This window comes from Teleopsis dalmanni, chromosome 2, assembly GCF_002237135.1.
Source record: "Teleopsis dalmanni isolate 2A chromosome 2, ASM223713v2, whole genome shotgun sequence".
NCBI lineage: Eukaryota > Metazoa > Arthropoda > Insecta > Diptera > Diopsidae > Teleopsis > Teleopsis dalmanni.
In genome coordinates, this window is record NC_051847.1 from 208112812 (window position 1) to 208184900 (window position 72089).

Genomic DNA, 72089 nt, shown 5'->3' on the forward strand with positions numbered 1-72089 from the left:
TAATATGTGTGTGGAGTCATGGAAGTGAATTTATGAGCATGTATTCTGGACTCCAACAAGTCATAGATGGGTTTGATGGAAAATGTTAACTACTAAAAATGCAAAATATCTATAATAAAGTATACTTCGGTAAATGTACATACCCAGTCTTGTCAAGAACACAGTATAACCTGTGGCATAACGTGGTTTGGAGAAAATAACCAAACTCTAAATTCAAACACAATAACCTTAAATCAAACACTATGCTTAGATTTGCAAAGTATGTAAAAATTTTTTTTTTTTAAGCAGATGGAAATCAGTAAGAAGGAAAAGTGTTAGAACAATGACGCCACAAAGCCGCATTGAGAACTAACAATCTGAACAACCGATATCATACACAGTTCTAAATAGCGGTAAGGTTAAAGCTAAGTTTATTAATAATACGTCTTACTGACACCAATAGAGACCCAGAGCTACTAAATTACAGTGACTACTACAAATATTTAAATATATTTACTTTGTTTGAACCTCTTAAATATAAAGAATCTGGTGACATCATTAAGATATCCCATAGCGGTTCCACTTTTTACCACTGTAAGGAAACAAAAAAATGCTTGAGACTTTAAAATATAGATAAACTATAATTTTTACTTATAAATCTAAAGCATTTTTGTTTGTTTTCCTTACAGCTGCAAAAAAGATTATTGAGAAATTTCCTTCTAACTACTGTAACCGCTGCCAAACAACCAAGCTACTACATAGTATAGTGCCGGGATATCACAATGATAACGTTGGAATTTTGTTTAAATATTTTTTACTGGAAATAAAATTAAATACTAAAATCTTAATAAATATTAGTATTAATAATAATTAGTATTAATATTAGTATTAATATTTCTTTAAAATATGTGACAAAAACGTGTTCCACATGCTAAGTTTTTGTTTTAATATCAATATTAATATTAATAAATACGATAGTTGCTATAGACACATAAAAAATTTAACCTGAAGAAAAGATTTTAGAAAAATTTTTAGAATTTTAACTATATAATGTTGTTAGACAATTTTTCTTGCTATTTGTTTATTTTTTTTATTGGATTGCAATATAAACTCACTGAACAGATCATCGTATCCATCGGTCTTTTTAGATATCCTCTACCTAAGCTTAAGCAAACCATAGTTCTAACGTGCTAAGCCATTAATCAATTTAAAAATAACTTTCTGAAAGTATCTTAGTAAGATTTTATTTAAATTCGTGGCAAGTACTTATGTCTGAAAATTTTAATTTATAGTCTTTAAACTTGAACCGAAAAAATATTTCTTATTCTAGGTAAAAACTTTTTGCATATATTAAAATTTAATTAAAAAATCATAACAAAACTATTATTATAATTTACTTATATTTCTTTATTCAAAATAATTTTTTTTTAATATTTATTGAATGATTTTCAACGAATTATGGCCTCTAATATAACTTAAAATTGTATGTCAAAAAAGCAATTCAGATGTAAACTTGATATAAATAATATTTAAAGTAAATTCTAAACTAAAACGACTACATAATTTCAGCTTAGAAACTTGTGTTTTTTTTTTAATATTTAAAAAAATTAATAAACGAAACTGATTTTGCATTGGCATTTGAAACCGAAGCAAAGCAAAATGTCATTTTTGAAATATTTTTAAATTCACAATACAATAAAAAAGATTTTTTTTTATTTCATAGCATCCAAGTAAACTCGAAAATGTTAATAACGTAAAAATTACCTAAGTCACCTACATTCAACATTCAATTTATGCCAATTTAAAAAAGAAAAAATATATTGCAAAAAAAATTCATAATTACATATGAAAAAGCAGTTCAAAATCGGCGACAGTGGCGACAACGATAACTGGACAAACTGGACGCGGACAATCTCTCAACTACAAACTCAACTGCATCGCATTGAGAATTCGCATATTTTTTCATATTCAAGTATTTTTCAATTTATAATGAGAAAAAAACCGCATATTTTTACTTCCAATATTCATGCAAAATATTGAAAGCGAAAGCATTACTGGCAAGGTAGGTGGGTTTTTTATTCCAATGTATCTTGTTGATGTTGTTTTGATGTGTAGCTAAATAGTACACACAACTAAAGTTATTTTACACAATTCTTCTTTTCCTACAGCTTCTCAGCTTCTACTCCGCAAGATACGCAAGCACCGAAGCCCATTTTAAGTGCGGCTGTAACCGCCAATGCTGCCGCAACTGCAACAAATGCAGCTCCTACTGCAGCTGCGGTTCGACGTCAAATGGAACGAATGCAACTGGTTTAAAAATGTCAAACAACTCTTAATGATTTCGACAAATACTTTTCTAAGGCACAACCACCGTTGTACTGAGCCCACTAAGTACGTACGCGTCAAAGATACTTCAACACCAGCTTCGCTGCAACGCTTGCACATTGAAACTGCACCGGTGCAGCGACAAAAACTCGTAGTTCAACGTAAATTGAGCTTTGGAATTGTAACAAAAAAAAAAAATATTCGTGGCAACTTCATAAGTTGTTACAACGCCAAAGAAGTGAAGTTGAAAATATCTGAAATTGTAATTTAATTCTCTTCCTGCATTCCGAAACCTTGAATCAGTTTTTGCTATTAATATTATTTTTTCTGTGGTCTGCTGAAGTTTTCGCACTATTTCGGCAGTTAATGTGCGACTTCAGGAATTTGAGTAGAATGAAGTTTTTTTTTATCTGGTTTTTTGATTCATTCTGGGTCAGTTTCAATTTTCCTCATTATTTGCATAAAATATCTTTCAAGCAGTTGACCCCACAATGTTAACAAAAAGTCAAGTATGGTACATATTGTGTTGCTCTATGACATGGAACTTTTCTTAGTTCTCTTATTTATTTTTATCTACTTTTTTTAATAGAAACATGATGAAATATAATATAAGAAAAATATGGTCACAAGTTATTTTGTTTCACATCTTTCCAGTACTCAGATATCAGTTTTCAACTTTAGTCAAATATATATACTACCATGTCTCAGAAATGTTTTTATTTATATCTTTGCTGTAGGTGGAGAGCAACATGTGAAACTTTAAGATCAACTAAAACCACCTTTTAGGATTAATTAAAAAGATTTTCCACTAAGAAGAGTTTAATTAAGGAGGCTTATTACTTAGAAGTCTAAGTGTATATAAGACAGAAACCATGGGCGTGGTTTAAAGGTCATATCAGATAGAATCTATGGATAACACTAAACACTGTTGGGGAGAAACCACACTAGTGGAGCTTTAAACCAAACCATCAACTCTGATGGTTACGACAGCCTTTTCAATATCAAAGTTTAATGCCACGGTACGCTACTTGTTAAAGAAGCCGACACAAATTTCGTTTTGGAAATGATGCAGTGCGTGCACTGTGGAAGTTTGGCTTCTCAAGTTAAACTGGATGAATGGAAAAATTCTGATCTCCAAGGAGAAGGACTTCAGAATGCTAGTTATGAATGTTTCATAGAGTTCAGTGATGAAGTTAAGGAGAAGTAAGGGAGGGTAGCTGAGGGGTTCAGTTTTGAGGTTGCCACTTTTTGCAATTGGACAGACTATTAAAGAGTTCACGAACGTGAAGTCCTGGCCACCAAAGTCAGGTGTGTTATGGAGGGCTGGGAAAGAAGCCATAGGGAGGAATTGTGCCTGCGCAGTAATTATACTGGATTATGTAAGATGGTCAAGTAGTAGAGCTATCTCAAAAGTATGTCAAGTAGGAACCTTGGGTTGTTAAAAGAAATTAAAAAATTTGAAATTAAGAAATTTCGCTGAAATTTTTAATAATATCAAACGTTTAATAATATTAATATTTTACAAATATTCCATACTTAACTTAAACTATCAACTTATCAATTGTCTCATGCCTTTTAGAACTATTTTAGTTACAAGTTTAAATTCATTGAAACATATTTTAAAGATGCTGTTATATATTTTCTACTTTAAATTGAATCAAATTCATATTTTAAGGAAACTAGTAATTCATATTCAGACATATGTTTATTATACTTCGAATGTAAGAACTTAAGAAATGAATGAATCATATATGAATTGAATCAAAAAATATAAATTGAATGAAATAAATTAAATACTATTAACTAACTGCACATTACTCCCTCACGTAGCAGATGAATGTATCTAAAAATGACTCACACAATTTTTGTACTTCAGCATGCACCCGAAAACCTTGACTATACGGTACTCGTACTACGAAATACGGGAACGCCATGTGTGTTGCATGTCTTGACACCCATTTTATTTTCTGTAAATAGTAAGGCAAATACCTTTTAGTCATTGTTAGGTTGGTCTGGGTGAGGTTCGATTACACATTTTTTTGCTAAACACCGCAGCTGTAGGGTAAATTTTATTTATTTATAATGAAAAGATTTTTTCTTTCTTTTTATTTTTGTCAAAACTCGTTCATTATGTGTGGCTAAACAATAAATTTTTTACTTTGACTAGATTTTTATAGATACTTTATACCAGATTTTTTATCTTTTTTATTTAACTTGTTTTTGATGCATTGTAACGGAGCAAAGTATCGGTAATAGCAGCAATTAAGCTCAACAAATATGTTCGCGCCATTTGCATTTTCATTTTATTATTTATCTTGGCATCTTTTGTCGCTTATGTAAAAATTATAAAACTTTTATTAAAATCTGAATAATTTTAAACTGGATTATAAAATCGAAACTAGCATTTACATTCCTTATGCATTTGTAAGCTCATAAATTCGTACGTTAGCTGCTTAACTGATCGCAAACCGTTTGTATCCGTGTATCTGTATCTTTTGCTGTGTTACAACGAGTATCTGCAGCCGTATTACAACAAAGAGGGTGGGAGAGTTAAATTATAATGGTAAACTATTATTATTCAGTGCGCTGATTTGTTGTAAATTTGCTGAATTTAACAGCAAGAAAAATATGCAAAAAATGTAGAATTGCATCAGCATTATTAGTGGTGGTGCAGAATTGCAATCGACCAAAGAAAGTTGTTTCTATTGAGTCACTCCAAGTCACCCGTTACAGGTTTCTACTGAAATTTAATGCAATTCTATTCATAATTAATTGAAGTTTTTTAAAAAGCATTTATTTATAGTGACTTCAAGTTGTATTTTATTTGACTTCGTTCAAATGTTGTAACCAAGTGAAGTATTTACATAAATTTTTCTTTAACGAGACTAACAGGTTTGTGATTTGATTCTTTTGTTTTGCTAAAAAGTAAAAATTATTAAATGTTTCAGCGATAATTATTAGTTTTTATTTGTACACAAATAAGGAGACTTTATTAAAATTGAATTACTATAATAATTTAAGCAAATTGTCTAATAAAATATTGTTTATTGACGAGAGGAGCATCTTCTTCTTTTACTGGATTATCAAATAATAAGTCTTGCGGGGTCTACAGAATAAAGCAGTTATTATTACCGTGAATTTAAGCATACTAAGAAGATCGTGATGATATCAAAACCGCTGGTCGCCAACATAATACAGTCTTTCCAGAAAATATCAGAACAACCTATAATAAGAAGACAGCAACTACTATGACTAACCAAACTTACTGAAGATACAACAGTTGATTGAAAAGTTCTTAATATCTGTACATTGAAATGAATATTATAAATATATAAAGTTCATAGATATTCTTGAAAAGAAGTAAACCACCAAAAATCGGTATTCATTAGCAACAGGAGAAGATGGCAGAAGATTTGGTAGATAGAGCCGCAGGAAAAACGACATCAAATGAATTAATCAGTATTGAACAATAGAAGTTTTGAAAGAATTTACATACCTCACTATTTACGGCCTGCGATGCTTTTTTGTAATCCTTCAAGAAAAACTTGTATATAAACATTTTTTTTCTAGTAGGTGGTAAGCCACAGTGTGAGACTTGAACTCACTAAAACTACCTCTTAGGAATGAATAGAGAAGAGTTCCACAGCAATGTGGAAACTTCATTTCAGTAATCATGGGAGAGAGATGTGTAGATGGGAGTAGATAGATTTAATACCTAGCTTTTATATAGACTTGTTTGTATACTCGTAAACATACTCGTATATAAACTTGTTTGTGTACTTGTATATATACTCATATGTATACTCGTAGATATAATCATAGGTATGCTCCTATGTATTTTTGTAGATACACTCGTATGTATACTTGTAGATATACTCGTATGTATATTCGTAAGTACACTCGTGTGTAAACTCGAAGGTATACTCGCATGTAAATTTATGTGATCACTCATATACATTATGTCTTTATATATTCCTACGCATACTCGTTTGCATAAACTTATATACTAGTCTACCTATGTATATGATATCATTTATACTCGTATGTATCTATAATAGCATTTATACTAACATGTGAACTCGATTGAATACTTGCATTTATACTCGCTTGTATACTCAGTGAATACTCGTTTGTATATTTGTATACTCGTATGTTTAGTCGAATATAGGTATACTCTTACGCATACTTTTTCGTGTACTCGTTTGTATACTCTTTGTAAACTCGCATCTATACTCGTTTGTGTATTCTTTTCTAAACTCGTGTCCATACACTTTTCTATTCTCGTATTCATACTCTTTTCTATTCTCGTATCCATACTCTTCTTCAATACTCGTTTGTACGCTCGTATGTATACTCGAATATATATTCGTATATATATTCTTAGATATATTAGTAACATTGTTGAAGCGATATAGTGGCATTCAAGTGTTTATGATTGATCGGTGTAGTTGCCGCCCAAAATTATCACATTCACCTTTATTAATATCTGATATCTATGGCATATGACATAATGACATTAAACAGTAAATATAAATTACTAGGTAAGACGTTCTCTAGTTTATAGTACATGTTACTTCGTTAAGGATTTTTGCAATTAAGATTAACATTCAACTTCGATTTTGTATCTATTTAATTATTGGATAGACAGAGTCGATTTGAATGCGGTTCGCATCAATCCAATGCACTGTAGTTCGATGTATCATAAGTTTAAATATAATTTGAGAGTTTAAGTAAAGGTTTTTGTAATGAAATGATAATTTATGTGTATTTTCAATAAAGTCGACTTGCCAATTGGGTCACTGCATTCAATGGCGCATTGTGCGTTCAGTGCCGCACTGCAGCGGTGCACCGTTGTGTGCGTCATACAACATTGAATGATTTGATTTTCAATTTATCAACGCCATTATGTATCACTGAGCTTGAATGAATTAATGTAAATAAATAAAATAAATTTAAAAAAAAATTTTATATAATTTTTCAATTAAACGCTTAAAATCGCTGACACACGCATTTTAGCTGAACGCAAAGCCATGCGTTGCATACTAATGGCAGCATTTACCGCTACGAGCCGAGAACATGTCCACAAATATCCACAAATATAGTATCTACAAATAACCAAATATCAAATAATATAAATAAATTAAAAATAATAATACATATAAAAAATATTTCTAGAACTGTAAAAACTGCAATTAAATTGCAATTAAAAAAGCATTCGAAATTAAAAAATTGCACGCAAACAATTAAAAAATTAAAAATTGTGCAAAATTTTTTATAAGCCTCAGCAGTCGTCAGTGTCACAAAAGTTAAATAAATAAATTTTTGTATCTGCATCTGCTCAAAATGTCATTAAGGTTAAACAAAAACAAAAAAAAAAAAAAACTCGAATGTTACACAAATATTTTGGACAAATTTTTTTTTTTTTTGATTTTTTTTTTGTATCTTTTTTGAACTATTTTTTGATATTAGCAAAATGAGACAACTAAAGTTAAATATTAAAAATGTCGAAAATGTCGAAAACTCATAAAATTTATTTAAATGCAACAATTTAAAAATCATTTTGCATTTGGGATGGCCCAGTTTTTGGCTGTGGTACGAGATACCAGGTACGTGGTATCTCTCTTCCATGGGCATTTTCCACTTCGTATTGTCTGCGAAGATTTGCGCATGCATTGCCTAAAACCTTAAACCTTTTGAAAGTGGAAAAAGTCAACAACCTTTAGCGTTGACTGCAAAGATTTACCTTCGACTTTTGTTGTGCAGCATCTTCAGCGGCTTTGTTACTACTAATTTGGCTGTTATTCAATTGTTGTAGACGCGTGCTTTTTTCATATATTTTTTTATATATTTCTTTGGTTTTGTTGGTTTTGTTGGTTTTCTCGTTTGGTTTGGGTATCTCGTTGTTTTGGTACTCGTTACTTCAATATTAACACCAACATTGCGAGCTGCAACAACAACAGCCACAACAACAACGCCAACAATAATCGTAACGGCTGTGTTAATACTGGGAATTATTTATGTAGATTTAATTTTTGCCATTGTTGTATTTAAGGCAAGTGTGGTACATCGCATATTCAACCCATTGTCATCGGTGAGCACATTTAGTGGCTGAGGGAGCGCAATGGAAGCATGTCACATTTGCAGTCATCATCAGTCGTCGTTCCAAGCAATTTAAAATGGGTTTGGCCAATTTTTCGTGTGTGCGTATGACATAATACCGACTACACACTCCGATAGATGCCTTTTTCATTTAAACGTGTTTGACTTAATTTATTTTTTAGATAAAGCTGGAAAACAGTTGAGTATCTTATGGAATTGCAAAGATTTTGAAGATATTTTGTCGTTAAATTAATGCCAAATCACGACACGTGGATGTAATCATGAATCGAGTTTATTCTTGGATTTTTGAAAATATTTTAGAGATAAGTAGTTACAGCTACGATTTTCTAATATATATTACAATAACAGAAATATCTTAATCTAAGTTCAATCACTAATATACTGAAATATAACATAACAAAAAAAATATCAAAAATATGTTCAATCCATAGTTCTAATCATTTTAATCTTACTATATAATAGAGCGATTTCGAAAAGAACTGAAATACCACAAGAAGAATTATTTTTATATTATTTTAATTAACTGAATTTTTGGCTGATCATAAAGCTTTATCGAATTTTAACAAATACCCATCATAAGTGGTCTTGGAATTATTTCTTATAGTTACTTGATAATATAATTCACTTATTTAAGTAGATAGATTCAATAATTGACGTATAAATGATACTCACCTTCTTAGCGATACCAGGTAAAGACACAAAAGTATAATTAAAGCTCTATTAATATATACTTTTCGACCCTGAGTCGCTTTTATTAAATATCAATGGGAATCCATATGACTTTAGCATCAACACTAAAAAGAAGTCATACTAATTCTCTATCTGTTAGATAGACTGTTAGATAGATAGATAGACTCAATGATTGACATAGAAATGCCATTCATACATCCTTCTTAGCGATACCAGTTAAAGCCACAAAAAGTATAATTAAAGCTCTATTTATATATACTTTTCCACCCTGAGTTGGTTTTGTTAAATGTCAGAAGATTTTTGTCGAATTTAAGGATTGTAACATACAAACATACATTACACAGAACGTTTGGCCATATCCTTTTTAAACTGAAACTGAGTCATACCAAAGCATTTTAATCGTCTTGGTTTGATCACCTTTAGACCATATGCAAAAATAGTTCAACATTTCTACAGATTAAACTCCAGCCATAATGGATATATACATAATTAAAATAAATTCATTTAAGTAGATAAAGTTGAGTATATGTATCATCAACAAAAAAAAATAAAATAAAATAAAATAGAAATAAAAAACTTCAATAAAGCTGGGATGCAAACCTGGGATGTTATAAAGACAGTCAGATTTTGATTCAAGTTATGTTAAGATATTATGAAAGTCTTGTTCCACACTAAAGAACAAAGTTCCTTATTCTCTGAATTTTTCATTGAATATAATATCCATTATTGAAATATGTCGTTCTATAAGACAACATCCGATGTCAACATCCATACATACGTATAAATCTATAGTTCTTTACTTTAATACTAGAAATACTGAAATTAGTATTTATGGTATTTATGGGAATATTTATTCAACACTAAATAAGACCCGATTATATTTACTACTTATATTTAACATTTATTATACTTTTATACTACAATAAAAGCAAATAAATTTATTTCGAATTTTCTTGAAGCGAACTTGTATTCGCTTACAACCATTAAAATTGAAAAAATGTCTTATTTTATTTATCTATGAGATAAATGTGTTATACGTTGAAAAACTGGTATGGAGTTGTCTTGCTAAGAGTCATTTAAAACTTAAATACAATTACAATTTGTACATTTTATGAACATTGAACTCGAATTGGTCACGTGTCTCAAGCAGAACCGTTTCCACTTTTGCATTATTCAACATTCACGAGTGGAGCAAACCATTGGCGAACTCCACTCAGGAGTCAATGTAACATTTCTAACGTTCGTTTTGCTGCTTAAATAAATTAGATTTCTTATTTTTACCAAATAATTTAAAAATATTTTTTAAATTGTTTCTTAACTGCAGAGGAGTTGCTAATTAGGTGCGGCATCACTACTGTTAAATATTTCAAATGAAATAATGACGGCATTATTTTAAATTAAAAAGATTTTATTTTATTGTCGTACATCAATCATTCGAGTTTCAGGGAAAAACATTGGAAGAGCAATTGGCATGCACGACTTGAAGTATTTTTGCACCCACAGAAATTAAGATGACTTTATCTGAAGTTTTTATGATTTTTTATGCATCACACTAAAATACAACGTGAATTTTAAATAATTGCTCTTAATTCTATATAATGTTAAACTGATTCATTGTGATCATATTGGTAAGATTTTTTCCTTTTTTGGTTACAGCTAAATTCATATATTTATGCTTAAATCATTTAATATTTCTAAAACTAACTTCTGCATTATTGATTCTGACATGAACTATGCTTCTATACAAGATCCTTTTACGAGATTTGGCTACTAACGTCGTTATATAGTTTTTAGTCTTACTTTTAATATTCAAAAACATATACCATTATTGTTTACAAGCTTTTTTTGAATCGCTGTTGTTTAACTCACTAGCAACTGTAAAAAAACCAACTCATTTGATAGCCGACTTGGATTATTTGATGATTCATGGTGCTGTATCAGGGTTTATCATCATTACAGAACAATAATACATTACTAACTTTGATATGTGTACTGTTACAAGAAGCTGGTAGCCATCCTTCTATTGAAACAGAATATCTAGCAGCACAATTCGCAAACAGGTATTGCCAATATCACGCTGAACCAAATAGTAAAGCTTACATGGCTGTGTGAATACTATAATCTATGTACGTGGTACACATGGAAATTTTGATGGTTGCCTTAATCGTGGTAATACAACTTGGGGTTACGACGATGTGTTACCATATTTTCGTAAAGTTGAAGAGTTACGTTACATACGTGACGACCACACACCAGGTGATCACGACCTATGGGCATAAATAATTATGTCCAACAGTAATACATGAAACTTATCAAAATCCTTCAGTTTAGGCGTCCAGACTACATTCTGTTTAATGATATATATTCTTTATATATGCACACAACGTACTTAATATACCATCAAAATTTCCAAATCACTCTAAAAGATGGAACTGAAACAAAGCTCAAGCAATATCACTCATATTAAAGTAATTAACAGTAATTTTTGAATTGTACTTTTAATGTAAAAATTATTTAAACCTCTTGAGAATTATTAAATAAATTCGACAGTATATAACATTCATTCGTGTAGCCTTCATATTTTATAAATGAAATGCATATTTTTAATAATAAAAATTTTTTTTAAAGGCATATCTCAGAAATTTCCAAGCATAACGGAACATCGCGTTACTAGATAATAACTTCGTTCTCTTTTCAAGTTTTTGTTGCAGTCCGCCAACGCATTTGCGATGTGATTAACAAAATTATAAAGACTTGAAAGTACTATTTGTACCTAATATATACTAGTATATACTAGTATATACTAGTATATAGCATATCCAATATTCAAATGCGTGTCAATTTCAGTCCCATGAAAGGATTTTAATCCCAAATACGTTATATTAAAATAAGCCAAAACTGTAATCAATATTGATTATTTTATTAGTGTTTTTATTGAATGAATTAATCAAAGTCCTTGAGAATTATAAATTAAATTGTGTATTATATAAAATTAATGTATGTATAATGTTCAAAATGCTTAAAATGTATTTAACAAACAGGTAAGATGGGTGCATGCACCATACTGAATTTCAGAATATATCTTTATATCATTAATTGGATAAATAGATAAATTATTTCAGTCGTTATTACAGAAACTCTTTAACACCATGACATGAATAAACTGGATGGAAATTATAGTTAAAATATAATGATATAACATGAAACCAATGCTTCAGAAACTTCTGGTTTTGATATTTGTAATAATATAATCTAATTGTTATCCGGAGGATTGCATAGTTTCAATGCATTAAAAGTTGTATCTGTGGATTACAGGATATAAATTGCATTATACTATAACGATAACTGCCGTTGCACCAACCTTGATAAAAGACTGCCCATGTGTAAAGGATCTCAAGTACTAATCAGAAGATGTAACTGCAAATTTCTGTATCTAAACTAAACAGGTCTAAACAGGTTATAAAAGTGAGCTTGTTGTGCATATCACATATTTTGCATTACCACTTTTATAATTCTCATAAGGTTTATATGACTTAGCTCATGATCCAAGTATTGCAGTCAAATTACTTTTTTTTGTTTTTTGTTTTGTAGAATGTATATCAGACACACAAACAGTTATTCGGCAAGGTTTTACTGCAAACTAGTGTTTTACCAGACTATAATCTACAATCAATACACAAACTGACAATTATTTTGTTAGGCGGTTAAATGTTTGTAACTATGTGATGATTCAATACGTGCACAGAACTTATTTAATTAATATAAGTAAAATACCATATGTATAGGCTTCGAAGCTTAACCCACATTAACCTAACAGTCCAAATTTTATTTTAAAGTATGAGTTAATTTGTTATTGCTGAAGTAATAATTTAAACTCACGTTTTGAAAAATGTTTTATGACTACAAGTTATTTTAATTACTATATTATCTTAGTTATGTCGTTTATACTAAAATGTATCTTGTTTATATTATTTGGAATGTAATAACAATAAACTAACTTAATTAAACTATTCAAATTATCCATTTAAAGTCTTCTTAGTTATTACTGTTGTGAGGTAATTTGTAATTAAGTAGACAGACGTCTCTATAATACAGGGTATAATATTGTAATATAGAAACACCTATCAAATATATATCAACAGATTTTATTATCTTGCTTATAAGAAATGATGGGCATTCTTCACTTAAAATATAAATTTGTGAAGTAGCAAATGCTGGTTTTTTCAGAAATTTTTTCTTCGTAGATATTTTGACATTAATTGGTTGCATTTTTCTTACACTTCATTTAACTTGCAGATTACTATGGATTGCTATAGAAAATAAAAAAAATTTATATAAAAATTTTTTTTTTTGCTCATATTTTATTAAATATTTTAAAAAATAGTTTTCTTTTGCATTTCTTTGTTTTGCGTTACTCGGCGAAGCGGCAAATGGATTTTTTAGCTGCACTGCAACGAAGCGTTTCAACAAAAAACTGCATATAAAATAATTCTTTAAATGCACGCAACTGCAACTGCAACTGCATAATTGCGGCTTGTTTTCAGTATTTTTTATTAATTTTTTTTTTTCAGTTTTTTGGACTTACCACAAACGAAATATATTGCGAATGCAGATACTTATGTGCGGAGATATATATTTTTTTTTTGGTTCAACCTACTTGCATATCGCATGGCGTAAAATGAAAAAGAAATTATTTCTTCGCAATGACCTTGGCTTTCTTTGTTGCGTGTTATGCAAAAGCAGCAAACCCGTTGCAATCTGAAAACGAATAAACGAACAATAAATCGAGTTGCTTGCGTTCATTTCTACAATCTGAGAGATATGATTTTCCCAAACAAGTTTCTTCATACCACCATCATCTACTTACTATAGTTTAAGCATTTCATCAATGTTTAAATATTAACTGGAAATACGAAATATTGCAGTAACATTTTAATTTATGTGCGATATCTTAAAAGCAACGGGATGCTCGCATGTTGCAATAGCGAATACCTCAACATATTGCAACGCAACAAATAAAACGTATCTCGATTTTTCGATTTTTTCATTTTTTAGATTTTTTTCTTAAATTTTCAATATTTCAATTTTTCGTACATCAAATATCTGCCGTCCGTCCGCCGTTCATCGCAACTGATATCAGATTAACTCATTCAATATGTTAACTGCCTGACCTATGGCAAGGCAGTAGCGCGTATCTATGTACAGCATCGTAGCTTCTTCATTTTTGTGCGAGATGCGATGTGTTGCGATGTGTTGCGTTGCGATACGATGCGATGTGATGCTCTTCTCATCGGGAATTCGGTAAGTCTTTTGAGTTTTATTTAATAGAAAACATAAGTAAATAAAACATGCCCACGGCTATTTTGCAATTTTATAAATTAACGCATTTTATAGTTTTTTCTTCATTTCTTTCATAAAAATTTTTTTTGTTTTTTTTTGCTTATTTTCTTCATTTATTGTTATTTATAAAGATTTCAGTAATCATTTTATTTATTTTTTATTTATCGCATTTTTGACAAATTAAAAACTGTCCGCTTTAATATTTATTAATGTGTTGATATTATTATTGAAATTTTTATCTGCTTTCTTCCCCTCTCTTTGATATCAACAGTTTGATAATATTTTTATTATTGTGTTTATTGTTAAATATTTATAAATATTTTTCAATGATTTTGTTACGAATTAATCAATCGATGTGAAATATGCAAATACATAATTTATTTCCTAACTAAACAATTTGGCCTGTATTTTTAATTTATTTATTAGTAAACATTTTTTTTCATATCATAAAAACAATATGTTGTCTATAAGATATTAAGTTTAAGGAAATAACTATTATTCAACATTGCATAGTGTTTTTTTATAACAAACAGACCAAGTTGAAGTGATTAAATATAGTAGAAGTTGTGGCGTTGAGATAGGTATATAGCCAGCTCTACCCGGAAGGAAACTGAGCTTTTTTTGGAAAGCATCTTTTTAGCTACTTTTCTTGTTAGTATATTCAGAACATCTAAGCTCCTTTCTCATTTGGAAAGGATGCTCCAAATAAGATGTCAATGCATTCAATAGTTAACCTGAAATCAGTTTTAGGTCACAGAAGCATTTCTGGCAATTGTAAAATCGAAGAGTTTAATAGACATGGCACATAATTTTCTGTCAAATCAATCATTTCTGTTGTAGGATCTCTTTAGCTTCAGCCAAACAAGCTGTAAGTGTAAAATATTTTATAACAGCAAACCAAATAAAGTGCAGTCAACACATTTGTCTAGCTATGCATATGAAATGGTCTGCTTATGACTCGAAAAAAAATAGAAAAATTGCTAAGATTTGCTTGACACTGATTCTACGACACAAACGCCGTGCTGAAGAAACACTATTTCATTGTTAGGCACACCAATCTATTAAGAACTTCATTAAATGATTATTATTTCAGTTGCCGCCCTATGCTCCGACAGGAGCGATAATTATTTAAATTGATATTGTAATGAATTCTCAAGGAAATAATAACAAAAAATAAATAAAATAAATAGCAGTTGCGGATCATAAGTGGAGGAAAAAAGTCAGTGCTCAGTAAACTGTCAGTGCTCAGCACTCTCTAAAAATCGATCATTCGGATATCGCTTTGTGAAATAACTGCCCAATATCACTTAAATAAGTATTAAAGAGATTCACAGCTTTTTTAAAGCGTAAAGCATAGAATAGTCCTGGAATCGTTAATATTTCATTATTTTTAAATTTTGAAAATAATTATTTATATGTATTTATGTTTATGTACATGTATGAAATATGATATCACAAGGAATAAAATTTTCGAGCCCAAGATCGGCATACTTATTTAAGGCAAGCTCCCAAATGTAGCTATCTTTCGAGCCCAAGAGCGTCATACTTATTTAAGACAAGCTGCCAAATTTATCTATCTACCATATCTAGACATGTTGGGGGTTTCCGATGCTAATGTGTCTGAAGTTTGTGAAATATACATCGGAAACTCAGAATATATTCTTTGCAAATAGTGAGCATATTTTTTGCGAATGCTAGACAAAGGCTTCGCCACTACTTTGATTTGCTAGGCTTCCACACAAAATATGGTAGAAAACTATGTTAAAATTTATAGCCTCAAAAACCAAGGCTTTTTACAATTAGAACTACTCTGGCCGCAGTACATCTCAGCTTCACATAACAATTATAATAGTTATCTCTAATTAATTTCTCTTGAAGGTTATTTACAATCATGTATTTTATCGTCCTCATTTCATACATACTTGCTTATTTATATATAATTAAAAATACTATATAATAGGTAATAAACATATTTAACTATTTTGTTATGAAAATTAAAAATAATTTTATAATACGCAATGAGTGTTATTTTTCCTGCAATAAAAAAGTTGGTAAAAATCGTTAAAAAAATTTGGTCTCGATCACGATTTCGACGATAATTCCTGCTTCATTAACTATCTAAAATACTTAAAATATTTTTAGTGAACGGCTTAGAAAGGCACAAATATTAAATATACAAAAATAAATAAACAAATATTTTTAGTAATAGTCGTTTGAGTCAAAAAATACTAAGGAACCATCTGCGCTTCATTTCAGAAGTCCAAAAATATTTGATGTTTGGGTCGTGCTTTTGCGAATTTAAGACAACAGCTTTAATGTTAGAAGATACATATTTTTTATTATTTTAAATAACTTTTTTTATCATTTACAAGATGATGAAGATACAAACAAGTTTAAAATCTACTTAACAAATTTACACAAAATTGAACAAATAACCGAAATTTATCTGTGGAATACTAAAAGGCCTCAGAGTGGTTTCTGGTTTTGGAATTTTTTTTTAATTTTTATTTTTTATTGCGATAATTTTATGCAATTTTTTATTCACACTTTTTACTTTTGCTTTTACTATTTTTTTGTTGTTCAACGTAAAAGCCATAAAATCAAGACCACAAAATAATTAACAAATTAAAAAAAATTTAAAAACATTAAAAATTATAATTTCTTATTTTTCGGCTTGATTGAGCGCTGTTAATCAATGAATTTGTATAAAATTGCGTAATTCATATGAAATAATTTTTTTTTTTTTTTTTGGTTTTTTGTATAAAAGTTTGGACATATTTTAAACGAATTCCAGTTATTGCTATCAATTGATCCAGATTAATTTATACATGTCCATTTTATTACTCATGGCACTTTTGTCTTTCGTCAAACAATGCCAAAACTCTGCTCCGTTTAGCTAAAAATATTTCAACATTTTACAGAAATAGATTGGAGTTTCTAGTTGCCCATAGAAACATACCACCGATTTTGAACTAAATTTAATTTTTTTTTTGAAATATGATTCATTTTTTCTAGCCTTTGGCCTATCGACTTAATTTATTGCCAATAATTGCTAGAGCAAAAGATTCTGTTGCCACACAGAAAACAATCGCGTAAACGGATTTTATTTCTAATGTTCACATTTTTATATATAATACATTCTTTTTTTTTATTGTTAAATACTTTAAATAATTTTTAAATATATTTTTTTTAGAAGGCAATCACTGGCATACCTGGAATAGCTTTATTTTGTAATTACAAATATTTATAAGACTTTATACTTACTGAAAGCTTTACAGAATAGCTTTGAACCTTTCTAACATTTGTTTAGACTAGCCATCGTCCATAACGTTTACTGCGAGTGCATTTGAGTGTCTTTATTTCCTATCTTTAAATGCGTGTAAAACCTGACTCTCTCATCATTTTTACAGATCTACTACTGTCAATAATGTTTACCGAAACGTTGGGTGTACATTTGGTATCTATAAATCTTTTTTTTAATGACTTTGACTGGCTTAGTTTGATATATTTGAGATATTTCTCTATCGGATAAGTCCGTCTATAGCAAAATATCTAAAAATTGTTTAACTAAGATCAATTTATTTAATAATAAGACCGATTCTGTGCTTCAAATTTGGCTGGACATGAGGTCGATTCCTAGTACTTGCAGTCTCAAAAAATTATTTACGAATAATTATATATAAGAATTATTTCCAAGACCACTGATGATGGGTATTTGGCAATACTCGGTACAGCTGTATGATCAGCCAAAAATTCAATTAATTAAAATAATACAAAATTAATTTTTGTTGTTGTAATTCACTACTGTTTGAAAAAAACTCTTTTTAATAATAATATTTAATACGCATACGCTGGAAATCCATATATCATAAAATTAGTTTATTTTCGAAAATATGTAGGCTAGTTTCTGAAAGAATTTTCAAAGGTTAGTAAAACATATATAGGTAAAAAGCGACGATAGGTATCCAAAAGTCCAAAATAATATATCCAAGTTATAATTTCTTCAGTACAAAAATTCTACTGAGCAAAACAAGAATGATAGTGAATAAAATCGTGTAGGTGCTGACAGCCTTTTGGCTAACTGGGACCAATCTATTTTATCAGAAAGGCAAAAGCAGAAAGACAGAAACAGAAAGAGAGAAGTGAAAAAACAAACAACGGAATATTTTATTTGAAAATGTCTAATCCACTCTGAGAATCAATAACTTTATGAGCCTGGCAGCCACTCAGAAATATATATCTTTCAGAAGTAATCTGTCTTGTCAATCCTTGCCTGATTAGTTTTGAAATTTAGACAGGTGACAAAACCGTGTATGTCCTACTTCAGCGAAAGAAAAAGCTCTGCCTCACCAATATTTATGTTAATATGTATTAACAGAAGATCTAGAAAATGTGTAATATCAGCTAATAAAGGAAGATTATATTATACAAGGATCAGCAGCGTATTCAGGGGAGGTGTATCCTTTCTTGACAGTATACATAATACAAAAATTTAATAAACTGCAAAAACGGGTCAAAAAAATATTTTAAATACATCCTTTCCTTCTTTTAGTTTAATCCTGGATACGCCACTCACAATATTATACAGTGTTTCAATGATTAAGGTAACATTAAGATGATTCTGCTATATGTTAATCAACTCATTTGTTTATAACATTTGCTCGTCGAATGCGAGATATAATTTTACCGATATGCCGTTCTATATTTCACTTAAATCTAAATGCTTTGTATACGCTTCAACCCAAAGTTTCCAAGAATTTGAATTTCCAAGAATTTAATTTGCACAGAATATATTGTACACAATAAAAATTCGTATTGCACGACTGGTTAGACAGTTTTCTAAATTTATTATAGTATGACCCAGTTAACGATTAAAAAAACTCCAAAGTTGCCCTCTTTCTTCTTCTTTCACATAATATACACAAAAGAAGTTCAGAGAGTTTAATAGATCAGTCGAACGTTATTGTTTCCCATAACCAATCATGTTTTTCTGCCACTATATAAATTTGAAAAATAATCATTATTCTTAAATAAACAACTCTCCCCCTCCACAATGAATTAACTAAATTCCCCGCAACACAGACCTACATTGGGCATACGCCTCCCATTGAGAAACACTGGTTAAGATTAGTGACATGTGTGCTAATTTTTAGCGCCATCTACCCATACAGTTTTCTAATCAGTTATTTGAATTACTAAAATAGGCTGTCCAAGAGCAAACATCGATGAACTCGTAAACCGGCACGAGTATTCTGAGCAAAAAAACTTTAAATGATTTTAGAGATAATCACAACAAAAATATTCATTTAAATTTAGATGAAGTGAAGTATTTATTTAGACTTCTGAAAAAATCGAAAGCAATTTGCGGACTCTGTATAATGCAAAATGGGCTTTCCTATCAATCGTTTGTAATATAAGTGCTATCAGCAAAATTGTATTATATAACAGACTTGAGAATGAACTTGAGGTTTCACTCAAAATTCATACAGAAATTAGGTTATCAATAAAAGAAACATTGTGTAAAAGTAATTTTTGCTGATAATTACTTTAACTCAACGAAAATCATTAAAAAAGACTGTCTAATCAAAAAATTCGTTTCAATCAATCCATTCGAGTGTTATTCAGTTTGGATTGATTAAGCCTCGAAAAAGCAAGTCTCGCCATCTAAATGCTCCAATAAAACCAAATCGAAACGAAAATGAAGATGAAGATGGAATATATATTACTTTTGCTCTCAATTGCAATTTCAGTGGTGAATAAAAACTTTATTAAATTTATAATTAAAATTTAATTTAATAAACTGAATATATTTTAATAGTGCAATGCTGCTATAAAGTCAACGACAGCGGAGGGACGAGTTATAAATGAATGCCTAGAAAGATTTGGTGGTCTAACTCACGAAAATGCAGAGCGTCTTCAACGATATAAAACGTGGTCAGAACAGAATGAAGAAATTCCTTGCTTCACCAAATGCTATATTAGCAAAATGTATGATATTTATAATGAAACTGCCGGATTCAATAGAGAAAACAGTATACGAAAGTTCAGTGAACCTGCTTATAACGCATGCAGCAGTCACATGTGGACGGGACGTAATAGTTGTGAAGTGGCCTATAATGGTTTTCATTGTTTGGTTAAAGTAAGTTTGCTTAATAAATATAAAGAAATCAGGGTAATTTTTAATACCACTATTCTATTCAGTTGGAAAATGATCCACTTATACAAATAGATGGCATTGAACTACTCAGTGATGTAGCTAGAAACGCTATGAGGCAATGTCTATTTAAATTTAATGATCACGATAGACAACGTTTAAAGGAGTTCTCACGGTTTCCGGTGGTGGAACCTCTTCCGTGTTACACAAAATGTTTTATGGATAGTTTAGGAATATATGATATAAGACGTAGACAATGGAGAATTGATGAGATGCGCAGACATTTGGCAGTGCCAAAGGCGTTTGCAAATATTGAAAGCTGTAAGGCTTTAAGCAGAAGAAGAAACCGTAATTCTTGCGCTTGGATGTATCAGGAGTTCACTTGTTTTGTATTATCTAAGGAGGAGTAAAATATTGGAAATAAAGTTTCTAAAGAAATATACATGTGTGTTCTTTTAATGATTTAAATGTGCAGTGCATTTAATTCCCCTTGTAATTAGAAGAATTAAATTAATGTTTACTTAAAGGATGTTGAATTTTAGAAAGAACTGCCTGAAAAACTTTATTAATAATACATTTTATTAAAATACATTTTAATATTGTTAAAAAATTAACAACACAAAAATAATTAAAAATTAAAAAAATGTATTACTTTTTTTGATAATTCTACAACTTTATTTGATTTTGGAGCTTCTCGCATACCAAATAATACATATATAATAGAGAACTATTAATCATTTAATTTTTTACAAAATTCTTGTAAAGAAGTAAGTGTTGTTTTTCTTTATTTAATCTTCTTTAATTATCTTATACTGACTTGCATTTTTTACTTGTTTAATCGTCTGATATCACATGGCATAAGTCTACAGCTATGCTTAAAAATTTTCCAATACATTGTTTATTATAACGAAACTATAGAAATCCATTGTGTGAGATTTTTACGTTCTTAACCAGGCATTGAGAAATGACTAAAGATAGGGCATTAAAAGCACTCATATCGTGTCTGTTTATTGCACCATACATTTCAGTGCATAATATACTGATGCTTGACTAAAGTAAGGTCAGAGGATATGTTCTTTTAGTGTTTTAACTCCAAGAGTCTGAAGATAATAGATGTAAAGCAGATGTTTTATGATGTCATTGTAGTTCAAGTTATCATTAAGATCAATATGACTTATCACAATGGGCTATTATTAGTGCTCAAGTGGGTTTCGGTATGGAAGGCTGGCATTCCAACCTGATACAAACTAAGATCGCAGTTAAGAATACATTGGACGACTTGGACGACTATCAACGTTAACTGATGAACAGCGAATCAAGGAAACCAACGATTTTGTAATAAAAAGTTTTCATTTAAAAATAAGAAATTTCGTTGATTCTGTTAATTTTTAATTTTACTGAAAATAATGAAATCTTGTTTAGTGCTGAAAAGAGTGAAATTTTTAAAAAACAATGATACGTTGAAGTCCTTCAAACAACGCTTTCCCATTATCAGTATGAAATTAAATGTGTGTTAGCTGAAGATGGGACTTGTTTCTATGCAAACCATCCAGAAACAGTCGTCCAATTAAGAATACATCATGCGAAACGAGAGCCAAGATCTAAAAGATCGACTTAGAGTCATAATTAATGATCAAGTAAAGAGTTGTCTGCAATTATCGTGATGTAGTGCTTTATACAATTTTTTTCGTCAGGATAAACTATTAATAATGAATATTATTTGAGCGTTATGCGACATTTAAGTAAAACTATTCTCAATAAGATGACAAAAAAAACAGACAAATCTTAGTTTCTATACAACAAAAATTCACCATCTTACACTGTACTAGTTCTTCTTCTTCGTCTTCTTTTTTATGACATCTTTGTCAAAATTTCAACACCTTTCGTTCTACAGACCTCCCTCGGGAAACATCATTTCGACACAATTGAAAAGACGAAATCCGAATACTGCGTGCCTTGATGGTCACTTCTATGGAAAACATGTCTGCATAAAAGTATTGTATCGAGAAGTGTGAGTATATATGCTATAAAATAAATTTAAAAAAATAAATGAAGGTTTAAAAGTTATAAGTACGTTCATCTTATTTTTTGATCACAGTCTTATATATTGGCCTACCAAAATTGTATCTATTTTAGAATTCTGGTAAATAACTAAATTATAGAGGAAATATTTATATTTTTGAAGATCTTATATATTCATTTTGGGCTAATATCAGTTCAGAAAGTTTCACATATTAAAGTGGCTGAAGACACTCGGTATAACATAAAAAATTGAAAACGCATAAGGAAGATCTTCTCTTATGTTATCTATTATCAATTTTTTATTCACGATATATTTTTATTAATTCTTTGGCGATGAATTGAATATAGAGTACTACAGTGGGATATGTACGACTAGAGATAATGAGAAAAACCCAAAATTAAATCGGAAAGAATGATGCTAGATTAAACCCGATACCCAAACCCGATAGTTGTTACTCTATCAGAAAAATAATTATAAGATTTATGTTGCACTATTTTTTATTAGGCTATAAGTGATTATAATTGATAAAAAGATGATGTAATAAGTATATTATAACTTTATTAAAGTATGCAGTGTAAAACAATGACCATTCTTCTTCTGTGTTCCTCATATCAGTCCAAAACTCAAAATTTATATTAACGAACATTATCTTTTGTTTTCTTCTTAAAATCAACCTTGACCTCAAAAATCGGATTTACATAAGAACCAACTACAAATCAATGGTGTTTTTTGGATGAATCAAGGCATTCATATTTTTTTATAATGTATATGAGTAAGAAGTTGCAAGTGCAATGACACTTTTCCAAATTTTAGAAAAAATAATAATATTGAAGTGATAACCTCTATCTACTTGCATAGAGTATATCATACAATGTATATGATTGAAAATGCTTTGTGTAAATAACAATATCCATCTGTCAACCTTGTTTTATGAACATCGCAATTAACTCATGATTTATGAAAAATTTTAACGACTACAACCTAAGTTCAAAGTGAAATATGTGGCAGGTAAATACTGACAAAAAACTATATATGTACTCAACTTTTACGAGCTAAAACTTATTACTTGTAATGAAATATGTACATGATAAGCCGCGGCTACGGCTGTATTTTAATTGAATGGACTGTTGATAAGCGTATAGAATTATGCCGTATGCCAAGTAAGAACACAAAACAGTTTTGTTTTAAAATTGAGAAGATAAAGACACTTAAAGTGCGGATTCTGTAAGATGAAAAGTATTTGTGTTGTTCTGTTGTTCTTTGGAATTTTTGTGTTTAAAGTAAATATTATTACATTTTGTTTTTCAATTAAAAAGTGATTTTTCTAATGGAATTGTATAATCCATATAGATTAACTGTTTTGAACAAAACGACAGAGACACAGCCATTCTACGTAAATGCTTGAGCCGAGCCAGTGGCAACGTTGCAAAGGAAGAACTGCTGAAGGTGGCACGTTACAAAAACTGGACAGATGAGGAAATACCTTGTTTCACACGTTGTATAGCACATGAAAGGAATTGGTTTAATATTGAAGAGAATAAGTGGAATAAGGCACAATTAGTTGAAGAACTTGGCGGTGATATGTATAACTATTGTCGCTTTGAGTTGGATCGCAGATACGATGATGCTTGTGAATTTGCTTACAAAGGTCTTAAGTGCTTAAAGCTGGTATGAATATTTATTTCAATTAGTATAAAATTTAATTGCTAAATGCAATATTATTATAGGCTGAAGTACAAACACGTGAAACATACACAAGTTTACTAAACTGTGCCACTAATTTGAATGCTAGCATGGAACAACTACAAAGATATGGATATTTCCCTGCTGTTGAGGAAATTCCATGTCTCTTTAAATGTTTGGCTGATAAAATGAATTTCTATACACCAGCTTATGAATGGAATTTTGATAATTGGATTAAGGCTTTTGGTCCAGTCAAATATGAACAACAAGAAGCCTTCGTATGTAAGGCATTGAAAGAAAAAATTGATAAAACAGATACATGCAGTTGGATGTATGAAGAGTATTTATGTATAGAGAATTTAAACTACAATATTGATCCAGCTTCACGTACTGAATCACCGTTAAAAAATTTAGATATTGCAGCCATAAACAATAATAACTTAGATAATACAGTCAACAATGAAACTGACGACTCATCCAAGAAATGAGAGCTAAATAAACGAATTAGTATTAATAGCAAATGTTTGATATACACAACATTGCATATATAATATATAAGATAAGAATAAAATTAATAAAAATTAACTGAAAAAACACATTAATTAATAAAAATCTTCAAAACCATTTCGAAAAATACGCCAACACTCTATGCATTCAAGTTTATTTTAATTGAATTAGAAAATATCACATTCAGTTGATAGAGTGTTTTTATTATTAGCACATATGTCTACCACTATATAATTAATTTTTTTTTTTTTGTTTATATATTTTAACTTAAAAATTTAAGCATCACCATAGATTTTACGCACAACATGACGATTTATTTTCAACCAACACGAGAATACACGGTTTGCCCAAGTGCAGGTATCTGATTCCCATTCATTATGATCAATACACTTCTCGAGTCCATGACGTACTGATTCTAGATTCTTAAAGTTTTTATATGTGAATTGTGTTATGATTGCGTTCTCATCAAAGCCTTTGAGCTCAGTAAACAAACCCATTTTTTCGACAAAGCATTTTATGTAGCAATTGGTGCGCTTATGTTCGGGAAATTCATAATTCAAAAATTTTTCATAGATCTCATCAGGGACTGTATTGTCTTCAAGACATTCTTCATGTGCTTTCAATGCATCTTCCTTATTCCGCACCTCAAACTTTGCATTGGCCTAAAAGAAAAAATTAAAGTTAGTTCAGTTAAGATCAAATAAAGGAGCAATTTAGAGCGGATTTTACAATCAATGCTGACTTAAGTCATACCAATTAAGTTACACTTAAGTTAGTTTTGATATCAAGTGTGGTATCGGCCCATAGTGTTTGTGATGAAAAAAGTGTTAAGTTAAAAATGTTTAAAATTTATTTTAAATTATTTTAAAATTATTATTTTTTTAAAAAAAATTGCAGTTTCACTTACCACAGCTGCAACGACAAAAAGCAAAATCAATGTGAATTTCATTTCAGTATTTACGTTTGCGGTGTTACCGTTGTTGGTCGTCAAAGATACACTAAAGACTAAATCCGTACTAAAGTCTTTAACGACTTTGTATGTTAATTTTACTACATTTGCAAACTCGTTGCAAGTTTCTCGAAAGTTCACACTCGAAGAATAGCGCACACATATCTCCGTTTTCGAAGACTTGAATTGTTAGGGAGTTGACAATAAAACTAGATTAAGTATGCTCTTTCAGCTGAATTAAGCCTCACTGAACTTAAAAGAACTGGTTTCATATTTCCTCTATAGAGTCTTGTTTTCAGCTTAACACCTCATTATTTAACATATATGCATAATATCGTATTTATTTTTAACCTCTTCTCGTATCTGACATTTGTGACGTTTGGCGTTTTTTTTACATTAAAACTTGTTAATGATTTTTAGCATGAATTTTTGTTGTAGAGTTATATAATAAATGTTAATAACAATGATTTTCTATATTGCTTCAGAAAGCATTTAGTAACATTGCCAATCCAAGAGCAAGCTTCAAATAAGCTATCTTCATCAGGATATTTGCTAATGCATGCCTCAATTGAATTATTGCATTCTTCTACATAGTTTGGATACCAATAGGTGAGCTGTTTGCACAAGCGTTTAACTGAGCGATGTGGAATTACGGGATCGTAAAAATTCCAATAATCCATGAGACATTTTATATAACAATCACTACTTTCATCCCTTGGAAATTTCATCAATAAATAACTTAAGCTGTATTCCACCTCAGATCTGATTTTTTCAAAGCATACCCCATGTGCAGATACATAATCTGATTTTCCAACTGGTCTATAATGTTCTGACAGCTAAGAATAAAGTAATTAGTACATATGATATAGTATTGACAATTTCTTTTAATAAAGCAGTATATGCGATATTAAAATAAAATTTTGTATAATTTTTAGGTCACTTAAGATAAACTTCATCAAGATGTACTTACCTCTGTATTTTCATTAATGATGAGTGTTGTTTCAACGCCTATTGGTAACTAACGAGATACTCATTATTAGTAAAGAAAAAAAAAATTACTATATATATTAGGTATTACCGCTGTATATGCATTATCGGTGAGTTTTACATTGCCTGTTGTTGGCTATTGATATAATCATTATTACTGAAGTAAAAATAATACTTTATATAAATTATACTTACTGAAAGGATGCATAAGAAAATGTATATTAAAATATATATATGAAATTTCATTATTGTATATTTTTTATTTAATTTTGATTACACAAATATAATTTAAAATTTTTGATTACACAAAATAAATTTGATTACACAAATATAATTTAACTTTTAAAAAGATATCTCAACTTTATAATTGTTTATATCTATGACAAATTTCCACACACTTTATATATATAGAATATAATTTTTTTTATTTTAATAAAATATTAACTAAAGTTGACATAAAAATTATGCACTACTTATAAGTTTAGGAAAATTCTATTTAAATTAGATTAGGTTGTGTGGATAAAAACAAAGACACCATACGTAAACCTCCGTGTTCTTAGCGGTTCCAGTTAGAGACATGATTGATAGAGTTGTTTGTCTATTAAAGAAATTCTAGCGACTTAATCTTGCTTCAATGGCTTAACATTTTAACGAGACCTTGATTCTGTCTTTGATTTTTAAAAGTGTTGTGTCTTAATTGGGAATTTAAAGACTTTGTCTGTGAATAACTCCTATTTGGTAGTGTCCTATAAATTGTAGCGGGAGTACACACCAAAGCACTTCCACTGTATCTTGAACAAGGCTGGGAATATAAATTTTAAGCGTTCTAAAATTTTGTTTTCTTTAGATATATTTAAATATTACCAACTAAAAAATTAATGGAAAAGCTACTTATATATTGTTTGTTTTTACTTATATACTGCAGAAAAAATTCCGAGAAGTTATATATACGAATCAATACACAATTAATTCGTTTGCGCTTCCTCTGCACTTCTTAAAAATCGTGTCTTTTTGGATTTAAGAAAACAAATATACAAATATAAACAGGTAGCATTGCCAAGATACCTAGTAACGCTGGTAACGGCAAAGAATTCATAGAGGGTCTCACAATAATTGCATTAGCTATTAAATCTGTTAACCTGAACTTCTAATGATATTAAATGAACCACAAGTAAGTACTCAATTGATTTATGGATGAATTGTCTCCATTAGTAAAAAAGACACCAATGAAATAGAACTGAAAGTAACCTATTTCTGACTTGAGACGAAACCATTGTTTGAACTAGCTTTTCATTGAGATAGCTGTGCCTGCGGTAACGAAATATATTGTATGATGAACATTAAAAGAGTAAAACTGAGATAACTTAATACTTACAGGAAACATATAAAAAATATAGTCTCAGCCTTGGCGGAAATGAAACTATAAGTCACGTTCTTTACTGTGGTCTGGATTTTATTTGTGCCGGGAGTATGCTGCTATACATTAACAAATAAAGATTGTACAATTTAAAATTAAATACGGCTTATTGGTATTATCTCAAACAAAACTAAGTAATACTTTTGTTCCATTATAGATATTAATTGAAGTAATCTTTCGGTTTTATTGCGTTTATTGTTTATATATAGAAAATCGGGACAATATATAAAATTATTATAAAGTCAAAAACCTATCAAAACTGCCTTGTTTAAAATAATGATTTTTGAAGCAATGCATTGAGGTAGTATAATATATCTGGTAATGGTTACACAACACGTTTCAGGCTTAAGTATATTCCAATAGAAACTTTCACAACCTAACTTATAAGAAAGCTTCTACAAATTTATTAATCCTTAACGAATCGTCGATATCCCTGAACACCTCTACTAAACTATTTGGCTAAGCAATTCTACTAATTAAATTACCCTCTAGTTAATCTAAGGATTAATATCCCATTTAACCATTTACTATAACTTTTATCTGAATTTTAATCTAAGATTAGCAAATTTAAGATTTAGTGCCCTTATTAAATATAAGTTTAAGGTAATTTCCAATGAAAGGTCAGCTAATTTAAGGATTAGTGTACTTATTTCGTGTTACTATTAGGTAAATATTAACTCATTGTCAGGTCATTTGAGGATTAGTGTACATATTAAGTGTAATTTTTAAGCAAATCTTAATCTAGGTTCAGCTTATTTAAGGATCAGTGCATTCTCTTAGAGTAAATTTCCAGCAAATCCCAATTCAAATATTTCGAGCATAAACATTTCAATTGGTAGTGTTTGAGTTTTTGCTTAATTCTTTACTGAACTTACTGAAATTAAAATATGCAACATTATTTTAATAATTTTTAAATTATTATTTTCATTAAAAAACTAAACTTTCAATAAACCAAAGCAAAATTGTACTTGGATTGAGTGTTTAATTAATTCATAAGTGCAATAAATTAAATATAATTAAATTTTGTGGTTGCAACGCTGATTACTCTTGACAAAAACTTTATGAAAAAATTATGAGTGTTTTTATGAATATATTTGAGAATTCAAAAAATTGATTGATATAAATATTGAATATTTAATTATTTACAAATTTATAGAAATTTCTATAAACACATTCAACCATAACAAACAAAAAAGGATGAAAACTAAATGCCAAACAAATGTTGCATAAATTAATATCCTGTTTGAATATGTTTGAATAAATTAATAAATATATATTTTTATTATATATTTTAACTACTGACATATATATTTCCTTGGTATATGTTGTCAAATTTAAATGCTGCTCAACCAGTAATATATTTTTATATCAGTTTAAAGTATATAAAAAGTATTGGGTGGAAAAGGTTTCATATGTGCTCAGCACACAATTAAATTTTAATCACGCTTCGATAATTACGATTTCATGTCATTCAGTTGTTGACGTACAGATGGCACTGTTTACATTCACTTAATCCTTTACATCATGACATCCTGTAGTCATCAATTTATTACCTTACACAACTGGAGCTTATCACGAAGTTCAAATAAAAAACTATACTACCTACATATTGGCTTCGAATGAAAGTTGAGTTTTAATAGCTCTTTCATGTGAATAAAAATTTATTTGGAGCGAATGTCAATAGTGCTAAATTCCTTACCAAAAGCATACTGCCCTAGTATAAATAAATAATGAATGTTATTATAGAAAGTTTTAAAAATTATATTAATAATTATTTTCAATAAAACTCATATATAATTCAAAAATTAAAATGTTGAAAAACTTTGAAAAGATCTTTCATCAAAGAACAGCTCTAGCTATCTTATTGTTTACTATAACATCGGAATTAACTTATATGGTTTATTCTTAAAGCCAAGTTGACTAAAAACCCAAAAGTCAGTGAAAAGAGATATGGAATTTACATTCTAGAGTGCGAAAGCTAAGATATTCATCGGGTCATAGAAGGGATGAAAAATATTTTGCTATTTGAACATACTTGAATAGAATACGAAAATCTTCTCTATATAATAAAAAATTATAAACGCTTAATAGTTTAATCAATTTATATCGTTAACTAGCGAAGACATTCCAAAAGGAAATATCCGGACGGAAATAATGAATATGGAATTTAGGATACGAAAAGTATTACATAGATTTTCGATTGCTAGATGTAGGAGAGTTATCGTATTAGCAATTGTAAAGTGCTAACTGGTTATAAATACCTGAAGGAAATAAAACGGACTTCTTTAGACGATATGTAATTGTATATACAACACGGTTCCATCAATTAATAATGTGTACTATTCATCAACCAGATAAATAGACAGTATCCAGAAAAAGTTATACAAAATATTATAAAACATAACAGTCGGCAAGAAAAGATATGGCATGAAAAAATGTTCACTGCTTAGATATACTAAAGGCTCCGTCATAATATTTTATTGATAAAAAACCTGTCAGCTGAGTAGATAAGAACAGACAAAAAATAGCCAATGTCCTAAAACATGACAGTTAATAAAAATAGTTGTGGCTAATGGTATAAGATTCAACGGTTACCAAGAAATGGATACTTATTTCATTATATAGTATTATTGGCAATTTTGATAAAAAAATATATATTATATATATATTATATATATTAACATTAATATGTGTTTATATTAATTTAATATAAAGATAGTCCAATTAGTGGGCGCTTGGTACTAGCAACTGTCGACAGCAAGCAACTAATCCCGCTGGCTGGCGGAGGCTATTCGACGCGGTCAAGGATGACTCACGTCTGTAATGGCCAATTAAGTAAGTAAGTAAAAATAGTCTAATGTATAAGTAGTTCATAATATGCTCATATTATTTAAATTGAACTTCGAAATCCTCTCCCAAACTCGTCAAAGTAAAATTAAAATAAAACTACCTTTATTAAAATAGTATAACATTATTAACATATTTATATTATTATTATATTTTATTATTAAAATTAGTTTATTTTTATTACTACTAATAAAATGAATAAAAAAATAATTAAAATACTTATCTGCAGTTTGGTTAAAGCTTCAACAATCCTCATGAAGTACTCACTCTGAAAAGTATTTTTTGACTAGAAGTGTATATTTATGTCCGTTTATATGATATACATATATATAATATATGATATATATCTTACTCCTGTGTGGAAGATGTGCCAATGTTGTAAAAACAACTTTAATACCAAATTTGAGGAAACTATAACTATATATAAAGAACATACCTACCAATACAGTTTTTTCATCAGCATATGATATTTAAGAATCAATTTAAAACTATAGACCTATATAGACCTACAAATATCTGAAGAGCTTCTATGTAATTTTATGCAGTACTAGACCATAATATACCTGTAAAACCAAAAAAAAAACACTTTTCAACACTTTTCATACTGTTTGAAATAATTTGTGAAAAAAGTACTGTTAAGATTCATTTTGAAACCTTAAAAGCACTTTTTATAAAAGTGTGTCTATTACAACATTTAATATATAAATATTTAATATAATATATTGTTAAAGCTGCAGTTCCTTTAATATTTTGAGTTCGGACCCTATATTTACATTTTCAATTATTTTTTGTGGAAAATTACAAAAATATTAAACTATAAAAAAAATGTTTTATTTGATAAGTTTAGTGTTAGGATGCATGATTTGATAGTCCATTAAGGACCTACATCACTGTGACATTTCATACTTTCTCAATTAAATTTTTCATTTCATATTTTACATTAAATATAACGTGTGCCTAAACTAAACGGCGTAAATATCTGCGACCTCCTACACGAACATTAGCTAAATGTAGACCCGAAAATGGTGGTTGCCACATTTTTAAATATTTTCTGATTTTGTGATAAATATTTTTTGTAATTTACCTGCACAGATGCAACAAAATATTGCATTCAACATTGTAATGTAGGAGCTCTACACACTCCTGATGGACACATTTTGGCCAGCTGTGCTTCAGCGCGCGATAATTACCGAAATGCAGGCGAAATTTCAAATGGAAGTTTCGGTACAATAGGACGGGTGAATGGTCCGGTCTGGTAATAAATAAATTCAATTGAATAATTTATTTAATTTGTTTACCAATTCCGGACACACGTGATTTTTTTTGTTGCTCTACACTTGGCAGAAGGCAAATATGTGTAATAAATTTAAAACCTAACAAACAACGGTAGCTGAAAAAATAGTCATGGAATAAAAAATGGAACGATTTTGACAATGATGAGGACCATGATGACGATGATGATGACCATTGTAATGATGACAGTGACTACGTTGTTTGTGATGGTGCTGTTGATTTTGGCTATGGCGTTGGTAATATTGGTAGATATTTACATGCAAATTATTAAAACGGAAGTGAAATGTAGGTCTTTTTTACTTTCAAAACAAACAAAAAAAAAGAAATAAATTTGTTATATAATTGTTTTTATATGCAGTACTCATTTTACATAAGTCAAAATAGATTTTTTCCTTTTACAAAACATTGTATGTAAACATGCAATTAAGATATTAAAAATTTAAAATCAATTATTTTAATAATTCAGCCTTTAAATACTTTAATATACTTTTTATATATATCAGTTAATGCAACAATTTGAATAAGAACACGACAACTAAGAATGTTCTATAACCACTAGTAAATCAATTAAGCGATTAGCATCGAAAGCCACAGTGTGAGCTTGAACCCACTAAAACCACCTCTTAGGAATGAATGGACAAAATTTCCATAGCATTAAGGAAACTTCATTCCAGTAATCAGGGAAGAGAGATGTGAACAGATAGCCTTAATATATAGCGAGCTAGGTTAATCTAAACCATAAAGCAGAGGCATAAATTAGAGAGATAGTGTGATGGTGAAGAGGGTGGAGTTGAAGCGCATACGTGCAGGTGAAACTAGCTATAAACTTTGTGACTAAGGTCACGAAAGCCGCGGTTATAAAATGAAATGATGTGAAGATTATGGTCCCACTTGTCGAAGTAGTGGGACAAGTATAGGTGGGTTTGTAGCGCAAGGCTTGAATGAAATCTTCAGTCTCTGTCTCGCTTTCACTTTCTCCCTCTCTATTTCTCCGTCTCTCCCCCTTTCTTTTTCTCTCTCTCCCTCTCTCTCTTTCTTTCTCATCTTGAACTACATGTTTCACTTAGTTTCAAAGCTCCATGAGTTACATACGGAATAATAGTTGGCCAACAATGATCTCAAAACAGAGTTTAATGTCAATACAAAAATAAGTACACGTTATTAAAAATATGTTTTCGTAGACCAAATATTGGGAAGTCAATAATTTCCCTTTTTCACTTTACAAATTAACGTGTGACTTTACTTACTTACTTACTTAGTTGGCCATTACAGACGTGTGTCGTCCTTGGCCGCGTCGAGTAGCGGAGAGTCAGCCCGATTAGTTGCTTTCTGACGCCAGTTGGTAGTACCGAGCGCCCCCAAATCGTTGGTCACCTGGTCCTTCCACCGAAGACGCGACGTCCTCTACCGCGTTTTCCACCTGCGGGTACCGAATCAAATACCTTTCTAGCCGGAGCACTTTCTTCCATTCGCACGACATGACCAAGCCAAAGTCACATGACGTGTGACTTTTACCTTTTCAAAAAAAAAATGCATTAGCCTATAAAAAGCAAACATTTTATAAATACAAAAGTCATTTTAAAGGCTTGTACTGGCATTCTGAAAGACATCCCAGGAAACGATGTGAATCACTTCGTATTATATTGAGAAGACAACCAATCTTTTACATAGATCTTTTAAATAGGCGATAAAATTTTGTTATTTTCTCAAAAAAGTCCTTTTACTTTGAATACTGCTAGAATGTTATTATGTTATGTTTTGATTTTCTTTTAAGAAACGAAGTGTCTTCTGTTCGATTAGGATCAATTAGACAAAAGATCAGCTATAGTTGCAGCGCTCTGTTCTATAGAGAACAACTATACCATAAATTATCTATTCCATTTTTGAAATGCATAATAATTACAAAACTTTTAGATACTGGTACACGTACATTATGTTAAACATGCTTTTTTGTACGTTCCACGTAGTGCTTTTAGAATATATCAAATAAGTGTGTAGTATTTCTTAAAACTTGTCAGATATTCCATTTATTTGCAAACTTGATTGTTTTCTAAAGACGAATGAGATTACAAAAAGATAGAAAAAATGATTTTATCTACTATAATGTTCTTTCATTTGTTTGCTTCAGATCTAAATAATCTTAAACAGATGCATAACATCAGAGATATTTTGCAAGGACATAAACAATCCTTAAATGTTTTACCATTCAGTTTAATTTTATAAAAACTAAATTAATCAAAATTTTTATTCAAAATTTTATATTCCAAGTATATATTATATACTCCTTTCGATAGCTTTCATAGGTGCATAAATAAAAACGGTTTGTCAAAGTATTTAAGCTCAAAAAGGAATTCTATTGCCACTCAAACGGTTTTGCTTTTGAAAGTTGCGCCAAGTCCATTAAGGTTAAATTATTATGCTTCCATGCACATACGCAGTGTTTAATTTTCCAACTCTACGCTCATAAATTCTTTCCCAAAGGATAAAAATATGAAGTTTTTTTTTTTTTTCTTTTTTTCTTTGCTTTAATGGTAACTCTAATGCCGTGTGGCTGACTCCTTTAGTCCTTTTTATTTCAATCCATTTTTAAGTTTGCAAAAGTCATATTTTTCTTTATTTTGTACATTTAGTAAATACACATACATATATTCACGAACATATGTATATAAATGTAGTATATAAGTTGATATGAATATAGATATTTGCTTTAGAGTGCAATGTCTACACTCTAATAGAAGCCACTGAAAGCGTATCCTAAAAATTTAGTTGCATTCATATGCTGCAGACCTGCGTGTCGTCTCTGGTAAAATATCATCCGTACACCCAACATGCCCAATGTAATAGAAAAATAAAGCCAAAAGTGCTCATAGTTACAACAGTAATGGTTATGATTGTAACAGTATCCCCAGGGTCCGTCAGAGAGCAACAACAAAAAATTTAGCTATTTGTTCTGCATGCTAAGAATGCACACAAAAATACCAGAGAAATATGCCAGGGCCAGCAATTTCATGCAGGTCATCTTGTGCCTTTAGCGTTATTTTATTTTTCCTCATATTTTTACTACTTCTTTCTTCCTTTTATTTTTTTTTTATTGTTTTTTCTACTTTTTCGTCATTTTTTTAATAGTGTCCGATCAAAAGTTTTTGTTTAGCTGCATTAGTAATATGAACACGTGTATTTGCTCTGCCCGTGTGTCGGTAGTTGTGTATATTCCTGGTTGTAACTCCGTTATAGCACGTGTCTCCTCTGTATGCGATATGTGACCGCACCAAAAAACTTCTTGACTACTTCAAAACTGTATATTTCCGCAGGGTCCAAAAATGTAAAGAAAAAAGCCGAAATGGCTGAAAAAACAAATGTGTCAGTGCGAAATAAAAATTTATAAAAACATGAAAATATAAAAAATTTGAGATTTTTTCCAAAGACTCAACGTAGAATCAGCAGAGTAGCAAATGGACTTCAGTACAAACAAGGGAATCACTAGCAGTGTTGCCAACATAACCTGCATAACTAACACTAAAACTGGCACAAACTAAAGTACGCACGAGAAGCGAACGCATTTTGGTTGGTTTCAAGTGTCCAAGGCGAAAAAATTTGGAAACTAAAAAAATCATGAAAAAAATCCTTTTTTCGAATATCTAAACAGCAATTTTGAGAAAAATGGGCATGGTTTGTTGGGTACACTAGTGATGAATGCGTTTTATGTTGAGTTGTGCACTTCAGCATGTCTGTTCAGGCTTTACACAGCTTAAGGATGTTTCTGCCTGTTTGTCTGTCAGCCTGTGGAGTTATCTCGTTACAGTTACTTCTATATTTTAAAAATTCCTTTTGCTCATACTTTATTGTTGTTTTCTGCATGTTATTCACTTCCTATTTGTTATGCTAAATGCAAGTCTAGAATAAATCCACGACTGCACCCTCAGGCTGAAAGACAAAAAATAGATGGATTCCGAAATGCATAAACAAATATGTACTCGTGTAACGAATGTTACTAGAATAGAAATTAAAATTTTTTTAGAAAGTTAAATATAAAAGCTTTTTTATTAATTTTAACCCACGAAACTTCTTATTCTTATAGTTGTTTATAATATATTCAATACTTTAACCGCTATTACCGATATACAGTGACTTAGACCCCGATTTAGTTTCCGATTGAGTTACTCAAAAATGAAAAATTTAGGCAAATATTATTTATAACTGTCTTCAATGGTGTATACTAGGGAGAAGAGGAGTGTAGGTTGAACCCGACTGCCGGATAATATGATCCAATCAACTTATGTTATCTGCTTTATGAGATATTTGCCCCCAGTTCAGTTTTTTGATTGATTTTAAAATTGTCCAATTCCAATATCAGGAATTCATAAGTTTTTTTAAGTTTTTTTGTTCCCGACTCAATAAGATCGGCCGAATAATAAGATAATAGACCGAATATTTGATGCCAAGTGAGAACTCTTATCACATTTCTAGTGATCATGCTGCTTTGATAAAAGCAAAATAAATATTGAACCGGGAAAATAAGTGAGTATTCGAAAACTTGTACTTTGAAGCGCTAAAGTTATACAATGTTCGCAATAATCACCTATCCTCGTCTGAAAATATGTGATCCTTAACAGTTGATCTTCATTCAAATTGCCGATTATTTGAACAGTACTTTGAACTTTGGAACTCACAAGATATATATATATTATTAATATTTCTTTTTAGAATATAATATACTAGCTTTACTATGTATAAGCTACTTTGCTTACATTCTAGCACTTATGCATAATTTAGGCAGCAGTGTTATTATTTTAGATTTCCGTAGATGTAAAAATTTAGTATTGTGCTCAAGGGTTGAACTTTTTGCAAGTATATTTATTTTGAAAAATATTACCTAAAGAACGTCTATATTAATGGCGGGGACCAATATATATATATCGTACGCAATTACACATAATAGCGTTGAATTCTATTGACTTGTTTTCAAAGCAAACCAGTAATAGATTAAAGTTGATAGTTGAGAGAGCATTTCCCTGTTCTACTGTCCCTGTAGATTTTATGACTTGAGGTCCATCCTTATTAATATTGTATATATATTATTATTCGCATTTGTTTAGTATAATCTAGCATGGTGTTAGTTACTCTAATAACTTTAGTTTGTATCTCTTGATTCTCCAGATTCTAAATATATTATTTTGCAACATTATTAAAAATTAATATATGGACAAAATACTATTAAGTTTAAATTTTATTTTATTCTACAAATATTTATGTTGATTTTAAAACATATCTTTTATCTATTCATAGTGAAATTATAAATATATGGTAATAGCACTAAGCAGAGTTTAAATTATACAAATCCACAAATATGTACAAATCGATTCGAGTATATTTTTATTTATTTTATTATATTTTTCAACATTAATAAATCTAATTTACATTTGACTTCATCGCATTGCATATGCACGGAGCTGAAGCGATTTTCCAGTTGAAATCACATTTATTTTGCATACAAAATGAGGAGAAAAAATATTGAAAATGTATGCACGAATAAACGTTTTATTAAAATATTTTGTATCTCAAATTTTCGTTTGGCTTGTTTGTATGGAAAGCAACCGAAAATATTTATACTTGTGCATATTGATTTTTAATTGAATTTCAGTCAAACGTATGTGTTTAAGGCTGATCTGTTGGTATTAAGCTAATGTAGCGCAAATAAAAAAAATTCATACTTTTCTCACGCTTCTTTCTATCAATCAAAAGATACAAATTTCCATTGAGTAACTGTGAATGTATTACTAAGTACTTGGAGGGGAAGATGGAATTAAGACTGATTTTGTTATGAATCATCTGACAGTAGTTGTTTTTGGATAGAAAAATATGTTTTGAAATGTAGATGAATTTAATTTATTGACATAAATTAGCATTTAATTACATGCAATTACTATAAGACTACAATAACAATCGGCATAAAATGTTATAATAATTTATTTTATAAAAGTTTTATACAAGCTATGGTTCAGCACTACTCTATGTACACTACGCTTTTAGTAGTGTACTTCTAAGTGTACTCCAAAGAACAAGAAAACTTGCTTGATCTTAGAGGCTGTTAAGTTCTTAGAAGGAATTAAGCAAAAAAGTTTGGAAAGCATGGACTTACAGCATATGCATGTATTTTGATATTCTGAAATGACTTTAGCGCAATTTTTGAACTGTGACTGTGCACAATAGATATTATTATTATTAGAAGGTACACTGCGACCTATAAATTTGAATGTGGTATCCTTGGAGAGAGTCTGACAAACTTAATAATTTCCCTTGATTTTACATTGCTGACTTTATTCGATTCAATGATAGTCGAACGAAGGAACTATGGTCGTTTTCTGAAAATCGCAGGATTATTGTGAAAATTCTTGGTATTCAGATAACATATATGGAAATTTCAAAGATAGATATTTCGATTGTATTAAATCATTTCATGATTTTTTTTAATTCAATGATAGTCGAACGATGGTAATAAGATTTTTCCTGAAAATCGCAGGGCATAATGAAATACCATGAATGGAAATTTCAAAGATAGAGATGCCGATGGTACTAAGGTTCTTTCTTGAAAATCGCAGGGAATAATTAGATAACAGAATAATTAGATAAGAAAGTTACTGCCCTCTCAGTTGAATTTTAATGGGTTTTTGGAGATTAGATATAGTTTAAGTTCAATTTATAGCAGCTAAAAATGAATTTGCAAAGTTTCACTAATAGTTCTCAAGTTCATATCTTCATTCTGATACTAATTCGACATTCGTGTCAAATCAGGTGGAGTCCAAATATAAAAGCTGTAAGACATTAACATTTTTAAGAACAAAAAATGACTTAGGTGAATTGGTCACGTCGTGCAAAGGGATGAAAATGATTTAGCTAGAAAAAATTTAATTGTTACGCGCTGATAGCCAACACAGTAGACGAAGTCCGAACTTTTAATGGAAAGACCTATTACCTATAATAGGAAGGCGCTCAATACTATTAACTAATGACAACAAATTATTGATCGGTCTGATTGAAAGAAACTACTGGACGTGGTAATAAACTGTAGTATCTGTATGTAATGGTTAACTAAAAAAAAACTCATATTTGGTAATATGAAATGCTTCTATTTTCTAATATAAGTTAAACGCTAATTTATAATATCACTAATTACCCATTTCGAATATTTATTCTTATTATCATCATATCTTATAAAGATTGGTACTTCTGAAAGACGTATTTCGAAAAACTCGTTCTTTATATTAGACCAACACATTTTCTGTTAACTAATTTCCTTCAGATAAATAGAGAAACCTATATATTCAAACTGATATATCTTTGTGAAGAAGTCTTGTATTTATTTAAATAACTTTACTGAAATTTCCCAAGTTTATTCAAATATGTTAAAATTTTATTTATTAATATTAAAACCAATCACTTAATTTCTTCCATAAAATCAATTTGCATAACTTGCAGCACTTAATTTTAGACTATTAAATAACCACACCCTTATACCATGTGCCTTCAACCACAATTAAAGTACATTTTTAAATACAATATTGTATGCATTTTAGTAAAAAAACAAAAAACAATAGAAAAAAAATTGGCAAAATTGCAAAAATTTATGCAAAATATAAAAAATTATGCAATAAACAAACTCTTGTGTCTGTCAAACAAAATTGGCAGAAATTTACAAAGATTCAATAAAAGACTTCAATCAAATTGCGTCAGCACACATTTTTCGTATCTTGTATCTTTTTGTTATGACAAACACATCAGCCAAATAACTGAACCAAGTGTCTTGTAACAACAATAGAAATCAATGGATTTCATGTCTGCTCGTAGTGAGTGAGAAAAAAATAGACCAAAAATCATTAACACCAACTTCAGCCATAAATTGACAGTCCGCACAGCAAAACGTCATAAAACCAAAACCGTTAAATTCTTCAAACAAATTCAATCAAACTGCCAATTCTTGACTAATTTCGTTATAATTTTTTTCTAATTCTAGAGACATTGCAAGACGAAAATAGTAAAACGTTTATTTAAAGTCTTCTGCAGCCGATAATAGCATACAAATAACACATTTCTGAGTTTGGCTGAGGAAATCTGCTGAAGAACGAATCACGACCGACAGCCAAACACCGAGCGACATTAGAAAAATAAGTCACGTAATTATCAGTCAAGAAAAATATTTCGAGAGGTTAATATGCACAGCATATGCATTTGCATGTTCTCATAGCTGATATATGAGTACATGTGTGTATGTGTGTATGCGTATGTATGTATGTGGTTCTTATACCTTCAACCATTCTACGATTTAGTGCCACTGCAATGGCGCTACTTGGTATTCTAAGCGAAAAACGCAGAGCGACAGTTACGCTATTTTCATTCAATTTGACATATGCGTTAGTGATCTTCATCATTTCTTGACACTTCGACGTGAGAATGAAGCATTGCATGGGATTTTTTACAATATGGCAACGCCATAACTTCAATATATTGCATTCACCGCTGAACCGATTGTTCCACCAAAACGACATTGAAGACTATAATGGCTAAGCGCAAATATATTTTAGAATACAGTAGAGTTACGAAATATACTTTCCAGTATTATGAATGTAATCAAATATCACACTTACAGAGAAAACCTTATTAAAATTATGTTTTTTCTAACCACCTCTCCGGTTTGTATATAAGTTTATAGATATATACCTGTAGGATTTTAAAAGTAAATATATATTAACTCTTAAAATTTCTGTACGGACCTTAAAAGGTAACGTCTTTAATAACCGTATTGCTCGTCTCCAATTTGTATTTAGGGTTACAGAAATATGCCTGTAGAATTCTAAACGTAAATATATCTTAACTGTGTTTAATTGCGGTAAAGACTTTGTAAAGTGACGTATTTTATAACCATGTTACTAGTCCCCATCTTTTATATGGCACTATTACACTTTGTTAGAATGACATCTTTTATAATCCTCAGTTATCAGTCCCCAGTTCTTACACAGGCTTTTAAAAATACGCGTGTGAATGAATTTTTATTGCTAAAACTACAGTTTAGACTTTGTGGAACTGACATCTTTTAAAACCGTGTTGGCAGTTTCCAGCTTTTATATAGGATCACATCACCAATTACTCTGAAGACTTTGTTTAAATAATATATTTTATAATCCTCTTGTTAGTAACCAGTTTATATTTTGCATACAAGTGAGTAGCTTTTTTTGAACGGACATTTCTCTTAACGGTACGATTATGCTGCGCTAATTGGTGTGGCCTTAAAATAACTTCCATTTTATATACTTTCTTATTAGACTAATATTGTTCTAAAACATATAAATCATTTGAACTATACATAACATACTATGTTTAAGCCATTCATTTTAGAAGACTTGTAATCAATTACTGGAAACAAATTGCTTGAAATCAAGGGAACATGATGAATATAGTGAGAACAATCAACACTGTTCTTTAACTAAGGCGATAAGGGAGTTGAAAGAAAATATTTAAAAACATACTAAATAAACTAGCTAGTCTCATAGTTACTGAAAGGTCTGATAGGACAGCAATATTTCATGGTCCGGTCTCTGTTATATTATAGAGGATGAACTAGATGATAGCAAGGCCAATAAAATTTCTGGTAGAACACCATGCCTTTGTGAACCGAAAGCGCAACTTCACACTGACGAAGAGCTCCGTAAAAAATTCTTAAATAAAACTGCCACGGTTTCTCTTGTATTTAAGAAGAAAATATCTCAAAGTGCTAAGTTATTATAATCTAAGTTATCTAAGTTATTATAAGATAAAAGCATATGGTCACAGTGGCTCTTAACATATATTCAATATTTCAGTCTTGTTTTCAGGAAGTTAACAATAAAATATTGTTTATTATTTTTCACTATTTACAAGAACTAGATTGAGATTTCTAAGAAGTAGTGTGAACAGGGTTTAACCACTCTTGCTACCTTAACATCTCAAACTGAATTTAAGGATGTGGACAACGCAGGGCATTTCGTTTGTTATTGTTCACTTCTTGAAGGACTAGTTTATATCATTTTATTCATTATCTTCTTCTTTTATCTCTTGTCTTCTCTTTCAAGTTTCTCTGCTTTTATGCTTGAGTGGCTTGGTTTTATCCCATCCCCCAACTAACTGTTAACTTATTAACTTTAACGATTTCAAAATCATAATCAATTTTCTTGATGTTAATGTTTGTTTTGTTCCGATGACTGATCAAGTATATACTAATATGAATTGGAATTTAGTTTCTATCTTTTCTTATTGTTATTAAATATTAAACGACATAAAAGGATTTTATTTTATTCACCTTCAGGAACATTCTTTTCGTTGACCTTTCCGAAGAGTTGCACTTTTGCTACTGCAAAGTTGCATTGCATTTCAATGAAGTGAAGATATTTTTAAATCAATAAACCGCTTTTTTCCTTCTCAGTTCATCTCGAATTCAATCTTCTGATAAAAATGTTATTTAAATTAATTTATAAAAATATTTCAACATTCAGTGAAATGTTAACATTTAACGAAACATAAAATTGAATTCGTGCGACATTCACAAGAACATAGAAAAAAAAATTTTTTACCATAAAATAGTATGGTATGTACTCGTATGTATGTATATATGACTATGTGGATGTAATTCTCGCAGAATATACGAGTAGTAGAGGGAAGCTTTTGTAGCTGCTACTAGATACTTTAGACTGCACGGTCACATACTAAGCATTCCAGTGTGCAAATGCGTGACACTTTGACATTTTAGGGTGAATCTGATTGTGACACATGAATTTGTATGGATAAAAAACAAATGCTGGTAATGTGCTTATATGCTCATATGCTCGCTCAGTGCAAACCCGTATTAAAAAGTGTAAAGATAAAGCCTGATTTCTATGCTTATTTCATCAGCGACTGCGAAAACAGATTATGCAAAGGTGACATTTATACGAATGTGAGGAATTTTTCTGGAATAATAAAATATTGCACATTCTGGTACTGATACTCGTACTCGTACTGGTACTGGTACTGCGTGCCGTTATGGGGCTTGGGTTTTTGTATCTTAAATGTATTTTAGCGTGTTTATTAAATTTATAAATGTGTTTTGTGTCTAGACGTGAGAGATGCGAAATAATAACGGTAATAAGGTTGGAATATCTGATTTTCATTTAATTTGCTTAATTTATAATTTATGTTCACATAATTGCAGTTGCTTTCAGTTAAATGTATATACAAATGATGCATAGTAAATTAACTATAATATGAAAATTAAATTTCTGTGTTTATTTAAAATGAATAAAATGAACTAGCAATCCAGTTTTGAATAAATTGTTTTTGATGTCTTAAGATTTTGACTGATATGATTTACATATGAGCTAACCGGCTCTTCTATGTTCTATTAGAACCACCTCTTCTATTCTGCACACCGAAGGACTTTCCATTGACTTTCTCCAAATCTTTTCCATAGGCCGCCGCAATCTCTTACTGTCTATTTCTGTGAGATAGATGGCTCCCCAACACAATTCCGTTGCTCAACGTTAGATATAGTAATTCTATTTATAGTTTTTACTCCCAAGGAGTTCCAAACATTTGTGCATATCCATCATCGTCATCATAACCAGCCCCTCATATTCTGTACACCGCAAAATTTGAAATTGAGTTTCTCTAAGCTCTTTTTCATAGGTCTCCTCAATCAACTTACTGTCTACTTCTGTGAGATGGATGGGGTCCACCACTCTATTCCGTTGCACAACCCCAGATATAGGTGTATTTTGTATGGAGAGAGTTACTTCATAGAGTACACTTCTAAGGAGTCCATAAACATTTGTGCGTACCTATTATAGCCCATAATGTATATTTACTACCTGTTCACTCCTACCTTAGATAAATTTAAAAATTTAATTAAGTCTTTCACAATTTGTTGACTGAGATCTTCTTTTTCTCAATCTAAGAAGTGGTTTTAGTGCGTCAAAAAAGTCAAAGGATCCGCAAAACAGAAAAATTAAACACAAGAATAGGTGGAGTGAACTAATATCTGTTCAATTTAATTAGGAAATTCTTATATACACTTCTACGTATTCAAAGTATGAATTCATTACTAAAATAAATAATGTTGATGATTTTTTCAATTTTTTTTATTATGGTGCTATTAGCAGCAACATTAGCATTTTTAGGATTATTGGTGCAGTTAGCTGTTGACTACGGCTTTGTCAATAAATATAATCCTTAGCATTTCACTTCAGGAAAGTTAAACACTACATTTGGCCAAACACGGTCATCACATAACCATAGCTTTAAGCACATAGTATATAGTATGTTATTAATACGCTACAAACTAATTTTATAAAAAATTGGGAAAACTGAATAACTTCTATATACTTTTCGAACTCAATTTGCCTTAATTATTAACAAAGATATATACACAAGATTTTAATAAGATTATTTTCAATACCGTAAAATAAGAATGCTTTCTGTACTTTTTTACATTTTTAATGTGTTCTTTTAAATTTTTGAATTTTTAACCTAAATTAAACTAGAATATAAGATGCAGATTATAAGCCTACAGGTAAAAGAAAGCACTTTTAACACCCTTTATGTTTTTGGACAACCCCAAACGTTTATGAAATTTTAGCATATATCTTCAATACTTGACAGAAGTGCTTAACTTACTTTATAATAATTATATACGTAGTCTTCTTAAACTTAAGTGGTTATGATTATTTAATTCAAGTAAATTTAGGTATTCTTTATAAAGGGGGAAATATTTTAAAAATGTATTTCAGCTTAAGGGATTGTACTGAAGTATTTTTTTAAGGTAAATGTTTAATAAATGTATTTTTAATTTAAAAAAATATGTGTGTCACACTTTTGTTATATTTTACTAAAATTTACGAAAAATGTAAGACAAGGTTCAACATCTATATTATTTATGATAAATTTTAATTTTTTCTACGCTTCTCTACCGTTCTACTTACTTGCTTTAAAAAATTTAATTAGCGCTATTGTTTCATTTTTACTTCACAGTAAATATATATTTTAGTATGAAAACCTATTGCTTATCTGGCTTAAATATAAATCACTTCATCAATGCTACTTACAACCTGAATCTACAAAATGTTCCGAAGAGTGCTCAAATGTGACAATTCCGCAACATTACTAGGACTCGAGATGGTATATGTGTTCTACTATTAAATGTATTACTTTCAATTTTATTATCAGACTAAATCCTTAATTTTGTTGCTCATCAGTTATCATAGAAAACTGCCAACCATATGTTCTCATAACTGGATTTAATTACCAAATAGCAACGTCTAAAAACTATCTAATCTATTTTAGACAAATAAATTGTTGTGCTGCTTTTGCTTAAGATAACTTTATAATTAATATTGAATTACTTTATATGAACGTGTATGACATTCACAGTTTCATTTTTAAATAATAAAATATAAGGAAAATGTATGCTTTTATTATCAATTTTGAAAGCACGACCCAATGATTTTATATCCCATCAATGACATATTATATTTTATTACGGTAAAGTTGGTCACAGTTCAAGGCAATTTATTTGATAATCCAACATAACTACTTATTGGGAAATAAATTCATTAAGTACACTGCAATATATAATGCTATAAAATCATATTTTATTATTATTGTTATCTAAAATATGGATTCGTTGTGGTCTGGGTGTTTATTTCAAGGCGTTACAAGTATTTTAGAAATTAATTTTAAGTATTTTAGTATTTGGAATGTTTTGAGTTCTCCCATAAAATTAATCACATAAAGATAATATGTTGTATATTTACAAGTAAACCTTAAGTATTATTTAATATTAATTAAGTATAATGATAGGTTAGGATGTCGTAAGGAATATACACGGTTAACTTAGAGTCGCTTATGGCAATCATTTTTTTTTAAATTTGTCTGTGATAATTTATTGTAATCTTTTGCAAATAACAGTTTTTTAGACTCTTGCACCTCAATCGACAAATATGCAGCAATATGTGGTATTTATTATATTAAATCCATACAACAATCATATAAAAATATACTAAAAATGTTGTATGAACTTAAGTGTAAATATAGTATTAGAATAGGTTTACACTATCACAATTAATTAGACTTTGTTTAAGTAAAATGGTCATTTTTCATTTAAAATCCTTGCACCATTATTCTAAAGAAATTTGTTAAGTCTAATCCTAACGCAATTAACTAGGCATTGTTAATCCATTGAGCAATATCTTAAACAGGTTTGATTAGTATTAGTGTAAACATAATATTGCTTTAACATAAATTTAACTAATTATAATTAATTTGATATTGTTCAATAATATGTGCTATTTTCCAAAATTTAAATGAAAATCATAGAAAATTATGCTAAAAGTTTCAATAATGATTCAATAATGAGACCCAGTTTTATGTTTAAAATTTTTTATAATTTTTACGGTTTTGGATCAGTTGACTAATGAGCACTGACTCTGAGCTTAAAGTTAGGCATGGCATAAGTTCTTGATAGCTGCAGTCTCAAAAAAAATTATTTTCAAATAATAATATATAGAAAATAATTATATGACCACTGATGATAAGTATGTTCCCCCTGCGGCGAAGGGGTTAGAATATTCTCGCGGGAGCCTTGCCTGTCGTAAGAGGCGACTAAAATCTCGGTGCCACTCCAATACTATGTAGAAAGTGTGCATGGTAGTAAGTGATCCGCCCCACTTGCGACACCTGACCACAGGTGCATGTCTGGTACTACGGGGGTCAGTGGCAGAATTACTAAGCAGATTGCAATAGGGCGTTCGTCGCATCAAACCAAGGTGGAAGTTATGTCCTACACACATTTCTTCATTAGTAACCAGCGGAATTACTAAGCAGATTGCAATGGGGCCTTCATCGGCGTAAAGTACCGATGTACATATGTGTGAAAAACACCGTGATGTTGAGCCTTCATGGCAGGAAATCACATCTGATGATGGGAATGTGGCAATACTCGAAAAATATGTATGATTAGCCAAAAATTTCAATTAGTTAAAATAATATGAAAAGAATTTTTGTTCTTGTAGTTCACTACTTTTCAACATCTCTCCATGATTTGTTTTTAACTCTAATATTTACTAATGGAAAGCTTTTGAAATAAATGCATCTTAGCTAAACTAATAAAATGTTGACAAAAGCTTTGAGTTCTCCTCAAGTTTCTGACATCAAAATAATATTATCCTCTTAAGATAATTTAAAAAGCCAATATTATGAAAATATTTCTTTGATTAGATTATTTTTTCGTAAGCTTTATGTATTGAAATCTAAGTGAAAAGGAGCACAGAGCTTCTTGTTAACAACACAATTAATTCAATATGAATTTCTAATTAAGTAATAAATATGTCAACACAAACTTGACCAACTTTACGTGCTCCAAGAACGAAAATAATAACTCAAAAGTTTCACTGTTCGCCATAAATCAATGCAAATGAGTATAATTTTTCGATTGACGTGATTCACTTCATCACTTAAAATTAATTTTGTTCTATTAAGAATCAAAACCGACAATTTTATTGGAATCAGTCAAAAATAAAAAAAAAATTTACGACCGAACCAAACCAAACCAAAGTGTGTCTGTCCTGGGCACTTTCGAAATACTCGTAACTTAAATTGAAATACTCGTACTGAAATGGAAAAAATTGACGATTCCAAGCAAAAAGGTCAACGGGCCAGCAGACGAATTAAGCAGTCAATTTGGCTGAAGCCAGTTGGCTACAACTACGAGAGCTGCAATTAAAAAAGTTCTGTGAAGAGTGGCAGTAAACCACTGCCCAATTTCATTGTTGCTACTGTAGCTATACTTCGGACAGCAACTGCCAATAGTGGCAACAATTGTCGGTGGTGCTAAGTTGTTGAGCGTTCTGCGTTCTTATGCCCACTTAGAGTAGCAGCGCCGCGGTTCAGTTTCTACGGAGTTTTAAGTACTCATACTTAGCCGTCAATTAGTTGCCGCGTTTTTTTCCCATTTTTGGTTTGTTTTTTATTAATTTATTAATGTGTATATCTATTTTTGTTTCATTTTTGAAACTTTATTGTATCTGCACGTTTTGTTTTTTATTTAATTTTTAATTTTTATCCGTATTTACCAAACTCATTGTGCAGACAATAGGAAGTCGCGTACAAATGCGTCGCTACTTCAACTTCAGCGTTCTCGACGTTCAACAAATTTGCTTTGCCAGCTTTGTTTATTTTTGGCTCTTAAAAAGACCAAAGAGTTCATTGTTGTCACGTTTAAGTGTAGAAAATTCTTGCTCGTATCTTTTGTGATTTCTTTTTCCCTTCTTATTATTTAATATTTTGTATTTGCCGCACTTGCCATCTTGAAATAATAATGACGTTTAGGTAAGTCTTCTCGTCTTGGAATCAAGTGCCATGCCAAGCCGCGGCTTACATTTTTGGAGTGTATATCAATTACTTATTCAGGGGAAGTGTGCTTATTTCGTAGGCAGAAACGCAAATACTTGGAACTTGGAACAGCGAACTTGTTGATTTATGCTTTCAAAATCAAAGAAAAAGATTTCAAATTTACGAATTAAGCATCTCTGCGGTTTAAGTGTACGAGTATGAATCACGCAATCAGTACTACCTTGATTATATCTACAAGATACTAGCAAATAATGCGTTTCAGCAGTATTTAAACTGAATTTTAAAAAGTGTAAATAAATCTTAATAGACTCAGTGATTTGATCTTTTTTCAATTTTCAGTGGGTGGAAGAAATAGCAAATATCTTGAACTTAATTGTAGCCAATAAAAAAGTATATGTAATTTGAATTTGAAATAATAAACAATTTATGGTATTATATCGAAAATAATTTTATGTACTTTGCAGTTACTTTTTAAAAATGATAAATATTAAATAGACATAATATATAACATTAAAATGTATGAGATTATTTGGAATATATAAAATATTACTCAAGTAATCACATTACCTGCGTTTAGCGGTCAATTTCATATCCGTAAGCTAATTCTCAACACTGATTGAAGTGATAAATGTAAAAAGAACCCTTATTAGAATAGAATAGAAACACACAGGGAAACGGCAGGGAGTGGGTCGCACCGTACAGAATGTAAGCCAAAATATCAGCCATTGAGGACCTCCTATTGTCAGAAGGGAAGAGTAATTCTCGACCCAGTGACCTTCTCCTGGCCCAGATCAAGGCTGGACAGTCACAGAGGTTGTGACTAAAAGTCTCGTCTGCTTCTAAGCAGAGTGAGCAATTTTTCATATCGGACAGACCCATTGATTACTAAGATCATGAGACTCATCACCACTGCATTTTTTTAAGGGTCAAGGAAAATATCATGTTTATATCTAGTAATTTTTAAACCCAATGAGCGACTGATTGTTATTTTATTCAACAAAATGTCTAATATTATGCGTATGTTTTTCAAAAAACGCTACAGAAATAAAGGAAAAAATATATGGTTTTACTTGTAAGAGTGCATCAAATAATTACCCATACATGTACCTCTCATTACTCTTTATCTGTAAATTATTCATGTAGATGGTAACTTTAAGTCAATGAATCACAGTTCTCCAGTCACAGTTTCCTTTGATTGGATATAAAGTAGGAATTTTACTTTCAAAACTTGAAAATGATGATAGCAATACTAGATTTGTATGTTTTTGATCCCATAATATTGAATAATTTTTTTTATATTCCTATTACAGAAATGGATTTTCTTTCAATTAATAATAGTTATGCATACGAACAGCATTTTTCAATAATACTTTCAATGATTATTAAATCGGCCACTTAATAGGCAATCTAAATCACTATGAGAAAACTATATCTAAACGTATAGCTTTAGTTGTGACTATCGGAATTCCTTAAAATTCCAAAGGGAACATTTATTTGCGCAGTATAACGATGCAAAGTAATTTCACGGCTTGTAATTAGTTTAAATAACTATGGACTTGTATCCATAGTTAGCTATGGACAGTATGGAGTATCCATACTGTTGAGTCTATATACAGCAACATAGTAAATTGTTAAACGAACAAAATGAGTTTAGTCTATCAAAATGACTTGCATATGCTTATGCTTCCCAAAGAGTCATATGAATTTGATATAATGACAACCGATTTATTGTGTGATCATCAATGCCTAAAAATCTATTATAATATGTATAACTAGAAGCCATTTATGTCATTTAAAAACTATTCAGAAAATAAAGCCGAATATCTAATCACTCTCATTCTACAATATCATACAATTGATATCAGCTCTACTACCTAAATCGAATCTTGGCCTTTGACATTTGTTTGAAATAAACTTTAAATATAAACAATAGATAAAAATCTGAATGGCTTAAAATACATAATATATAATATAGTTTGTTATGCTACTAAAGTGTATCGTTCGATGATTGTATCTTATCTTTTCGTTCTCACATGAATACTCGTAAGAAAGCAATGAAATTCAGTTAACTGTGCGTAATACTCAGTTGAATACTAATTACAAATTTTGAGTTCCGTTACACTTTATGGTTAAACTATTATATTGGAAGCACAGGGTTTTTGAATTTCATATTGTCGAAGAATTTTACAGTTTCAGATACTTTATTTAGTCGTTGCTGCTAGCGAAAAAGAAAGGCAAAATTATTTTGCTAGTTTGCTTGCTGGTTTCTGTCACAGAAATTGGTTTTGCCTTTGCGGTTTTACAGAGCGTAACAAATTTTCGTTAAAGTGATGAATGACGGTGATAATGATGACTCCAACTATCGCTGCAATCATAATTCCAATGATGATGCTGATGACTATATGTACTGTGTTCATGTCGTCAACTGTATATTGACTTTGCGGCGGAGTGTTGAGGGCTATTGCTGATGTTGCTGCTGCAGATAAAGTTGCTATTGCTGTTGATGTTGATGTTGCTTAACAAAATTTGTTATACAAATACAAAGTTAGTATATATACAAACTTCATCCGAAATATATTTATTTTATTTTATTTTGTTTCAGCTGCAATTTGCAATTTGCAATGGCAGCTGCATACACAGGCTCACAGTGCTATAAATTGCAATTTATTTTTAGATAAATGCACTTCAAAGATGTGTACTTGCAATTTATGAGCATAAAAACATTGATTGACAATTTGTTATTTGGTTTCAAAAACTTTCTGGCAGTTTAATAATTTACCTTGTATCTTTGTATTTTTGTGTTTTTCATTTAGTTGAAGGTTTAGCAAAAACGGTTCGGACTATTTTTTGAAACAGTTGATACTCGTATAAACGGTAAAATGAATTTGAATTGCCAGAGTTCAAGAGATAGAAGAAGTGGTTAACAAATAACAGACATGATAATATAATGGATTTCATTTAATATAATATCCATTACTACCATATAAAAGATTGCATGTTATTCCTAAGATGAGGTTATCAACATTAATTAAACTACATTAAATTGAATTAACTTTCTAAATAAAAAAATATCTTGGTTTTTATGAAATTTTTTTAACTAACACTACAGATAGTTAGTTAGACCCATTTCGATTTGTTTTCATTAAATTTAGATATACAGTAAAAATGCATCTTTCTCTCAAAAAGGCATAAGCAAAGTACCAAGCCATCTCATACGGAAAGGTATAAGCATCTGATAGAATATAATAATAATAATGTCTAATAGAAATATTAATAATTTTGTTATTATATTTATAATATAATATTATAATTATAACATTAACTAATATTGATATTATGGAAGTGAACTATTTACTATAAAAATTTCTTTTTACAGAATTAAATTGAATTTTTTTGGAGTATAAACTGCATTGAATGATTTATACATTAGAAACCACACCAAGGTTTCTAAGATGATATTAATGATATAACGATAATTTTGACAAAATAGCAATTTACTTCACACGAAAAAAAATTTGAAGTGTTAGCTATTCAAAATATTTAATCTAAAACGCTTCAAGGATTGTATATAACAAACAAGGAAGAACCTAAAAATTATTACGGGATTGCTGACCGGTCACAGTAGATTAAGTATTCACCTAACAAAGTTAGTAATCCAATCCAACTCAGACTGCAGATACTATAGAGAAGAGAGACTAACCGCATACCATGTGCGACGGGAGTGCCCGGTACTGATGCACAAGCGGAGAAAAAACCTAGGAGGGTTTTGCATGGAACATGAACATTGAAGGCTAAATAAGATAGGTCCTATACTGTCTTTTATTAAAGAAACACTCAAATGCGAGTAATGGGTTTTTTAGGTTGTAGTATACAATCTTCATAATTATAATAATAACTTTTTAAAATTCTTGTAGATATAGTGTAATATAAGTAAAAATTTAAAAAAAGCGTCTCAATTTGTATAATCCAAATATTAATTCAAAATTCATGATTTATTATGGACTGTTATTTATTAATATGTACTGTTTTAGTTAATTATTTTTGAAATCTGTTTCAGGGAACAAATTAAATCCAAACTCAATGACTCTTAAGAAAACCTAACAAACATTACACAAGATTTATGGACAATATATCTTAAAAAATGTTATTACTTCAAGTGCCACGATCTTTAAAAATAGTTACAAAATAAAATTCCATTAAGTTTAAGAAAAAGACTGCAATTATTTGCTTATGAAAAAAAAGCAATTAAAAATTTAAGTTTCTATAGCTAAATAAAACAACACATCAAGAACCGTTTCAATAAAGTCGGAATCGATCTGTAGTTTTCAAACATTACAAATAGCCCCCACCTTTATTTTATGCAGAAAACATAACAGCAAATATGGTGCTTAAGAGATTGAAGAAGATCAGAATCGAGTTAACTTGATTAGCCGATTATAGATTTCAAACATCAATCACAAATAGCCCCCACCGACGTAATCTCTTCTTTTATACAGAAAGCAAAGCAGGAAATATGGTGCTTAAGAGATTGAAGAAGATCGGAATCGTGTTAACTTGATTAGCCAATTAAAGATTTCAAATAATAATTACAAATAGCCCCTACCGACGTAACCCTTTCCTTCATACAGACACCACAGCGGAGATAATCACAAATTACACCCAATGGTAACCCTTTCTTTTATACAGGAAGCACAGCAATAGAGATGGTATTTGAAAGAATAAAGAAGATCTCAATTGAAGGAGTAAATGAGACTTGAGAGGGTAAGACCCCTCTTAAATGAGTCGAAGAAAATTAAGTATACATATAAATATATTTGTTATTGCTGTAATACGACTGTTTATTAAGTTAAATTTTTTTTTAAATATTTGACATAATTTGAAGACCTCCAAAGTGAATTTCTGGTTACAGGTCTGGTAGATATAAACAATTTATTACCCATAACGAAACCTTTCGCCAACATATCCATTACCCACATTACATAACGTAATGATAATAATTTTTGTGTATCTTTGTCAGTTTTTTTCCCCATTTCAACCGAAATTTGTAAACTCAAACATAACTCAGCTCATTAAAAATGCCGAAGCTTATTTGCTTAAGTATCTTAGCATAATCGGAAGCTTAAGTGGATTTGAAATTTGAAATTTGAAGAAATCACTGTACACATTAGTGATGTGACAGTACTGTGAAAAAGCGCCTTTTCGTCCGCCGGAATAGCTAACAATTTCACACACTGTCAAGAAAGAAAACAATTCAATAAAAACAGACTCGATTTTAGTTAAAAAAAAAAGTCATTTAGACAACAAAAAAGTCATTTACTTTGTGGCTTAAAAGTGAATTATGTCACTTTTGTCATGAGCGATTTTTCAACTATTTAACGATCTCAACTCGGCTCGTTCACATTTCTTGTGGCCATTAAACTTTGTGGATTGGATTGGTACTCATAACTACGTGCCGCCGATTAGATACAAAATACCAAGTAAACAAGCAAAAACGCCAAGTGAAGCCGAAGTAAATGAAGTACAAATGCCATTAAAATTACACGTCAAGTGCCTTTTTACCTGCACAGCGCCGCATAGGCGTGCGTGGGGCGATTGAGACGCGTTAAGGTGCGTGTATGAATTCGCCTCTACAAAAACGCGTATGCGTGTGCATGTGCGGTTAAAACCTCTCGTGTATGTGTAAACATAATTAATTATGATTGGTCTCATTGTTAGCCAAATTAATTTTGTTGGCTTTGTTGCTATTGAGACTTTGTTGTTCAATTTGTAATGTGACACTCGCATATGTTGCATTTGTGCATTTGTGCATTTGTGCATATTTGTTGCAATGGCTTTATTTATAAAATAAACTAAAATAATTGCATTTTAAATAAAACCCAAAAATTGACTTTTGTCTCTACTAAAAAATTCGATATTCAGCTTTTGCTATGTGGTGCATTTCAATTTTGCGGTTAATTACACATGATGTAGACTTAAATACTAACCTCTTTCGGTTTGTGGTTTAAAAATTTGATATTATATATACCTTATATACCTTAAAAGTCTATGAAGTAATTTATTTCATCTTACAACTACTACAAGCTGTTGAAGACTTTTTCTATACTTACTATACTCTTACGTTAAGCAATAAATTTTAAATTAAAATTAATTTTCTGCAATTTTAGCAATATAAATTAAATATTTATTTTTATTTTATTTTATACTTTTACTTTTACTGCAAAACTATAGTAATTTAAATCATAAATTTAATAATGTTAAACTAATTTCTGCCAAGGCTGACAAGCCTACCTATGTAAACACTCTGCTCTCTGCTAATAACAGACTCTGTTAAGATTCCCACTCACGCACCTGTACGAAATATTTATAGCGTAAATTCATCATTACAGCGAATATTGTTAATAGCAATATAAAGGCAATACTAACACCTTTTTTGCTTTGTTAAAATATTTTATTATAGATTGGTTTATTAATATTTCCTTATTGTGAAATAAAAGTATGAAGAAAGGATAATATATATACCGGAATAAAATGTAAATCATGCAGAGTTCATTTACTTTAATTGTAATATCATTCAACTTCAATTAACACAACTCCAATAACTAATATTGGCGACAATTTTTCAAATGAATGTGATAATAATTTATTCAATTTAGGATACTTTAACGATACTTAAATAGAATCACCGTATTTGTAAAAAATTTTTTCGTAACAAAAACTATCAATACTATCAATAGAACCGAAGCAACGATGTACGGTACTAGCAGCAGTAGAAAACGAAATATCGGTTAAAGAAAACAAACCTTGCTCAATGGTCGATGATACTTAAAGAAAATAATCTATATATTGAGAAAAAATAATCCTAAATTAGTATACCGTCGATAACACTGAAAGAAAGCAATCCTGTATTGGCCTAGGGTCAGCAATACTTAAAGATAACAATCCTGAATTAGTCTACAGGATGATACTTACTTATTTACTTAGTTAATCCTAACAATTCATCTGTTCTGATGCATTACTGCAGTCCATGTATCTCTATTCTCTGTGGGCCTACTGCAATCTAGTACATTAAATGTTGTCAGTGCTCCTTCAATTTAATTATTTCACCAAAAATACGAACTTCTTTTTCATCTAATTGCTTCATTGCTGGTTCAGTATATTCATTCCTATAATATAGCTTTCCTTTCACACCCTTTATCTCGGTTGATACTGCAGTTAGTTCACCATGTGAGTTAGAATAACTTACATTTTGCATTGGACAGCTCTGAAGCATTTTAGACCAGAAACATTTAAGTCATACGCTACTTCTAGGTTAGCATGACCCAACTATAATAAAAATAGATCCTTGGAACTCATCAAAAGAAACTGCGTGAATACTGCAAGGCTTACTGGAGAGAAACTGCGCATTCCCCATAACCTCACTGCAGAAGTTGTGGAAACCCGCAGGAGAAAGAAACTATAATGCATTTTCTCTTTGAATCTCCGGCTTTGGCGTCCAGAAGATATAGGTTGTTAGGAAAATACTTCTTTAATAGTTTATCAGACTGTTCATCGATGAAGACGAAAGACCTATTAAATTATCTAAATTCGGCGGAATGAATTAAGTCTGTACTCTTCTATACTAGGGTTCTTGCGAACACCCGCTAATTGAAGTAGATGGAAGTTATCCAAAAGCCTGTCACTGCAACCAACCAGAGGACATTTGTGAGAAGCGTACTGAAAATATTAATTAGGTTTTGATACACTGAAGATGAACAACATTTATTTATTTATGTCTAGCCGACCTTCTAAGATTGATTATAAAAACTGAAAACTGTTATCTTTAAAAAATTCTTTTAAATTTCTTCTGTTTCGGACTTGGGTATAATGAAAGAAAGAAATTGGCAACCAATTCGTTGAATTGAATTTATCTACGGAAATATCTTTGCGACCACAAAGTAATAAATTCTATTCGCAATGCAGAATTTATAATATGAGAGTTTTAATCTCTTTAAACATAAAGCAAAAATTAGCTATACTCGTATAAATCACTCGTATAAGTTATTTAAAATTATTAAAAAAATATAACCTTTTAAATTTATTAAAATATAATAAATGTTGATCTCTTTTAATTTTGCATGAGCCTAAAAATATTCAATAATATCTGAATCTGAAATATTTTGTACACTTTCAAAGTCAAAAAAAATATTAGACTTTAAGTTTTATATCAAATAAAACTTTAGCCCTACTGGCACTAATTTGAAGACACAGCAAATATTAAATTTTTTATTTTTTATTTTTAAATGAAAATAAAGGACTTGACTTTATGTATAGAATGTCATATTATTTAATTATACACATAACACTCAGTATGTTTGAACTGGCTTCTGTAAACTTTATTTGATATAAAAGTCATAGAATATTATCCCCTTTAAGTTGTATAGATAATAAATTCCCAATTATTAAAGTATAATTAAATAATCTAACTGGTGCTAACATTAAAAAATTTGAATACAATTTAATAGAATCGAAAACATTCAACTATTTCATAAAGTTTAAAGGATTGGTTGGCTAAGTGATATTTTCCAATTGATATACAATTTTCTTAATTATTCGAATTCAACTTTACTTCAATCAAATTATAGCATGACTTTCCAGATATATCAAAGAAATTGTTCATTTATGCACACGATTAAATTATTTATTTATAATTCTCATTATATTTAAACTAGCTGCTGTATATATACTCTACTAAATGTTATCACCAATTGTAATATTTTAATATAAGTTTTATTTAAAATAAAAATTATATTGACCAGGTGTTATCCACGGATTTCGCTGGACAAATAATAAATTTGGAATAATGAAAATATAAGTAAGTTGTCTGTTTAATAGAATTGAAAACTTTCAACTATTTGATAAAATTTGAAGGGTTGATTGGCTGTCATATATTCCAATTGATATAAAATTTTCTTTAAGCACTTTAACATTCGCACAAAAAGAAAATAATTGTTTGAATTCAGCTTTACTTCATTGAAATTGTAACACGACTTTGCAGATATATCAAACAAAATTTTCATATACGCGCACGATTAAATTATTTATTTATAATTCTCATTATGTTTAAACTAGCTGCTGTATATATATATATTCTTTTAAACATTAAATATAATATTTTTAATGTACATTTTATTTGAAATTAATATTATATTGATCAGATGTTGTCACACGGATTTTGCTGAGCAAATAATAAATTTGAAATAATGAAAATATAAGTAAATGCAACATGCAACTATCTTAAACTATTCATAAAGTTTAAGAGACGGCTAAATAATATTTTCCAATTGACATAAAATTTTCTTTAAACCTTTAAATGTTTCCACAAAAAGGAAATAACTCGATTTTAATTTCATTTCAATCAAATAATGACACAACTTTCCAAATATGTATATTAAAGAAAATTTTAGTTTCAATATATGTGTATGAATAACTTGTTTATTTATAAAATTATTTTTGAACTTCTGCCAACATAGTTCTCTAGATAATTTTGTTGACTGTGCTGTTGTTACGTTTAATACAAACTTTAAACATATATATAACTTAAGACGAAGAAAATATAAACAATATTCTCCAAATTCTTAGCAGTTTAGGTAATACCTATAATGACTCGGCAAGCTTTTAATATACGCTTGGAAACTGTAGAAATAAATAACGTTCAAACATGTAGAAACTAATTCTGGTGGTCAAATCAAATTCTATAAAGAAGGAGCTAATACCAGCAACTAGCGACATTTATTATTGCCCTTTTAAAGCGTCTTCTTCATTAACTTCAGCGATCGCTTAACTAATACTGGCAAACAACGATATTGATCACTATTTACATCAAAGCCTGTTACAACTCTGTCAGGTTCAAAGACTAAAAAAATAAGTACTAGCAGTTAACAGCACTGATTACAATCCATATATTGTCAGCTTCAAAGACTAAAAAAAAAAGTACTAGCAGTTAACAGCACTGATTACAATCCGATGAAAATTTACTACACAGCTATTAAATTTAAGAACGGAACAACTAATACTTAAATTCAACGGTCATGTAACGGAATTCTTTGTCATAGAGCGCACCTTATTTTGTGATAGGTGGCTCACAGTAACAGAAGCATTATAAATCCGGATTGAACCAAAAAGTCCCAAGAGTGTAGTCACGGTTGCCACTTGAAAAATTTCTCCTGTACCAAAATTGGTTTAAAAAGGTACCATTTCTGTTCTGTGTTTTTTATAATGTTATAAACAAAATATAAAATAGTGCAAAGTTGCATTTATAAAAAAAATTAATTGGAAATATCCACAATAAAGTTGGATGGTCTAAAATGTACCATTTTTTGAACATGAGTACCAAACGAAAAAAAAAGTACCAATTTTGGTACTAAAGTACCATAAGTGGCAACCGTGAGTGTAGTTGAAAAAATGAGTTTAACCCCAAAGGACTGGCAAATAATAAAGCTACCAAAGGAAAGAAATCAGACCTACAAAGTAGAAGTTAAGCTAATAAATAGTGCAAACAGCTACAAATGCTGAGAATAATTGGAAGCCTGAACATAAGTTATAAAACAAAAGAAAATGGCTTGAAATGCTACTATAAAAGAGAGGCTTGCCAAAGTAATGTGAAAGCAGGTTCCGGAGAGAAATAAATCTCTCCAAAGAAGAGATCTTTTTAGTCCATATACTTTATATTGCCATATAAGAAAGTCGGACACACTATTTTAACAGTCAGTTTCTTGGTGAATAAAGACTTCTTACTTCTTTCCATGAAAAAAACCTATTCTCTGTCAACTGAAAAGACACGAAAGAGAAAGAATATACAATCATGGAAGGTGAGAAGGACATGCATATTTTTTTTCTTAATTTTACTCCTGCACATATTTTAAAAATATTTGAGCAGTTTATCAATATTTATTTTATAAACAAGTCAATATTGTTTTTTATTAAATAACTTTGAAATATTTTTTATAAATTAACTATAAATTCTAAACCAAACGTATAAAAAAGAAAGAGCTCGGATTGTGTAGTTTCCTGACGCAACGCAGCTTTGTGCACTTTGCCACTTTGTAAATTCAATTACAAAAGTGCAATCTTCATAAATCCACTTAAGCGCACATCAAAAGCGAGAATAAATGTCATTTACACAACGCTTACTTACACAAAAGGACACAGGGCAATGTGCTCAATGCACCAAAAAACAGCAATGCCAACGCCAACAACAACAACGAGAGCAACTTGAACAAATACACAAACAATTTTGTGTAATGCTTTTGCGTTGTGTACATGGCGAGTGCAATTCAAGCGTTTAAAAAGTGATAACGTAAAATCCGCTTTACTGTAAAACTTATGAAAACAAAAACAAAACACCTACTAAAATAAAATAACAAAAACAAAAACCGAAAGAAAAATAAAAATAAATTTTTATTTATTTTTGTTTTTGTTTTACAGGCACATCAACGGCAACAACTTAGCCAAGAACAGCACCAAAAGCATAAACAACATTTTCAACTTTTTGCTAAAAGGTGTCAAAACTTTGCACGGTAAAGTGCAGTGACAAAAACAGCAACAGTAAAAAGAAATCAAAACAAAAAAAACACAAAAAAAATATTTTAAAAACTATAACAAAAGTTTTATACATTTTTTTAATTTGGAAATTTTACAAATAAACAACAACAATAGTAGAAAAAGTTCAAATCAAATTAAAAAAAAGAAGAGTTGGAATTTTGTACGCGGAAGTGATTTTTGTCGATATGCAAGTCTTTAAGAGGAGGGAAGAGAATGTCATCGCCGAAACTGAAAACAGTTTTACTCGAAATAGGAAATACAATAAAATTAATTAATTTATTTATTTTTTAATTTATTATTGATAAATCAAACATGTCAATATAAACAATATCGTAAAAATGAGGTACAATGAATAAAAAAAATGATATATTAAAAAAAAATATCAGCTGATGAGAATCAGAGTCTGTACTCCCATTCAAAAAGAGCTCTGTATTCTCAGCCAAATGAAAAGCATTCTCTTTTTTGAATAAGGGTCAAAAGTTTCCTCGTAGAGCTGTTGCTGATGTCAGATTTAGATCGGAATCTTCCCGACAAAAAAATCTACTTTTTTGTTTATTTTTTAACTGGTCATTTTTTTTATATATTAATTAAAAATCCTTTATTTGATGTTTTTTAATTAATTTTATATTTCTACTCTTAATCTAATCTTATAGCGTTTTCGATTGGTTATTCTGGATTCAATCTAGATTTATTATTGATCTGTCAAATTTTGTTACTCAATCGAATATTTTAAAAGTAATCTAACATTTTTATAGTAGTACATATATCATATACCATATATAGTATACATTTATCGAAACAAATCATACTGTCAAATCATATGTGTCAAATCATAGAAAATAGCTGTTAATTTCCGTGTAGTTCTGCTACTCTAGAAAAATATCTAGACTGTTATAACATAATCTCAAGTGTTATGTATTTCATTTAAGATTCAATCGAAATGGAAATTACACTAAAAGTGAATCTGGATTAAAAATGTTACTCCAAATTTACCAATCGAAAACGGCATTAATCTTTGCAAAACCGGGTAAAATTAAGCCAGTCCGGCTTAGTTTAATCACGTCGTTAAACAAAACATATTTCATGCTTTTTTAAGAAGTTTCTGTTGTTTGATTGAGATAAGAACTTTCGGCCCAGAGTTCTTCACTTAGCCATAAGCAAATTGGACTACCACAAAGAATATAGCTAAACATTTATTCGAAAAACCAATATTGTTAAGAAGTTAGAAACTGTTTAGAAGTTAGAACTAGTTTAAAAATGGCACAAACAAATTAAAAATAAAATAAAAGAATGACAGATTAAAATTTAATTGACAATACAAATCATATTGAAATGTGATTAGAGAACGAATAGAACTGGAATAGAAATAAAATACGAATTATATATAAATGATATATAAATAGAACTGAATCATATTTAGTTACATTTTCATATTTTTAAGAATAGAAATATGATTAATTTATATTCTTTTCTATTCTATTATCTATTATTAAGTAATAGTAGATATTATTATGGTTATGATAATAGAAGTGGAATAGAAAAGAGAATAAAAATAAATTAGAAACAAAACTGAAGTATACTATGATAATAGAAGTGGAATAGAAATATAAAAAAGAATAACAATAAAATAAAAATAAAACAAATCTAGACTAGGATTAGAATAACAATAGCAGAGAATTAGAATTATATTACAATACATCCAGAACAAAATAAATAAAATAATAATAATAAAAACAAAACAAATAAAAATGGAGAATAAATAGAAACATTCTACTAATGGAATGAGATATAAAGGCAAAATAGAATTAAACGTTCACAGAACAGGCATAGAACAAAAATGATATATATATTCCGTATATTAAAAATCCATTGGTTATCACCAAAGAAAATAAAAATTTCCGATATAGTACTATATTTCCTTAATAAATATGCTGCTAAAAAATTTTAACCTGATAGAAGGTAGTTGGCTTTAGTGATGGCAGAGTTTCTATTTCTGTCGATATAGTGTCTAAGCGCCATTTTGTTACCAAATCTTGAAACCAATTTGCAAAATTGATAAGTGCGTTTAGTTTTTGAGTATCAATGTTTGGAATATTCGCTAGGCTCCGTAGATTCCAGGATTAGATGTCTCAATCTTATTAAGACGGGCTAAACACAGGGAAGGAGTTTGCCATCTAGTGAAAAATATTATTTTGAGAGACTCCATAGCATTTATCAACCCTCTCTTCACTTCTAGTACAGTAATTTCTAAGCTAAGTATTTGATATATTGTATATTGAAGATTGCTTTATAGAGTAATAGTACTATTAAATGTACGACTATTGGTAATGTTCCCATAAAAGCGATTTTTTAATTATTATTTTCAATTTATTAACAGTTGGCTCACAAAACCTAATGAAAGTTATGTGCTTATAGCTTAAACGGCATTAATCTTGATTCATATCTAATAAATGTCAGTAATTCTGAATTTTAAAATAAATTTTTTCAAGAAGCATATACCAGACCAATCAAATTTTCAAAATTAAATTTATACCATACTGCGTACTCTAATTATTAAAGCTATCTAATACTCGTAAATATGAAAGTTACATACAATATGTGTAATCTTCTGTCAACTCAGGCCTACAACAATTAGTAGGTTTCTAAATATGTACTTTTTTGACAGTATATCGGACTGCTCATCTACAACGATAGAAGTTTTATAAAATTACATAAACTCAGCAAGATGGATCTACGCCTATCTGTTGAGTCTTCTTATGGAAAACAATGTATTGAAAGGATGAACAATCAGTGAGAAGTGGACGTAATAGCTACTACTTCAACCTCTATTTAAAACTATGATGATTTTTTCATAAAAATGAATCTTTTTCTCTTTTTACTATTCGTCTATGGACTTCAATTCGCAAGAGGTCACTTACGTATAAATCCAATTAATTAGTAAATTTGCAGTTGTCTGCATTTCTACGGCATTAGTTTCAGCACATATCTCATTGCATTTAATGTGAAGCTGTACTGACACTCACTCGAATACGAATTTGCAACATTATCCTGCTGGTCTTGGTTGGCGATGATACCATTATACGACACTAAGCCAGACAAAAAGCTTAAAAGCATATTTAGCACTAATTCGCTGCCACAGAAGCATACAAATACGTAAATGTATTTAACCCCTCAGTTGTGGGCGTCTTTGTTTTCTTATCCACAGCATAAATTGCAATTCCAATGATTTTGTTTAGTTTTAGTGATTTTGGGCAGTTAGATTAAATGACAACATACTTCCACAGATAGATACACCTACAGATAGAAATTAAGATACAAACACTAATGCAGGCAGTTCAACGCACAATATCGATGCGCAAATATGTGTGAAGGACCTGTGGACATTTACTGTCCTTCATTCACTCTTTATCGAAGCGTTATTCAACTGATGGTGTTCCACTAAACTAAGTGAGTATTAGTATCTGGATATATTAAACTGTTAATACGTCTGCAATGAATTGAAACCAATTTGCAATTGTTAATGAAACACACTTTTGTTGTTGTCGTTTGTTGGTATTGGTTATTTGTACGATGTCCTGTAACATTGCTCCTTTTCAATATTCGTATCCATTTTATCTTTTGTGTTTCTGCAATTTTTATTTGACATTTGCTTCTCGTTTTACGAATCCAGTAAATGAATTCAGAAATGCCAGCTAAAGCATTGAAGTTTTATTTTTGTTGTTACAGATACACTGGTGTTGTTGTTGTTGTTGCTGTTGATACTCATTTTAATTTTGTAATTGAGATTAAGTATTACTTGATTCCTTTTTTATTTGGCAATACTTGGATAATACATAGTGATCAGTTCATTTAATTAACTTTCTACTCTAACAAGGATTCGTGGCATTTTGCTGATTACAATCGGAGAAACTTTATTGCATGCGATAAATTTGAATATACTTAAGGATATTATTCGCAAGGACTCGAAATTTGAATTTACTCTTTAACTATTATCAGGGCTAGTTAAGGTTATTTAAGTATTTCTAAAGTAAATAAATTGTAGATTTAATTAAATTTGTTTGACATTAAACATTAAAATGACATTGGAGAAAAGTCAAGAATTCCGTGAAAAAGTCTATTTATAATTATACTAACTCAAGACAGGCGTACAATTTAGTTTATGAACCATAAATGATTATTAGTTTCAGAAGGATATTATTTTTATTATAAATTTATTTTTATTTAAAATATATAATGGAACAATACTACAGAGTTTCTCACAGTAATATATTAAACGATCTCATCTGCGGAGTTGCGATAACAGATAATAATTGAAATAATTAGCTTTAATATTGTGAATAGAAAAAGGTCTAATAAAAGTATAATAATAATATTATTTTAAAATAAAAAAAAAACAAAGCATCGGGTGTCAGAATATCAATAAGCAATAAAAATTCGTTATTAAAATTGACAAATCAATGGATTGGAAACTAATTGTGACGCAAAGTTATATTGATAATTGACACTCGTTGTGGACTGGAGTAGTCAAAATGAAAAGATTTCTGAATGCAATAGTATTTAATATTTTTAATAACATTATAGAACTTTTTCAGAAAAACGAAAAGTGTAGAAGTCATGACTGCAATTCTGTCTGTTTATAATTTCTAACCTGATAAGATAATATGTTGCATTACCATTCAGATCAAATTGACAGTTCATCATCTCACTTAGATGCTTCTGGTCCATGGTAATACTTCTGCTCAACGTTGTCGATCTTGTTTGTATTACTTATAAAACTATTTTGACAATCTATTAGTAAACAAGCAATATTTAACCATTTTTTTAGCGCTGGACACCTCCGGACTCCAATGCACTCTAGTTTAGAGAATTCTTTTTCTGTAAGTATAGGTAAACCTCTTGATTTTATTCTACCAAGTTCAAATGAAGATCAGTACCCCGTCTGGCTAATTCATTAGCCCTAAAGTTTTCTTCAATGTTCATTCCTGAGCATTCCTGAGTAACTTTTGATCTTAGTGCCACCTACTTTATTAATTTATTAATTGCCACCTGTATTGTGTAGTATGATTATAGAGTTTCATCTGAAAAGAAACTTTCTTTTGAAGAAACTTTCATCTGAGTTTCATCTGCAAAGAAACTCTACTCTCCTTTTTTTTGTGTAGTATGATTATACTCCCTCCTTCTTCCTGGCAATATCACTATTTTGATATTCTTAACGAAGTCGTCATAGGAAAGAGAAAATCGATCTTTTGTACATATTTGGTAGTTGTACGTAATAGCCATGTGACTAATAATTATTATTTAATTATTATCTGTCATTTTACAGAAGATGCTGACATCATTTGTTAGCTTACTAACTAAACTGAGAAGCTTAAATATGAGTTCTCAATAAGACAAAGTCAAAACAATACTGGCTATTATCTTCAGTTTATAGTGAATTCGTCCCAGAAGGTAATGCGGTTAACGATATATTGTCCAAGTATTCCTTTATAGAATTGTGAACCAAATTTGGAAGAATATCTAAACTCAATCAGTTTGGTTTTGTAGCACAATAATGCACATTGCAAAAAGCCACGATGGCAAATCTTTAATGAAAATAGACATCAATCTTATCCATTTTTCAAAGTAGTCCTTTTCTGGTCTTTCCAGAAATCAAAACTAATAAACAAGTGTTATCCAAATATAATTTTATACCGGAAGCCAAATAAAATTCAAAAATAATGAAATAATACGATTCATGCAATACATACGCTTTTAAGGTTATATTTAATTTATAGTAAATACGATTCTAGGTATCTAATGTAAACAAAGTAATACGAGTATAGTTAAATAAAATATATGATATTTCATTGAGCTTAAATAGAACTATACAAACAACCTCTATAACCTTTCCTTACAGATAATATTATATTAGAATATTTAGAAACAACCAACAAAATGTAATTAAGCAATCACTTCACTATACCAGATACCAATGGAAAATAGAATTCTCACAGCAAACTCATAATGTCCAAATTGAAATAATATAACCAATTTAATTATTAGTCAGCAATGTAAGACAATTAAGTGAAATTTACGGAGTACATTTAAGCAATTGCAGTGTCTTCATCAGATTACTATCCTGTGGTGCGTCCAACAGCAATTAATTTGTGCTACCAATTTCATTGTCCAGCAAGTCCAGTATTGGGCGTTGCTCCATCGCTCTATTTCTGCTGCTGTAATGAATGACAATGGCTGCAATGCTCGTAAGTTGCAAGTAAAAGTAATTTTGCTGTCAGTTGTAAGATGCTACCAATTATCCAATTGGTCAGAAGTGGCTAATGTGTAGCAGTATTTATCCGTAATAACTTCACTTCGCCTGAGTGACTATTTAACTAATAATGAATTTATTTATCAACTAAAATCATATTGCAACTAAGTGAATTTATGGAACAATAAAATACATTTAAATGGAATTTATGTGTAGGGAACTTTAATGGAAAACAATATCAAAACTTCAAAACATCATAAACATCAGAGCCAAAAGTGTGAAAGTGAATTGGCAGTGAATTAAGTCGGTACTCGGTACTCAGTCCTCAATCCTCAGTACTCCTTGCAGCAAAACTTTGTTTATAAACAATTGTTTTATACATTTTTCCTTTTTTTATTTTGATTTAAATTTATACTGCACATAGTTACTTTTGAGTTGTTTAAGGAATAGTGGAAAAGGTATTCAGTTTTATTGTTTGCTTTCTGTCAAGACATTGCAAAAGTTTCTTTTCTATTTCTTGTTAAGTTCTACGTTTGTTCCTTTGGAAACGCCATTTAAACGATTAACTGAAGTATGATGGCATCTAAAGGCGCGAAGTTTATCATTTAAGCATTTATCATGAAATCAAGACAGGAGTTGTTTAACTGTAAAAGGAGCAATAAAGTGTTTACCAAAACTTCACTATCATGTCCCAGCAAATTTCTATTATCTCGATGGAAATTAAGAAGAAAAAAAAGAACAAATAGAAAACTTAAAAAAATATATATCAAAAAATGTATGCATACCTAAATCCAAGAAGATTTTAACTGTCACAATGTAGGACCTTGTTTGTTCATATATATAACATTCATAATAGGAAGAGGATCATACTGGAAATAATTGTGAAACCAGTGATGATCGGTATTTGACAATATTCGAAACAGCTGTCTAAATAGCCAAAAATTCAATTAATTAAAAATAATAAAAAATGTTTGTTGTTATAATTCACTAGTGCTCGATAAAATTTAGTTTCTTTCGTCAAAACAGATGTTAAAAATCATATTAGTATAAGATAATCATACCTTATTTGTCCAGATACTTAACATAGTGAGAGATTTTAAAATGTGTATGTATCTTCAAGTTTTGTAAACATCTCTCACTGTATTTTGATTTTTAAAATTTAACATTATTTCATCAATAATTACATTGATAATTAAGTTCAGATCTTCATATATTTCAGAGGATCAATAAATAAAACCAATTTAAATTCATTTATTTTTATAGTATTGAGGACTAATGTAAACCCACATCCCCATATGAACACTGCAACAACCGAAAGCATAAATCATATAAATCAGCGACATCGTTCATTGAGACCATTACGTGTGCTAAAGTGAGTTTTGATGCACAAGGCTTTCACTTCAACTTTATCTCACCTAACATTAAAACTAGGGACACCAATTGTTAGTGATGGAGTACATAAACTATTTTTGATATCTCAATCGATCAGACAGCAACCAAAACCTATAAATCGTTAATCACAAAATCAGTTATAATAAAAGAATGTAGAGAGACCAGTGACGTGGTTAGCAGACATCAACCCTGGATATAAGAGCATCGAAGAGAATTAAAAAGTTGGCAGTTTAACCCTCCCTTCTGCTTTTCTGAATGCGTTTATAGCTGTATCGGTTTATGTTATGCTAGAGACCATTAAGAGAAGTATTAGCCTCTACTTTTTTCATCTTGCTAATAACAAATGGAAGGACTAAGACTATATTCTTTCAATTATAAAGGTTCTTGCGTGAAATTCAGTAGCAAAACATGGAAAAATCGCTAACTGGCGTACATAGAAAGTTATCTGTTACGTTGCCACACAACCAGCCAACACCCTTTTCTATTCGAAAAAGATTTTGTAACTAATTACTACATTGCAAATGACTTAGCTAGACTAGCACTAGAAACAGTATAAATGACATTAGCTTTTGAAAGTGTTACTTTCAAATATATCTATACATTAATATGTTTTTAAGAAATGAGTATAATTAACTTGAGGTCGTTACTATATATACCTATAGATATATTACATTTTTACAAGTGCCTGCTTCAAAAAATTTACTTAAGACAATCTTGATCAAAATGATACATGTTATAAAGTTCATTTGTAACTCTGGTCGAAAAGGTAAAACAAATTACAAGTTGTACAATTAAATTGTATTTATTTTAAACTATCTCGAAATATTGGAGAATAATGTCCACCGTTATTTGCTAGATTGCGAAACATTGTAGTACATAAATAATCCTTAAGATCTTGTCAAAACGATTTTAAATAAATTGAAAACACTTTATTAAAGCAAAGCGTAACATTGAGCAAATATATTTTTAAAGAAGAGAAGTACGGGTACTTAATTTGAAAGTAGCATATGAGTATTTCTGCCACTATAGTAAGGACTCCCAGCAAAGAAAAGAGGCTATAAGAGGATTGCTTGAGTTTGAGTGCATATGTTAAAAATATTTGAAAATATCATGATATTTAACGACTGAAATGATAGGCTACTTGCAATTAAATTAGATTATAATATTATTATTATTTATTTAGTATTTTAAAGTTTATAACTGATTAACAAACATCAAAGATAATATTGTATAGTATCCGCATCATATATATACCAAACTACCAAGCTAATAGTTTTACAACCACTTAAATTAAATTACAATTTTTAATTAAAATTAAATTAATTAAATTTTATCTGCACCATATATTATTATTGCACTATAAAACACATAAACTGATAAGTCTATAAGATAACCAATAAAACAATTACTTTTTGATCAAATTATTTAAAATAATATAAAATGAATGTTTGTTGTTGTATGTCACTACTGTTCGAAAATTGACTTAAATTATTTAATTAGTTAATAATAGTTAAATTATTAATTAATTGTAAATAAAATAAATATTATTATTATTGTTAGGAGATGTGGCACTGCGACCGTCAAGTCTCTTGTGCCTCCTTCTGAGCTTAGAGTAAGTTTCTAAGTCCTGATGCGTCAATAAAAAATAGTAAAGAACCTACTACACAGATTTTTATTGCCTCTTCAGTAAGAATATACATTCACATATTTCGTATGTGCGTTAACGCAGGGAATTTTAACAGCACATGTGTGGAAGACTCCTCATTCCCTTCACAGAATCTGCAGTTTGCATCCGTTTGTATACACAGTCTTGTAATGTAGTATTTTAGTTTACAGTTCCCTGTTAGAATTCCTGTGATGATTCTATGTTTTTCTTTTGATAGGTTCATACAATCCTGGTATGTGTTATTGTAATAGGTACCAATAAATGATTTGGATTGTGTTAATCCTTATATATTATCCCAGTAATAATTATAAATCAATGATAATTAATGAATTAATTAATTAATTCAATAAATAACTAATAATTAATAAAAAAAATTTTAATCTCTGAGAAACTAAACATACTCCTCAATATTGTAGCTTCGAAACCGAAGAACTGCTAAAATATAAATAAGTGAAAATCTTGATTGTAGACTAAAAATTATATTCAAATGTGTGATTTGGAGAGTATTTTGTATGCAGAACAACACTATGAGTTTAGAGTAGTGAAGACGTGGAGAAAAGCTGCTGCATAAGTCACACACAAGTGCAGCTTATGCTTACATACACATATACAGACACACAAAGCTACCAATCGTAGTGGCAGTGTTGCCAGTGCGGTTTTGGCAAAGAAAAAGTATTTGTGCTTAAGCTGCTTTGCGTGCTACTAAACTCATACTTCATGTTTATGCTGTGCTTCACTTTGCTTTGAAGCTCAAACGAATTCTTCTTTGTAAGTTGGTTTTGCCAAGTACCATTACCACATAAATAAGTGCACTACATACACTGTAAGCAAAATGCAAATCAGAAACGGAAACGGAAATGCATTTAATACTAATTTAATTTTGCACTCTTTTAAAAAATGACCTTCACATTTCGTTTGTATATTTTGTATATATAACAAAAATTAAAATAAAAATAAATTTTTGCTACAGAGAAAATTATAATAAAAAAAAAATATAAAAAAAATAAAGAAAACTTTAATATGGAAAGGTTTACAGAAAGGATCCGGTCAAGTGTAGAAAATAATTGTGTAAGTTTAAGTGAAATTAAAGGAAAACAAAATATATATTATGTGTGTATGTGTAAGTAGAAAGAAAAAAAATATACATTTTCTTATCATTTTGCGCATTTGCACAATTATTTCATTACAAAAGTTCGCCGTTCACCTAATTTCCTTGAATGCCGGCAGCAATTCCCTTAACTAACTTCCTTGCATGAAATACTGGCTGTACTCGCCAGCCAACTATTGTATAGAGTGGAGTATCCAAATAAAAATTTATTTCTCAATTCCCACTTTAATTTCGTAAATTGAATGAAAATGTAAATGAAAATACATAAAGCTGCAATTTTGGCAAAATAGGAAAATGCAATTCGAGCAATTCAAGCAATTCGAGTAAATCGAGTAAATCGACCAAAAAGCGAAAAGTTCAAAGTAAAAATTCTGCAGGACTACCTTACCTAAACGAAGAAACGGAAGTTAATTTACTACGTAAACCATGGCTTAGACACTTCCGGTCACTTGTATATCGAAATATATGAGAGTAGTAGAAAAAGTAGTTTTTGGAAATTTGTTGTGAGAATATAATACATAATACACATCAACAAAAAAGTATTATTTTGAAAGTTTTTGTTGTGTGAGATATAGGGAGCGCATGTTTGCTTTGATAATGGCATTGGAAGCGGCTTTGTAAATATTTTTGATATAAATGTGCTTATTTGTGTTTTATTTAAATTTATATTACCAAGAAAAGTACAACACAATACAGGTAATGCGGGGGGCACAATACTGTGTATAGAATATCGCTTGGTAGTTCGTTTCCTAAGTAAAGCTGGCATAAAAAGTGCATATCACTTAAAACCGCTTATTACCAGCTACGAATACGTAATGTTAACAATTGTAACTATTGGTTTGCTTTGCATAAATTTCATACATTTTTTTATATTTTTTGTTTGTTTATTTTTCATAAAAATACTCAATTTCTATGCAGAATTTGCTGAAACTACCTTTTACCTTTATACACTATTTGATTTTATTTTTTTTTTTTGGTTGGTGGGTATTTTTTATGATTGCCTTCCTATTTTAAAACTACTATTTTAGCTACGAAATTTAACGGAAGGAAATTCAGCTAGAAAAAAAATTTATAATAAAAGGAAACAAACTGTGCGCAAAGTATTTGTTATGCAGTTGGCAAAATAAAAAAAAACAATAATAAAAAATAGAAAATTGAAATAAATCAAAAAAAAAATATTTTTTTAAAAAATCCCTAGACCGGCATTTATTTAAATTTATGCCGTAGCGTTGATAAAATGTAATTTCGCATAACGAAATATAAACGCATCTGTAGTAAGTGCAGCTTGAGTAAAATCCCTCACGCGCTAACTGCAAACCAAAATACGGAAAAAAAATAAATTATAGAATATTTTGCAGGGTTACTATTCATT

The 72089-nt window shown here is 29.8% G+C and overlaps 3 protein-coding genes across 3 annotated transcripts; 1 reads left to right on the plus strand and 2 right to left on the minus strand.

Moving 5' to 3' along the window:
* The first annotated feature begins 20051 nt into the window (after window positions 1-20051).
* Window positions 20052-24903, plus strand: LOC119676647. Its single transcript, XM_038087898.1, has 5 exons — window positions 20052-20206; window positions 20273-20593; window positions 20656-21015; window positions 23982-24299; window positions 24359-24903. The coding sequence occupies exons 1-5, from the start codon at window positions 20153-20155 to the stop codon at window positions 24800-24802; spliced, it is 1497 nt and encodes a 498-aa protein (XP_037943826.1). The 5' UTR covers window positions 20052-20152; the 3' UTR covers window positions 24803-24903.
* Window positions 24904-24958: 55 nt separating this feature from the next.
* On the minus strand, window positions 24959-26087 carry LOC119680032 (general odorant-binding protein 99a). Its single transcript, XM_038092649.1, has 2 exons — window positions 25729-26087; window positions 24959-25483 (listed from the first exon to the last, which is right to left on the minus strand). Exons 1-2 carry the CDS (start codon window positions 25768-25770, stop codon window positions 25097-25099), a joined length of 429 nt encoding a protein of 142 aa, XP_037948577.1. The 5' UTR covers window positions 25771-26087; the 3' UTR covers window positions 24959-25096.
* A 116-nt stretch (window positions 26088-26203) lies between these two features.
* On the minus strand, window positions 26204-27003 carry LOC119680031. The gene is made up of 4 exons (XM_038092648.1): window positions 26953-27003; window positions 26849-26893; window positions 26741-26788; window positions 26204-26606 (listed from the first exon to the last, which is right to left on the minus strand). Exons 1-4 carry the CDS (start codon window positions 27001-27003, stop codon window positions 26211-26213), a joined length of 540 nt encoding a protein of 179 aa, XP_037948576.1. The 3' UTR covers window positions 26204-26210.
* Between the last annotated feature and the right edge of the window lie 45086 nt (window positions 27004-72089).

What these genes read in the sequence shown, in the direction of transcription:
- LOC119680032 (XM_038092649.1), bottom strand. Translation starts at nt 25,770, where the DNA reads ATGAAATTCACATTGATTTTGCTTTTTGTCGTTGCAGCTGTG. An exon ending in TTTTTGTCGTTGCAGCTGTG is followed by an intron (nt 25,484 to 25,728) that starts GTAAGTGAAACT and finishes TTTTTCTTTTAG; the next exon opens with GCCAATGCAAAGTTTGAGGT.
- LOC119680031 (XM_038092648.1), bottom strand. Translation starts at nt 27,003, where the DNA reads ATGAAATTTCATATATATATTTTAATATACATTTTCTTATGCATCCTT. An exon ending in TTTTCTTATGCATCCTTTCA is followed by an intron (nt 26,894 to 26,952) that starts GTAAGTATAATT and finishes TTATATCAATAG; the next exon opens with CCAACAACAGGCAATGTAAA. An exon ending in TCATTAATGAAAATACAGAG is followed by an intron (nt 26,607 to 26,740) that starts GTAAGTACATCT and finishes CTTTATTCTTAG; the next exon opens with CTGTCAGAACATTATAGACC.
- LOC119676647 (XM_038087898.1), top strand. Translation starts at nt 20,153, where the DNA reads ATGAAGATGAAGATGGAATATATATTACTTTTGCTCTCAATTGCAATT. An exon ending in TTGTATTATCTAAGGAGGAG is followed by an intron (nt 21,016 to 23,981) that starts TAAAATATTGGA and finishes TAATCCATATAG; the next exon opens with ATTAACTGTTTTGAACAAAA. An exon ending in GTCTTAAGTGCTTAAAGCTG is followed by an intron (nt 24,300 to 24,358) that starts GTATGAATATTT and finishes ATATTATTATAG; the next exon opens with GCTGAAGTACAAACACGTGA.